The sequence below is a fragment of the Schistocerca nitens genome, chromosome 1, assembly GCF_023898315.1.
Source record: "Schistocerca nitens isolate TAMUIC-IGC-003100 chromosome 1, iqSchNite1.1, whole genome shotgun sequence".
Taxonomy (NCBI): Eukaryota; Metazoa; Arthropoda; class Insecta; order Orthoptera; family Acrididae; genus Schistocerca; species Schistocerca nitens.
This window is the reverse complement of record NC_064614.1, coordinates 969,669,853-969,741,941: the sequence shown is the minus strand read 5'-3', so window position 1 is coordinate 969,741,941 and position 72,089 is coordinate 969,669,853. Positions and strand designations below refer to the sequence as shown.

At 42.4% G+C, this 72,089-nt stretch overlaps 1 protein-coding gene across 1 annotated transcript; it reads left to right on the top strand.

The window, feature by feature from the left end:
• Positions 1-19,964: 19,964 nt before the first annotated feature.
• LOC126237640 (apolipoprotein D-like) lies at positions 19,965-68,671 on the top strand. The gene is made up of 6 exons (XM_049947739.1): positions 19,965-20,071; positions 49,053-49,190; positions 55,685-55,815; positions 62,690-62,781; positions 65,031-65,123; positions 68,284-68,671. Exons 2-6 carry the CDS (start codon positions 49,053-49,055, stop codon positions 68,421-68,423), a joined length of 594 nt encoding a protein of 197 aa, XP_049803696.1. The 5' UTR covers positions 19,965-20,071; the 3' UTR covers positions 68,424-68,671.
• Positions 68,672-72,089: the final 3,418 nt, after the last annotated feature.

The window sequence follows — 72,089 nt, the reverse complement described above, 5'->3', positions numbered from 1 at the left end:
ATGAATGTGTGTGATGTCCTTAGGTTTAAGTAGTTCTAAGTCTAGGGAACTGATGACCTCAGACGTTAAGTCCTCCTATTTCCATCCATTGTACTGTAAATTTTTTCCTTATTTTGTTACCTGAAGATATGACATTTCGGTGTCTTTATATATTGTAATTGTTTTACAATTTGCACACACACACACACACACACACACACACACACACATATATATATATATATATATATATATATATATATATATATATATATATATATACGCATTTATGTCGAACGATTACATCGATAGGTCGTGTGGAGAACGAAAGTGTTTAGGATCTTTGGTAGTGTTAACTCTGCCGCGTGGAGCGCGGGCAGAGCAGAGTCTGGCGGGAGTAGGGCGGTGCAGCAGGTGTGCTGAGTGACGCTCCCGCGAGTTGCCGCGCTTTCTGGGTTTGGCAGCATGTAATTGCGCTCAACTTGCTATGATAGTTTCTGGTAGGGTGTCGCGGACGGGAAACATTTAGCTTGCACATATCAAGAGCCCGTTTCGCCTGGTGACCGTGTCGGGAAGAAGGCGTGCCAACATCCAGCTTCTGTAACAGCGACGGCCGGCAATAAGTGATTGTCGCCACCCCGTCGATCGACGACTTCAAGCCTTCAATCAACCAACAAGGAGGACTGAAAGCACGTAAAGTTTTAGAACTGTATGGCAGACCTCAGCTTTTCAAACTGTTCCATTTGCATCACTAAAAATACAGCAACTTAGCATGAACCTTTGTTGCTCATTGTCCCAATCGCGTTACCAGGCAGGGTCCCTTCCTTTTCCGAACTGAACCCGAGTGTCTTTGAAATTCAAACGCCAGCGTTAAAGTCATTTCATTCCATTTCACTGCTTTAATTTCAAAGTTCAGTTAAAGTATTCGTAGCTGGCTACAATAAACAAACAGAACTATATTTAGATTACACAAGCACAAATTAAGAATACGAGTTTTGTTACCATATTTTAGCTTACCTGTGACTGCAGCTCAGCTTGGTACGTACTAAATTTTACTGTTGTTAACTGTTCAAAATTATTTAATTCAAGTTCAAAGTTAAATCTCTTATTTCTAAATTGCGTAGATTCAAGTTGGTTTTGAGATGATTGTTCAGGTAGCACAAGACTAACCTTATTTCATTTAATTTCGTTGTGGTTCAGAAACAAAGTTCACTATTAATTTCAGTCACTAAATTAACTTTCAATTTTCCGGTTTTATTAATTCTTTTGCTAAAGTAAGTCAGAGTGTAGCGAAATTTATTACTTATGACAAACATTCAGTTTTCACACAACACGTCTCAACCTTCAGTTGCCACGCTTTTAGTGCTAATTATATGTGTATTAACCTTTCCCTTTCAGTTATTATAGTAGTTGTTCATATGACTGGCGACCATAATTTTCCCCAAATCACAAATATCTAAGAAACGCCCAGTTAATTGTTAACGTAACGACCGCACATTTACTTTCTTTGTTAACTTTACCCTTTTTCAAAATTAATTTACACCCATTTCATTTGCATTTTTCCTTTCATTTATATGTAACCCTTCCTTCCTCTTTACCGACAAATTAACTTCGGTGACGATTGCTTTTCCCAAATTTCCATTAGGTACACGCGGTTTAATTTTTCACTGTCATTGGGGTCCATAAGTGAGGGGGAGGTTTCAAGTCCCATAGTGCTTAGAACCATTTCAACCATCACTGCCCTCTTAACATTTATGCATTAATGGTTTGCTTGAGGCTTTCCTCTAGGCTGGACGTAACGAAGTCCTGATCTTCCAGGACTTCCAGAGTGGCTGTTATTGCACCCGTTGACAGAATCACCTCCCCTCTGCCAAAGTTATCCACGCTAACTGGAATCATCTGTTCTCCATTAATGCCAATAACATGCACTAAACTGCGGATAAAACGATACGAACTATCCAACATTACATTGCTGAACATATAATGTTTCCCTCAGCAAATCGGTATTCACTGAATCCCACACTGTCTCTCCCGTACCTGCTGGTATTTTATTCTGCTGATCGCTCTTACTGGAAACGTATGCGGTTTAGTAATAGGTGAACCTTGCACCATTGTCCCAGTTGCAACTATTTCCCCCAGTTCAAACAAAGTCCCACCGAGTTCCAGTGTACGTTGCAAAAGATCAGTCTTAGCATGATGTTTGTCGAGAAACTCTAGCCCGAGAATCACTGAATAACCTATGCCTATGTATGGCAACACCTCCATTTGTTCACTGAACTTAGTTTTCCCAACCAGAAACTCCTGTACCCAATGATTCCACCCTACTACTAACAACCATACTGTGATAACCTCAGTCTCCTCTTTCCCACGAGGTCCAGCCTGATAATGGACATATTCGTACCTGTGTCCAGCACAAATCTCTGTGTGCTGCCACACACTAAGCCCACTAATCTACATTCTGTCTTTGCACTAACAGTCTATCGTGACTGCCTTCCAACGGCTGAAGCAGTCCCATTTGCCTTCAATGGCTGCTTTCCTTCCTGGTGCTTTCCAACCTTTCTACCCCGTCTGTTCAGTTTAGATGGCTCAGTGGCAGCTCATATCTTAAGCCAGAAAGGTCCATTCATTCTGGTCACCAGGTGCCTCAATCAGATGCCCACATGCCAGGCACAGTTGTCCTAGGAAACCAGCCACATATTTACAATTGTAAATATAATTAAATATTATGATCGTAGCGCCAGTGTTGTGGCATTCGACAACGAGCAAAGTATCGGAAATACCTCCTCCTAATGACTGCAGCCCTGGAAATGTCAATTTCCCACATACATCTTTATCCTTCCTATGAATGGACATACAATCCTGGAAATTGAAATAAGAACACCGTGAATTCATTGTCCCAGGAAGGGGAAACTTTATTGACACATTCCTGGGGTCAGATACATCACATGATCACACTGACAGAACCACAGGCACATAGACACAGGCAACAGAGCATGCACAATGTCGGCACTAGTACAGTGTATATCCACCTTTCGCAGCAATGCAGGCTGCTATTCTCCCATGGAGACGATCGTAGAGATGCTGGATGTAGTCCTGTGGAACGGCTTGCCATGCCATTTCCCCTGGCGCCTCAGTTGGACCAGCGTTCGTGCTGGACGTGCAGGCCGCGTGAGACGACGCTTCATCCAGTCCCAAACATGCTCAATGGGGGACAGATATGGAGATCTTGCTGGCCAGGGTAGTTGACTTACACCTTCTAGGACACGTTGGGTGGCACGGGATACATGCGGACGTGCATTGTCCTGTTGGAACAGCAAGTTCCCTTGCCGGTCTAGGAATGGTAGAACGATGGGTTCGATGACGGTTTGGATGTACCGTGCACTATTCAGTGTCCCCTCGACGATCACCAGTGGTGTACGGCCAGTGTAGGAGATCGCTGCCCACACCATGATGCCGGGTGTTGGCCCTGTGTGCCTCGGTCGTATGCAGTCCTGATTGTGGCGCTCACCTGCACGGCGCCAAACACGCATACGACCATCATTGGCACCAAGGCAGAAGCGACTCTCATCGCTGAAGACGACACGTCTCCATTCGTCCCTCCATTCACGCCTGTCGCGACACCACTGGAGGCGGGCTGCACGATGTTGGGGCGTGAGCGGAAGACGGCCTAACGGTGTGCGGGACCGTAGCCCAGCTTCATGGAGACGGTTGCGAATGGTCCTCGCCGATACCCCAGGAGCAACAGTGTCCCTAATTTGCTGGGAAGTGGCGGTGCGGTCCCCTACGGCACTGCGTAGGATCCTACGGTCTTGGCGTGCATCCGTGCGTCGCTGCGGTCCGGTCCCAGGTCGACGGGCACGTGCACCTTCCGCCGACCACTGGCGACAACATCGATGTACTGTGGAGACCTCACGCCCCACGTGTTGAGCGATTCGGCGGTACGTCCACCCGGCCTCCCGCATGCCCACTATACGCCCTAGCTCAAAGTCCGTCAACTGCACATACGGTTCACGTCCACGCTGTCGCGGCATGCTACCAGTGTTAAAGGCTTGCGATGGAGCTCCGTATGCCACGGCAAACTGGCTGACACTGACGGCGGCGGTGCACAAATGCTGCGCAGCTAGCGCCATTCGACGGCCAACACCGCGGTTCCTGGTGTGTCCGCTGTGCCGTGCGTGTGATCATTGCTTGTACAGCCCTCTCGCAGTGTCCGGAGCAAGTATGGTGGGTCTGACACATCGGTGTCAATGTGTTCTTTTTTCCATTTCCAGGAGTGTAATTTCACACGTAAAATCATTCATAACTGTTATGGCTCTCAACGGAGGTAGTGACTTAAGATCGGCAAAATTACAAAAAGTGACGGAAAATACGTAGAAGTTGAGTAAAAATACGTCCCTATGTGGTCAAGCCAAGAAAGAATGATGGCATACTTCCATGTCTGCTTGGTACAGGAAAATTCTTGTACATGGGAACGAATATGTGACAGCAAGAGGGATAAGAGAAAAAGTTGACATGTAAGTACCGGGAACTAGGGAAGCTGTCATTTGTCGTGTACAGCGGTATGATGGCTGGAATAGACTAACATGGATTAACACGAAATGTAGATTAATAAATTTATGTATGTCGGAATACAAGTCCCCATGTGACCCCACAGTTATAGGCAACCACTTTGTAAATTTTTATGAAGTGTGCTTAGCCTAAGAGCATTGCATTACCAGCTTGGTGTCTGCAACATGTAACTACAGGATTGATCGCAAGTTTGACCCTGTGCAAGACCGCTTACACGTTTTAAGCTCTAAGAAACGGTATTTACAATGTGCGTTTTTGTACTCTCTACCAATCGCAACCACGCAATGTCAGCTAACAAATGCTTTAACGGAACGGTTGCTGCATGATTTTCAACAACATTATGCGGTATGTCTGTTGAGATAATAGGGGTGCATACAAATTGGCTGCTGTCTTTGATGCTTCCCTGGAAAAGAGAACAACCTGCGTCTAAACTGTCATAGATTTGCGTTAAAGGGTGATCAATGGCCTTCGATTGAGAGGGATTGTAACGAGGTGTGATTTAATGGTAGACTGATGATGCATTCGAGAGAGGAAGAGAGGTTGTGGCATTTATTTTATCACACATTTAACCATTTTTTACGTTGATCTCTCGACGTGTATTTGCTGTGTGGTGTAATCTGCATCCAGCTCATATACAGCTGTGTGTTCTGTGTGTGATTTAGAGCGTCATCTCCGTGCAATCGTTATCACCAATCCTCTCAATACGGCAGTCAGCAGATAAATTCCAACGGATGTGTGATGAATAATGTCCACCAAACCGATGGAAAACCTACTTTGGCACCCTACTCCACACTAACGAAGATGTATGTGAAGAATTCCTTCCCCCTCCCACATCTTAGCCTTAAATCGAGTCTTCAGTTTCATAACTGCAGTGATTCTAAGTTACTGACAAGGGTTTGTGAGGTACTGCAACCCCTGTGTATACATCTCTTCATGGAATTAGAGTACCATGGCGCGTAATTTCACATGTCAAACACCACACCATGCATTGGTCTGTTTCTCCGTAAGACGTCATTGTTTCATGCATTTTCCGTTATTGAAGATCATTTTATAGGGCTGATGCGAGCGAACCGTAATCGGATGTGAACCGTGTGCGCTACATACCTCCAGAAAACTGCATAGCTCAAGGATCACAAAGAATCTATGTTTTATTTTTTTCCTTCGGTGCAGAAGGTAGTAGTTTTATAATTTAAAAGTTTGTCACCACAGTGAATGGGAGAGAAAAGTTGCAGGTGTTGAAAATATATTTCCTTTATTAGAGTATTAACAGATTTTCATTCCATGGGACTAAGATATCAGAAACTGCACTGCCTTAACATTATAACACGCTTAAGTGCAGAACTGTGCAGCCCTAGAAGTGTGTGTTTATGTTCTAAGATAATTTCTCTCTCTCCGGTACCTTCTTTGTATGGAACCCAAACACTAAAGAGTTTTACAGAATTGGTATCACAAGTGATGAACGTAAAATGTTTCAATCTCCATTATATGTAAATCATATATTTCTTCTTGTTCTTAACCGTTTGTTATTTCACCACAACACTCTCAAATCTGTCAGGCTTGTATGTACTATATAACAATAAGGACTGCTAAATTTCTCAGCATGCAAGCATGTAGAGAGACTGTGTGTAATTGGATGTGTGAGGTGAGTAAGATTGGTACGGAACAGTCTTTGCAGAACGGGAGTTAACAGTATTGGAATGAGAATACTGACCTATATCACTAGTGTTGGTCATTACAAGTTTGGAACACGTGTTGTACTCTTTGCAAAAGCAAAGTGCATTGACTATGTGGAACTCAGCTCATTCTGTTGTTTCACAAGATGTCGAATGTAGTGGGTGTAGTATCCTGCTACTTACGGTCAGTTCCAAATTAAATAAGACAGAATGTTGCAGGCAGACGGAGCAAGAGTTACGAGATGCATAGAGAGAAGCCATCTAAAAGCTTGTCCAGGGTCTTTGGCCGATAGATTCGACAAAGGGGTAGCCCGTTTCGAAATAAAGGGCAGAGTGCTAGATCTTTGCAGATCCAACTTTATCCTACGAATGTGGGGATACTTTGTGACTCCCAACCACATAGGGAGAGATGGCAAATCGTAATAAAAAAATGGTTCAAATGGCTCTGAGCACTATGCGACTTAACATCTGAGGTCATCAGTCCCGTAGAACTTAGAACTACTTAAACCTAACTAACCTAATGACAGCACACAACACCCAGTCATCACGAAAATCGTAATAAAATCTTACAGAATTTATGAGGTGTTTAGGCTAAGGAACGTAGTTTTTGCATCACCTCTCTACTGATGGCTATTTCCTAGACTAAGAAATAATGTATGCGTTATGTCATGGAGGTAGTATAACAAGGTTCACGATATGTCCACAAGTATTTGACCCTCGCAAAGTAATGGAGGGGTTGGTTTCGCAGTGGTACTGAAATTGAGAACTGTGCGGCAATATCATTGGCTGATGGCTTCAAAAGATCGACATGATGAGACGTTTTGCTGATGTGACGATTCATCGAGGTTTGGAACACGAGTAATTGAGTAAAATGCGTTGAAATTACAGAAAATACGGTAAAATTACGAAAATTGATGGAAAATACGTAAAACTGATGAAAATCCAACAAAAAATGTGCAAGGACGAGGGTACTTACATGCTCGACTTGGAATATGAAAATCGCTCCACTGTTCCACCAGTGGAATTGACAACTGATGGTGCAAACTATCTGTGCTTTATGGGTTTAAGTGCTGAAGATTACCCCGTTGTTCCAGGTGAGGGTTATGCATTACAGAATCACTTAGAGACGAAATTAGTGCAGTCGGTAAACAATGCTCTGAAAATACAACACAGTTACGCGACGAGTTTAAATTAATGACAGCAGAACTTTCGCGCACACTGGATGCAAAAGTAGACGCGAAATTCGACCAACAGAACACTCAAATTGACGAACGTTTTAATCACCACCTACAAAACAGTGAAACGCGTTTCCGTAAATTTATACAGGAACGAAATAAAGTAAAACGACAAGTCATGGAAACAATTACCGCACAGAGACAGGAAGATAAACGCAAATTGTTTACGAAAGCAAAAACATACGTAGACAACGATATTGCTACTGTATCAGACGAAATTAATACAATCAAACAGTTGAACACCGAGTTGCGTGATGAAATTTCCGATCTTAAATCAAAAACAGATACACACACAGTAGATTTTCAGACAGTGACCGACAGACTCGAACAATCAGAACTAACACAGGATTCCGATGTCATCAAAGCTGACGTTAAAAAATTGAACGAAACCACACGTAAAATATAAAAACAAATTAATGCTTCTGACACTAAAAACGTTGATCAGGTAAAAATACTGACTGAAAAATATGATGAATTGGCCAGTCGTATAGACGTTATTGAAAGTAATAATGACAGCAAATCAGACGATACTTCACCGATTTCGTTTAATTAAACACCTGAATTCCAAAATTTACAGCAGACGATCAGTGAGATAGATTCGTCTAATAATACATTACATAGAAAATTGTCAACTTTACAGCAAGAGGTAACAGAGATGAAAAATGTTTCAGCGTTTAATACATCACAGCAGACGCCACTTTACGAACATTTGTCAGACTTACACAGCCAGTATAATTTAGGTAACTTACAGAGAGTACGTGAGTTAGATTCCGAACAGTCACAGACAAATAGATTCTCATACAATCGTGAACCTGTTCAGACATACCTAGACGATAATTTTGATCACAAACATTTTCTACCAGTGAGAAAATTTAAAGTATTTAAAAATGACAGAACACAGATCCACCCCTTGGATTGGATACAACAAGGAGATCAGTACGTACAGAAAACACACTACTTCAATTCCTATCGGAATGCACCGTATAGAAATGACTATCACGACAGACGTAAAAATAATGAGCATAATTTTCAGCGTACATTTAATAATAGTCGGTCTTATCAGCAGCAAGAACATCCGCAACAACAAATAATCATGAATGAACCAGACAGTAGGTATCATCCAGAACGTAATACATCAGGAAGAAATAACAGAACTGTTCAAATAGTTGAAATGCCGCAGCATCGTCCTGAGAATAATAACACGCCAGATAGAATTTGATTAAACACAGTACAGGTTGCATATACCAGTAACGCAAGCAATACTTTTGATACGCAGAATCTTGTTCACGAGAATGTTATGCTTTGTTGAATGCACCACTTTTATCGCACCCAGATCTTACCAGAAATTTTTCTATTGCCACCGACAGTTCTAACACCGCTTTAGGCGTACATATTTTTCAGGAAATTGAAGAAGATGGTTGTACAGTAATTAAAAACATCGCTTTTGCAAGTCGCATTCTGTCACTTGCTGAACGTAATTATTCCGTTACAGAACTTGAAACATTATGTGTTGTATGGGCTTTTACCAGATTTAGGCATTTTCTTTATGGAAGACACACTACAGTTTACACAGATCATAGAGCGCTACAATTTTTACTTTCGGCTAAATTTACACACGACAGATTAAGCAGATGGAAACTTTATCTACAGGAATTTAATTTTACAATTGTTCACATTCCCGGCACACAAAATATTGTAACAGATGCACTATCCCGTTCTCTCAGCAACAATCAGCAAGACATCGCAACCAACTTCTGCAAAGCAAATTTCAGCGTCATGTATATTCAACAAGTTGCATTTGAAAATTTCATTTCGTCGTCATTACAAGACATAGCACAAGAGCAGAACAAAGTCAACGAATGGAAAGAGATTAAACACCTTTGGCAAGATAGGAATAATGTTACCATTAGAAACCATTACACTGTACGCAATGACATTCTGTTTCGCCACTCTAATCCTGACAGCAACAATTGGTTATTATGCATTCCTGATGAACTTGTTAACAAATTAATCTGGTATACTCATTTAAGTTACGCACATTACGGAGCCAGAAAATGTTTTCTTATACTGAGACAGAACTGTTATTTTACCAACATGGAGAAGCGTATTCGACGAGTTTTAGCGTCATGTAAAATCTGCCAGAAAGCTAAATCAGATACGACTTCACATATTCCTCCATTACATCCCATTGTACCTGTTAAATTGAGACACATGGCCGCTGTAGACATTTTTGGTCCGATTCCCAGAACTAATAGAGATTTTTGCTACATCTTTGTCGCTGTTGAACTCACTTCAAAATGTGTTACCTTCACTCCGTTACGCAATGCTACTGCTAAAACTGTTTCGAAAGCATTTGTAAAACATTTTCTATTTCATGTAGGGCATGTGTTGAAAGTAATTTCCGACAATGGACCACAGTTTCGATCTGCTATATGGACACGTATGTTACGAGCTAGAAACATTTCTCCGATATATATATCCAGGTACCATGCTTCTTCGAACCCTTGTGAACGATTAATGAAAGAAATTGGTAAACTGTGTAGAATTTACCGCCATAAAAAACATACTGATTGGGACACACACATACTCTCATTCCAAGATGTAAGTAATTCCATACCGAATGAATCTACTATGCTATCTCCGTCTGTTATCCTGAAAAATTTTGAACCACCTAACAAAATTAAAGAATTAGTAACATTTCCTACATCTCGTCAACTACGACACCATGAAATAATTGACATTGCGCTGAACAACATCAAACGTGCCGCAGAGCGCCGGAGAAGACAGCAAAAACAGGTTTGTACAGAATTTCACATTGGACAGAAGATATTAGTACGTACACATTATTTATCGAATAGAGGAAAAGGTAGGTGTAGTAAATTTGAACTTCTATACGCAGGTCCATATCGGATTCGCAGCATTGCTCACCCCAATTTAGTACACGTCGAAACTTTGAGAACCAGAAAAACCAAAGGGAACCACCACATATCCAACATCAAACCTTTTATTGAATGAAAATACTTTATGATTTATCACACTGTAATGCCATTTCCTAATTTTTTATGACCGCTTATGCAATTATATTCACATGAACACCTACTGACGATTATCGCATTTTTTTCTTGGGAAGTGCCCGGCAAGGTAAGGTTAGCAGGTCGCTTTTCTTGTCGTTACACACCAGACCGTGCATATTGTTCCAGATGAACTTACACATTTTATGACCACTTATGCAATTATATTTACGTGACTACTTACTGATGATTATCGCATTTTTTTCTTGGCAAGTGCCCGGCAAGATATGGTTAGCAGGTCGCTTTTCTTGTCGTTGCACATTAGACAGTGCACATTTTCCAGATAAAATTACGTATCTTACGAATAATTATGCAATTCTATTCTAGTGATATATTAATTTTATCAAATTTTCTCTCTATTAATGTCTTCAATTCTCGCCTCTATTAACTACAAAACATACAAGCTGTACACAAACAAGATCACATTTCTTGTCGTTATACACCCTAGACCGTGCATATTTTCCATTTTTATGTATGTATCATTGTTTTCCTGTTTTGTTTGTATGTACTATGAAATATTTAAGATATAACAAACACCAGTTGACTTTAACATTTTGCCTTATGATAGCTAAACATCGTGACTACTTTACTTTTTTTGCTGCTACATTGTGATACACTGTGTACATTTTTGCTTCTGAACACTGTCAATGTTTTTGACATATTACGTTTTCTGTCATGATATGCTGTATGCTCAATTATGTTACTATAAACCAATTTTTATCTAATGAGTATATGAATTAAATGCAAGACATTAATCTTTGTTCATCATTTTCAGAAAGAAATAACGTGTAAACGAAATAAATTAAACAGAAATGGGAATTTCACCTTCGGAATGAATGAAAGAGGATGCAATACCTCGTGATGAAGAGTAAATGGATCAGAATTAACAAGCATTAACAAGAAGATACTATACACATCGTATGATAGCAGTCTTAACTAATTTTTTCTTTCAGAATGCGAGGCGATTGATGCAGGCTGTCAGACAGAACTACACATCTTAGTTTTAGTGATGAAATATGCTTGAAATAAGGAATAGTTGTATAATGAATAATGAAGTGACTTTTTTGCAGATGATAATGAATGGTGATGAATAATGATGAAGAATATGCTACTATGGATAATGACGTTTTTCTTTACAGGTGATGATAATAATGGAGTTATGGTGATATGGATAATGAAGTTTTTCTTTGCAGATGAAAATAATGATGAAGTTTATATATTTGCTGTTAGTTAAGAGATGCTATGTAGTTATTTAAGTATTTGTTGCAGTTCGTTTTGACAGTATGTCTTATATCGCATGGTATGATGACTGAAGGTTTTGGAAAGGACAGCTAGAGAACATATATATTTTTATACACATTTCACTACCTGTTAATTCGAAGTTCACTACTTTTCAGCATAATATGCGTTTCTTCTTTCAGTTTCATAATCCATTTTGTATATTTTGCAGGAGAAATTATTCATGAAACTAATGTGGTATAAATAGTTGTTTATTAAACCTATGTCGTTTATGAATGTGATCACATATATTCTACTTGTTTCATAACCTTGCTACAGCTGACTCATGACGAATGACGTTACACATCTTCATTTGCAGCAATAACTCAAAAGCAAACAAAGTAATTACCAGTCCCAAATAATGCTACTAGTTTAAGAGAGTTCTGAATAATACTGATCAGCTCTGAATAGTATGTCACTTCAATAATGACTTCTGAATAACACAAAAAAATGCTTTGTAACCAGCCAATGAATGCCACTGTTTATTGTAATAAGATTACCTATGATGCCAATGATTACTATAATTAGATTAATTATGTATAAATGCTATGCCAATAATTAACTCATTTTGAGTAATGACTTCTGAATAATACAAAAAAAAAAATGCTTTGTAGTTGGCCATTGAATGCCACTGTTTATTGTAATAAGATTACCTATGATGCCAATGATTACTATAATTAAGTGAATTGTGTAAATACTATACCATTCATTAGCTTCTGTTTTGAATGATGACTTCTGATGGTTTGTAACTGGGCAGTGAGTGCCAATAATTACTATATTCAGATAATTTTATGATCATTATTCTGTAATACTACATACATGGTACAGAAATGTTCAGTAACTGGGCGATGAGTGCCACCAATTACTCAAATCAGTTGTTAGACTAGTGTAATTCTCAATGAAGACTACTATGTGACTTAATGTCCTTCACCTTCTGACCTAATTACCAGAAATTACTGCAATATCCATTTGTCGTGTCTATCCTCATGATCATGGAGCACTATATTTGATTTTTGCACTAATTCTACGTTGGTCTACTTTACAAGAACATGGTGTTGACACGACATGCTGTCCACCACCTTGAGCGATGGAGATGTTATTATGGTCCCACTGTTTGGTGTACCTAGTGTACTACCAAAATGATAGCATGGAATATTATTACGACATTTCAGTGTCTTGGCTACACTGATTAATACTTCAAGGAAAAGAGCTTCAGATTGTCTCACTTGGTGTTGTGCTTCTGTAGAAAGATATGGACTTTCAGTGCAGCTGCGGGCAAACTAAAGTGCTACAACCATGACGCAATCCTTCCCATTCCTTTCCTAATTCTTGTAAAATGATAAAGACATATACAGTGCGTGTGCACTTCAATTCATTTGTTAACAAGATCAGTTGTCCTAAAAATACTAAAGACTTCTATAGTGCATGTGCACTTTATTTCACTCCTTGATATGTTTATTTGTTGTAAAAAAAAATGCTAGAGAGTTTTACAGTGCGTGTGCACTCTATGCCATTTGTTAATATGATTTGTATCCATTGCGTATACATTGTGATTTCCGGATATGTTCTGTACAACAGTACGTGTGAACTTTTGCCATTTGTTAATATGTTTTGTACTCATTGTGTATACATTTTGTCTTTACTTAATATGTTCTGAACTTCAGTGCGTGTGCACTTTTGTCATTTGTCAATATGATTTGTACTCATTATGTTTATGTGTTCTAAAAATATTAGAGAGTTTTACAGTGCGTGTGCACTTTATGCCATTTGTACTCATTACATATACATTTTTTTTGTGATTCCCAGATATGTTCTGTATTACAGTGCGTGTGCACTTTCGTCATTTTGTTAACATGATTTGTATTCATTGCATTTTGTGATTTGCTGATATATTCTGAACTACAGTGGGTGTGCACTTTATGTCATTTCATTTGTACTCATTGTGTATACATTTTGTCATTCCCTGATATGTTCTGTACTCAGTGCATGTGCACTATATTTTATATATATATATATATATATATATATATATATATATATATATATATTCTGTGATTGTAAAGTTAATTAATTATGAAAAATTTGTTGCTCATGGCAAGTCCAATTGACTCACCATCGCTGCCAAATTTTTGCCCCCCCTCCCCCCCAGTGGAGGGTTATGTAAGGCGTATGCTTCGCCGGCGATGGACGAGGCATGACAGAATCTCTGACCAGAGAGTAGTTTATTGTTAGTTGTTGCTTGTCGCGAGTCTGCGCTAGTCTGCGCGAGTCGACAGTAGAAGTGAGTCTGCAGTAGTAGTCAGTCGGATACAGTAGTAGTCGGTCGGCTTCAGTAGCGAGTGGACGGTAGTAGTCTGCGGGTGTCGGCATGTGTCGGCTGTGTGCTCTGCTTGCGACTCTGGTCAGGATTCTGGACGATGAGTATTGTTGTAGAAGGTAAAGAAGCAGCATTGCGCATATTTAATAACGTATGTTAATTGTAAGCTAATTTGTTCAAAAAAATGCCCCAATAATAATTTTTATAATATAAAGTAACTCTTTTGAAGAAAAAGCAATCATTTCAATTTAAAGAATTTTTCCAATGCATTATCATTGCTTCCAAGAATCAAAATAATATACGCCAGCATTGCACGAAGCTGTGTCGATAAATAAGAGCAGAAATAGATGCAGTTTTTATTGAGGTAAGAATTTTTGCTTTTGTTATTCAGAATACAGGGCCGAAGGTCAGCACTGCTGTCCGTATAAAATTTACCAGATATTACTATTTCTGTTGAGAGGTTACATTTGGTTCATGGTTCATTATTTAATCAATATTATTGTGTGGTTCATGGACAATTTTCATTCATTAATTCTTTGTGTGGTAAGTTTACGCTTGGCTCCATTTTCTTATTTTTCATTCTTAAATTTTTGCGGGGAGGTTACAAGGGAGAACAAACACATAAACCGAAATTTCAACTGAGGAACATTTCATTAACACGACCTCAGGTTGGTTGGCAATAGGCTTGGGGAACCTAACTGGAATTTATGTTTAAATGAAATTGGTTACTGTGAGTGGGAGGATGCCAATCTAGGCAAGCACACTCTGCTGTATCGTTCCACTGATTGGTCTCTCACAGCAAGATACAGTTAAGCATGTAATGCACATTGGGCGTGACTACTGCAAGTACAAGGGTGGTACAAAAAAAAAAACATGGTCATGAAAACATTTGATAGGCTTCTGAATTAGCCGCAGCTGCGCAACGTTACCGATATAGCCGGTGAAAGACGAGATGCTGTCGTCTGCGTGCAGGCCCTGCTGAAGTGTCGTAGTGTGGGAGATGACCCCACGACCGCCGATGATTGTCTCACATCCAAGAAAATACTTTCGACCAGGTGTGCGGACTTCTTTGCAACTGACTGTTCTCTCCTATAAACAGAAGGGCTCTAGTGACTGTACGCCATGATGGTTGAGAAACAAGTCCCCCTCTCCCTTTTGCTCAAAACCTTCTGAAAAACAGCCGTTCCCCACGATGTCCTCGAATAAACCTATCATGGCCCAGCAGTGATTACCATGCCAATCATGTTTTCTAGAAAGGAGACCTGATCTTCCTTAACCAATCACTGAAGTGCAGTACACATTCTGTTTTCCGAAAAAACAGCACACGATGCCTGGAGGTCCTGCAGCCAAACGCTGGCGTATTTAACAAGATGGGGGAAGCTTCCTATGAAAACAAGCTCCATCTCGTCCATAAAACGATTTTGTGGCCGCCGTTTCGGTGGAGCGCAGCGGCACCTAAGAAACGCGACGTCTGGAGATATTTCTCGTCCCAAGGTACGCTGTTCTTGCAATAAACACATTAGCCCGGCGCCAGCCAAACTCTCCTTTACCTGGAACCGCACACAGAATAAGGAGACCAGCTTCCCACACCATGTCCACTCGCTATTACTGCAGTTAGGCCTGCGCAGGAAGCCCAGCGCCGCCAGTTTCTAAAGAAGTGTCATTTTCAATTCAGCCACAGCGTTTCCACCCTCTTGCTTGGCGTCTAGCGGAACAAGGAAGGCCGCCAGAATGGCGGCCCATAAACCACTGCCCTGCCAGGCACACAGCCCGTTTTGGTGACTCCAAAGGAATCCGTGAACTGGCTTGCTGCTCGGGGAAAGTACTAAGGCTGCCCCTAATGCAATGGTCACCTCCAACATCACAATATCTGTCTCTATAGCCGAGTTTAGTTCTACTACTGCTGCTCAGGTCATGCAAGTACCGTGAGGTCAATCAGTGGTTTACGCTAACCCTAATGGTCCATCAGATTAATATCAGTCAGTGAAAATTTAATTACACCAAAGGCGAATGAAATTGTATGATATTCACTAAAACAAAATGAAAGGAGAGGTGCCTGATAGGTATTACCACGGCAGTGGCCTGTCCGGAAGGCACCGCCATCTTTCACATGTTGTGTCTGACGAAGATAGTCTTGCAAACAAAGTGAGACATATACAATCCATGTTGAGAGACAACGGATTTTCTTCACATCAGACTAACATAGCTACAAGGAAGAAGAAATGTGATCACTCACAAGATCAAGTGTACAAGGAGCTGTTCAAATCCAGTGGCTTCCTCCCTTATGTTGGCACTATATCGTAGAAATTAGGCAGGATCCTAAGAAAACATTACGTTAAGTTATCTTCCGACCACTTTTCTCGGTTCGATAAAGGATGACATGGGTTTGCGGAAGGTTGGAATCCGCAAAATACTTTACCAATTTGTCAAAGCCTACATTAGTCAGGCCACTTTCAGAGCACGTGAATGGCACATGAAACTTAATTGTCACACTCGCCCTCCGCAGCAGAGTATGTCAACCATCGCCAAACACTGTTCCTCCACAAGATATTCTATGCTACTGCTAAGGAAATGTTGCCCACAACGAACTTCTTCTGAGATTCAATTATCGAAGTATCTGTGGAAATTCATTTGACGGTAGATGTTATTAATCGCGATGGAGACTTTCGGCTGGGTATGTGATTTATTTAATGTCTTCAGAAAAAAAATATGTTAACCTCAACGACATTTCTAGTCATAGTTAATTTTAGTTAGTGAAATCAGAATTTTAACTCCATGGGCCCGTGATTTGAGAGAGAACCAGCATGAACTACTGTCATCACGCACGCGTCTGTGCGTCGCAGATACAGCAGCAATATTCAAAGAGTACACTACACTCGACAGATGGCGCTCGTGCAGCGGTAATCTATATCCTATATGCATGCTCCTACGCGACTGTTTAGCGACGTACTCCTGCAGCCTTCACAGTAAAACATTCACCTAATGATGTCTGAATGATTTTGAACTATGTCGACGTCCGACTTCAACCCCGAAATCTCACGGAACAATAAAATTATTTATTTCGAAACAACTTGACAAGCAAAAGCAACCGCACAGTTATTTGGGTTATACTGGAGCAGAGGTGTTTTTTGAAGTTACACTAATAATTCATAACACTGGTACCAATATTTAACTAGCTAACGGCATGCAATATTACTAGTCAAAAGAAACTCTCATAATTTGTAAAATATATACACTATGTGATCAAAAGTATCCAGATACCTAGCTGAAAATGACTTACAAGTTCGTGGCGCTCTCCATCGGTAATGCTGGAATTCATTATAGTGTTGGCCAATCCACAGCGTTGGTGACAGCTTCCACTCTCGTAGCCATACATTCAATCAGGTGCTGGAATGTTTCTTGGGAATGGCAGCTCATTCTTCACGTAGTGCTGCAATGATGAGAGGTATCGATGTCGGTCCGTGAGGCCGACTCGAAGTCAGCGTTCCAAAACATCCCAAATGTGTTCTATAGGATTCAAGTCAGGACTCTGTGCAGGCCAGTCAATTACGGGGATATTACTGTCGTGTAACTACTCAGTCACAGGCCGTGCATTAAGAACAGATGCTCGATCGTGCTGAAACATGCAGTCGCTATCCCAGAATTTCTCTTCAACAGTGGAAAGCAAAAAGGTGCTTAAAACATCAATGCAGGCCTGTGCTGTGATAGTGACAAGGGGTACAAGGCCCCCCCCCCCAATCCATAAAAACACGACCACACTATGACACCACAGCCTCCGAATTTTATTGTGGGCACTGCACACGCCCGTAGATGACGTTCACTGGGCGTTCGCCATACCCACACCCTGCCATCGGATCGCTCATTGTGCACCGTGATTTGTCACTCCCCACAACGTTTTTCCACTGTTCAATTGTTCAATCTCTACGCTCCTTCCACCAAGCGAGGCATCGTTTGGCATTTACCGGCGTGATGTGTCGCTTATGAGCAGCTGCTCGACCATGAAATCCAAGTTTTCTCAACTCCCACCTAACTCTCATAGTACTTGCAGTGAATCCTGATGCTGTTTGGAATTCCTGTTTGATGGTCTGGATAGATGTCTGCCTATTACACATTACGACACTGTTAAACTGTCGTCGGTCTCTGTCAATCAACAGACGAATTCAGCTGGTACGCTTATGTGATGTACGTGTCCCTTCACGTTTCCACTTCACTATCACTTTGGAAACAGTGGAGCTAGGGATGTTTAGCAGTGTGGAAGTCTCGTGTACAGACGTATGACACAAGTGACACCCAATCACCTGACCACGTTAGAAGTCCGTGATTTCCGAGGAACGCCGCCATTCTGCTCTCTCATGATGAGATCGCTGATAGGGAGCACCTGGCAGTAGGTGGCATCACAATGCGCCTAACATAAAAAAGTATGTTTTTTAGGGGTGTCCGGATACTTTTGATCACATAGTGTAGGTGTCCACTGTAGTGTATAAACGTGAGACTCATATGAGGGTTTTGGATGCAGTTTTGGCTCCGAAGTAGCGGGAGAACATCAGTAAGGAACAAAGAAAAGTAAAAAAAGAAATACCGATATAGTTATAAGGGCAGTATGCTTGCATTTTCTATACTCGCATTTTCTATACTTCTAAAGACCCATATAAAATTTCGGACAATCTGTCAATCTTGGTCAGTTTTGTAATTAATTTGGCAGTGTGGCGATTTCTCACTTGTCTCTCAAACACAAAATGTATGTGAGAGAAATTTTGGTTGACGATGAGTTCGACAAGATAGCGGGCGTTGTCTGTGGTGATGTTTCTCCACGCATGTTTAGTGAGAAAGAGGTTCTTTTAACAATTTGTCCCACTGTATCTCGAGTTGCCGTAGTCGTGGAAACTACGGCCGAGGGTAAAAACAAAAGAGCAATACCAATTACCGAAGTTGTAAAGGTGTTGCGTCTTTCCCAATCACATATTACGAAGGAAGAGATTAAGAAGAAAATGAATATTCTACGCACACCATAGAAGCGGGACCGCAATAAAATAAAGATATCGAAGCTCTCTGCTTCTTCCATGGACGATGTGTACACTACGTTCCCACGCTGTGATGTTTTAATGAAAATTGTTTAGATTTTCTTTGGTGCTGTATATCTTGCTCCCAGACCCAACCATTCACTGGATCAGCGTCATCTGTCTTCTTTATACATAGTGCAAGGAACGCTTTGTCTGCATTGGTAGCCATTCCCAGTAGTGTCACTATACTTTTCTAGAACGATTGATGATCAAGAATGAGGTTAAATTTGACGAACTTTGCAGGTACATCTGGGCGTTTGTTGACAAAACCACGTGTAGGAAACAGCGCATTTGACAACCAAACTTGATAGTTAACAGGAGCCTTAATTAAAGTTCAAATGTTCGAGGACCTCGTCAAGTAGTTCCGAAGAATGGAAAGTCGTGTGTGTTGATGGCCAGTAATCTGAACAAATGTGGAACGCAGTTTTTGTGTGATGTCATTATAACTAATGTATCTAAAAGCTTGCGTAGGTATCACTCATCTGAAAGGGCGCACGTCACGGTGACAGGCAGGGTATTCCCGGAGGCGACCGTGACCGCCGCGGAGGCGCCCCTGATACGGCAGAGGCGGATCTGCCCTCAGGGCCGTGGGGGGGGGGGAGGGGGGGAAGGGCTGACCCAGAAAGCTGCGGCCGCGGCCGCTCACCCGCGCCGCCACGGCACTCCTCCGGAGACAGCACAACGGCGCCGCGCACCGCTGACGTCTTCCACGGATGTGACTGAGCAGCTGCGCCACCCCGCCTCTGTCACCGGTACTGTGCGCGCCGCTGCTCGGGAGTACAGTTACCACGTCAAAGAGCGCCGCATCTCCTTCCAGTTTGGAGCGACCGCCACAACTCGCCTGCTGTGTGGCCGTTAGCTGCGACTTACTCCAGTATACAGAAGTAAGGTAATGACGGCTTTTTAGGAATATACGCGAAGAGCTTGCTAATTTTCAGAATGAATTTTTCAGTCAGCAGAGGGATGTGCACTGATGCGAAACTTACTGGCAAGATCAAAATTACATTGTCGCATTGCCAATAGACTTGTATTTTGGATTAATGACAGCATCGGTGGTAAAAATTGAAATCGTTTATCTTATAGATCGATTTCGCTCACTGTGCGACCATCTTCAGTATTAAAATTACAAAAGACTTTTAGCACTGAAGATGGTCGCACAGTGACCGAAATTGACCGGTAAAATAAACGATTTTAAACTTTACGACCGATGCTACCATTTGTCCAATATATATTGTCAAACTTATCTGCCGGACCAGGACTACAACACGGGACATTTGCTTTTCGCGTGTAAGTGCTCTATCAACTGAGTTACCGAAGTACGTCACGCAGCGGAACTTTGACCAGTACCTCATCTCCTACTCTCCATATTTCACAGAGGTTCTCCTGCGAAACTTGCAACATTAGCTCTCGTGGAAGGAAGGATATTGTGGAGACATATTGCTAGTCCTGCAGATTTCGCAGGAGAACTGCTGTGAACTTCGGAAGGTAGGAGGTGAGGTACTGGCGGAAGTTAAGCTGTGAGGACGGATCATGGATCGAGGGTAGCTCAGTTGGTAGAGCACTTAACCAAGAAACGTAAAGGTCACTAGTTCTAGTCCGAGTCCGGCACATGCTTTTAATCTGCCAGGACAGACCACCTTCATAGCTGTCGACAAGTGCTATTCCTCTTATCGGCATTGCGGTGTTTTCATTCAGGCGAAAGGATAAAAGAACAGAATCGTTCTCTTTTATCTCTGTTTGAAACGACGGAAACCTGTCTGCTCTTTTGATTGATTTTTCATTAGTATTCCAGTATATTTTAAGACATTGTGAAAACAGGTTTGTATATTATAGCCCGATATGACTTTAAGAGACTTTTTCTCGTCATTGTCGTTGTTGCTGTGATCTTTAGTCTGAAGACTGATTTTACATAGCTCTCTTCGCTAGTATTTACTGTACTAGCCTCTTCATCTCTACATAACTACTGAAACCCACATACATTTGAATCTGCTTACTGTATTCATACCTTGCCCACCCTCCCCAATATACATTTCCCTCTCTTTCTTCCTTTACCAAATCGATGATTCCTTGATGCCTCAAGATGTGTCCTGACATCCGATCCCTACCTTTAATCAAGTGGCGGCACGAATTTCTTTTTTCCTAGATCTTCTCGTTAGTTATTCGAACCAAGTACCTAATTTGTAACATTCCTCTGCAGGACCACATTTCATAACCTTTGTTCTTTTCGTGTCTGAACTGCTTATCGTCCAAATTTCATTTCAGTAAACGACCACGCCCCACTTGAGAAAGACTTCTTTTAAATCTGTAGTCGATATCACCAAATTTCTCTTTTTCGGAAGTGCTTTTCTTGCTATTGCCACTCGGTGTGTTACACCCCCTCTACTTCGGCCATCATCAGTTATTTTGTTGCCCAAATAGCAAAACTCATCAACTACTCGTTTGTATCTCATTCCCAAATCCAACACCTTCGCCATAGTCTAATTTAATTCTGCTACATTCCATTTCTAATGTTTTATTTTTGTTGATGTACATCTTGTAACCTCTTTTCAGGACACAGTCCATTCCGTTCAGCTGCTCTTCTAAGCCCTTTACGCTCCGTCACAGAATTACAAAAAAATGGTTCAAATGGCTCTGAGCGCTATGGGACTTAACTTCTGAGGTCATCAGTCCCCCCCCCCCCCCCCCCCAAGAACAGAATTACAATGTCATCGGCAAACCTCAGAGTTTTCATTTCTTCTCTCTGAACCTCAGCTCCCTCTCCAAATTTCTCCCTAGTTTCCTTACTACATGCCCAGCATGAAGATTAAATAACATCGGACATAGTCCATAGCTCTGTCTCACTGTCTTCTGAAACATGGCTTGGCTTTCATGTACTTCGACACTTATAAGGGCAGCTTGGTTACTGTTCAAGTTCCAAATAATCATTTTTCCCTTTATTATAACTTTTTCTCCCTTAATTTTACCCTGCTAGCTTCAGAAGTTCATAGAATGTAATGGAGCACTGTCAAGAGCTTTCGCTATATTTACTATGGCTATAAACGTAGATTTGCCTTTTTTAACCTCTCTCCTAAGGTAAGTCACAACTTCAGTACTGCTTCATCGTTACTGTCGTCTCATTAGCTTGAAACGGAACGAATAGACATGTACTTCGCGCCATCAATATATTACACACTTTATGTATGAGACGGTTGCTTTCCTGCACTCTGTGGTTTTGATGTAGTTTGTCTGTAGTGTTGCTCTACGTACACGTTGTTATGGATCGACACTTGAGGATGATTCCTTGTTTGATCGAAACTGGTCGTACAGTTATTGTGCACATCATGACTATTCACAAATGCAATAAACACTGTAACAGGTCACAATGCTATCGTTGATTTCAGACGTGGGCTCTTCTTCAGATTGAGACATACATGTCTTGTGCACCTAACGTATTTTTTCCTCATGGAGACAAACGGTGCATCTTCTAAAACAATACCACAGCTCGTCTTATGAGCTTGTGGCCTGTTCAGTGTGCGAAGTAACAGTGGATGCATTCGTTTCCTTTTATGTTTCTTTTAAACTTTGGAAACCAATGTTTTGTTCTTCCTTGAGTTTTTAGTACCATTCCACGGTATTTTAAGGCACTATGTAACATATTTTGCATTTTGTTGCTAGATGTGATTTGACTACACTTTACCTCGTCGTCGCTGTCGTGTAATTACTGAGTGATTCTGAAAAAATAGAAATAAAGTACGCAGTACGTCACAATTCCGTCTAATGAATCGTTCGTTTCAGATTTGAGCTGAACCTCAAACGGCTCACCCTTTCTTGTGCCAATTGCGTACTTTACATGGAGAGAAATCGTGCGTTTCCTAAAACAATACAGAAATCCTTAATTTTACTATGTTTCATGGAATTCCTTGAGATCTGTGACAGTATTATGAAACTTCAACACTTTTTCAGTTTCAGTCACGTCCATTATCTAATATTTATTGCCATGACGCGTTTCGGCAGCATGCTATCATCGCCAGGTACCTGTTACAAGAGATGTTTAAGTAACAGTAATTGTTGCAGCTGAAGCATAATTAACAATAAGGCGACTGATGATAGCGAAATGCTGCCGAAACGCATGCTGTCAGTAAATGTTGGAAAATACCCTTTACTAAGTCTGCGAAAATATTGTTTTATAGATACAAAAAGCATTCCCAACTCCACGATGACTTGCGGACAGTCTCAGAAGGAAATTCCGAAAAAGAAATGTATGTCGCTATCTGAAAATCGGTACAGCGAAACTAAATATCAGTAAATTCACAGTGACAACTATTGAACTATATGAAATAAAATTGTCATAATTTCTGAACGGTTTGCGTTAGGACGTTTAAACTGCATGGTTGGCCGCGGGGTTTGATGGGAATTAGTAAGCGCATGCGCATTAGCGACGAAGCCCACTTTCATTTGGATGGGTTGCATTTCGCGATCGAGAACTCTCTTCACCCTCAAGCGCGACTACGTAGTGTGCAATGTCCAGTCACGGAATAATCGGTGCGATATTCCTTGATGGCACGATGACTACTGATCGGTACGTGAAGGTCTTGAAATATGATTTCATCCCCATTATCCAAAGTGATACTGATTCGGACAAGAAGGAGCTCAACCCTGTCGAAGCAGGAGAGTGTTTGATCTATTGGAGGAGCACTTTGGTGACCACATTCTGGGTCTGAGGTGCCCAGAGGCCGTTGGCACGGGCCTCGATTGGCCGCCATATTCTCCGGGTCTGAACATATGCGACTTCTTTTTGTGGAGCTGTATTGAAGACAAGGTGTACAGCAATAACTCTAAAACTATTGCTGAGCTGAAAACACTCAAGTCATCGAACGCATCAATGTTCCGACACTCCAGCAGGTGTTGTAGAATCTCGCTATTCGTCTGCGCCACGTCATCGCCAGTGATTGCAGGCACATCGAATATGTCATAACCTAAATCTGAATATCAGTAGTGATGTTTACGTGTTGAATAAAGTGTGTGAACGCCGCAGTTTGCAACTAATTTATATTCTTTTCATCTAGTTCAATAATTGTCACCCGGTAATTATTTTATTTAACAAAATTCGTATTGCTTGCCATTTTACTGTTATCATTATAATTGAAAAGAGCTGTGGAGTTCTCCAGTCATCATGGATGAAAAGCTTAAAAGAACACATTCCTTTTTCATCTCACGAACATTCACCACTTCCAACATACTGTTTTCCAGATGTTCAAATGTGTGTCAATTCCTAAGCGACCAAACTGCTTCGGTCATCGGTCCCTAGACTTACACACTACTTACACTAACTTAAACTAATTTATGCTAAGTACAACACACACACCCATGCCCGAGGGAGGACTCGAACCTACGACGGGTGGGGCCGCGCAGTCCGTGACATGGCGCAATGAGCGGCCACTCCACGCGGCAACTGCTTTCCGTTCGTATTTCTGCGGTGTTACCGAATTACTGAACGAAACATCTCAACGTTGAGTATAAATAAGTAAAGAACCAGTCGTCTTCAAAACGCCACGGATAGTGCTATCAATAACTATGTCCTCAGCTATGTCTGATTTCCCATGCCACATTTCTGCGTGTACCAATATAAGTGTACCTAAGCCCGCTTACTGCTGAATGCATGTTTGTGGTTGAAAAATTAAACGAACATGATGGAGGTAGCTCGTATTGTGTCACTCGAAAGTTTGGATCTAGTTATTCAGCTGAGGGCCGTTTATCTTTGTGCGTCCTATACTTCGTAAATTATTGAATATACTCATGGCATAGTCTCATCCTTACTAGATACATATCCAGTAACCAGCTCTAGATTTTCCTCGATGTTCTAATACAATACCTTTTGGTAGGCATTTAGTACCACTCTGGAAGAATATTTCAAGATGGCGCATTGGGCGACACAGTAAGTGGTTCAAACAGTGGACTAGTTTTCTGATTAAATGAATTTCAGGTACCCTTCCAGCCAGAGTGATTTTGATTTTCCGTCGTTTCCCTAAATACCCTCAAGAGAATGTCGGAATTTACTGTTTCTTTTCTCCATTTTCTTTCATTTCCTGAAAGAATAATTCGCAGGGAAAATTTGAACGAGTCGTACTTCATGTCCGCTATACAGTTACTCATTGGGTCCAAGTACTTTTTTGGTGATAAACGTAAATTAATATCAAACGAACAGTAGGGACTCTCTAAACATGCTCTATATTCGTTAAAGTGTCCGAATGAGTTAAATATCATGTTTAGGTGTAAGGTGAATGACATCCTATTCGCCAACACATCGAAAATTGTAAACTCTCACCAGAGCTGCCGGATGTCTAGTCGTTTCTGACTTGCCATTACCGGAGAGAGATGTGGCTCATATTTATGTGAATTAATCATAATGAGTATGTAAGGATGATTTTCCTATTCTGGGTATATCCCTCTCTCCTATGTATACGAGTGAGCCGAAGCATTATAAACACCACCCATCACGAGATTAATGTAACCTTGTGACGTCGTTGGCACGTGACATGGTAAGAAAAGTATATAAGTAAAACAGACACAAAAGAGGGATCGTTAGAGAGACAATATGGGTCGCAAATGGGGAAAACAACTGACATTAGCGATTTTGACAAAGAGGTCCGTTGCATGGGAGCAAGCATCTAGAATGCGGCGAAGATGATTGGCCGTATGCATGCTACTCGTTAGAAACTGTGGAAAGTATTTGAATAATGATAACAAAACCAGCGGCTGTATTTGAATCTTCGTTTTTTATTCTTTTCAATACAAGTTACCAGATGTTGTCATCTTCAGGTCCCAAGCATAATGTGCCATCCACAACCGTTTTCATATGCAGCGAACGGAATCGTATGCAGTGGGCCACAATTAACTGGATTGCGTACCTCCCGTGGCAACAATAAGCCCACCATGGTCAGACGACACTCAGAGTTGTTATTGTTGCCACAGAAGGTACACAATCCAGTTAATTTTGGGCTGCTGCATACGATTCCCTTCACTGCATATGAAAACGGTTGTGGATGGCACATTATGCTTGGGACCTGAAGATGGCAACATTTGGTATCGAAACTGGTAACATGTTTTGAAAAGCATAAAAAACGAAGATTCAAATACAGCCACTGGTTTTGTTATCATTATTCAGGTAATTCGTATCCGGCTGCAGTCCCACTTACCTTGATGGATTACCAGGAACTATATGGAAAGTGGTTGAAGAACGCTGAAACCGCGAATAAGAGGCAAGGTGTCGGACATCCACGCATAGTCACAGAACGTGGAACTCCCTCGAGCTGCATGTTGCTCGCTATGTAAAGTAGGATAGGCAACGTTCTGAAGCAGGGTGGTAGAATATGGACGTAGAGTACAAAGCTAGTTCAGGCACGAGTGTTTCGGAGCACACCGTTCAGGGCATATGCTGAACGTGTGGCTCCACATTAGACGACACCTATTTGTTCGCATGTTAATTACGTTTGGGTGAGTACCGAATTACCGAGATGGTTCCGTGAATAATTAGAAACGCGAGGTGTGAATGGATGAATCCAGTCTTGTTGCGCCAGGTTGATGGTGCGGAAACACCGTTATCCAGGCGAACGGATGTTTGAGACATACAAGCCGGCGTGGGCAGTATTATGCTATTGTGTACTTTCATCTGGACTGCCACGGGATCGCTACTGGAAATCAAAATGCTATGATAGGTGCGGACTACGTGAACATTATTGTGGATCTTCTGCATACCTTCATGCCTGGTGCCTTCTCTGGCGTCACAAGGCCATAATCGTAAGACAGTTGTTTGAGCAGGGTGACAGTGACCTCGCTTTGATATCTTGGCAAGAAATTCGCTGATTTGAACTCGACGGAAACCATTTGGAAAACGACTGATCGCTAGCTCCATGTCCACGGACTACCAACCTATGATTCATTTTATGACACAAATAACAAACTGAAAAAAAAAAGAAAAAAAAACTTTACTTTATGTAGCTCAGTTACGGAAGAGGAACTGTAACACTTCCAGGGGGAACGCCAGATATTGCTTCTGCTTTACTCAATGACTTTCCGTCAGTTACTGCAAATTGTGGCCTGTCTGAGAGGAAATTACGAATCCCTTTGGCAATAGAACTCTTAAGCCGCTAGAAAAGAGAAGTTCAAACTTAACTGAATCCATCCTGACAAGCGAAAATATTTTTTCCTTTTTTTTTTTTTTTTTTAAAGGAAGGACAGAAAGAAAAGCCTTAACTGCAGATAAATGAAGAGTATTCAGTGGTTTCGAAATCCGGATTTTATGTATCGAATTATTAAAATAACTTTTGATGTAACACAAATTCAGTCAGTGGAATGCCATCAGTCCATGCATTCGTCGAATATGCTGGCAACGAAACAGGTGATAAAATCATGAATTCAGCAGCTACTTTCGAACGTCGAGGACGAAACCGAATCTGCTCTGGCCACTCGGAAGAAGAAAGGCGCTGGATGTGACGGAATATATGCTAGATTCTGCAGAGAATATGAGAAAGAATTGACCGCACTTCTGGGAATCTTATCGCAAGCTGCTGGTGCAAGGAAGTGACTGGACAATGTCGCAGGAGAGATGCGCAGAACTGTATCGTTACGTGACTGATACGTATACATTGTAGAACTATGGAACAAATTTTGGTGTCACAAATGATGTCTCTTGAGCGGACCGAAGAACTTCTCTGTAAGAAACAACAGCGTTTCAGGAAGCACTAGTGGTCCAAAATCCAACTTTCTCTGAACGTTCGTGAGATCCGGAAGCTTGCAGATTACGAGGCTCAGGTACACTATGTGATCAAAAGTATCCGGACACCTGGCTGAAAATGACTTACAAGTCCGTGGCGCCCTCCATCGGTAATGCTGGAATCCAATATGCTGTTGGCCCATCCTTAGCCTCGATGACACATTCCACTCTCGTAGGCATACGTTCAGTCAGGTGCTGAAATGTTTCTTTGGGAATGGCAGCCCGTTCTTAACGGAGGAGAGGTATCTATATCCGTCGGTGAGGCCTGGCACGGATTCGGCGTTCCAAAACAACCCACTGGATTCGAATGAGGACTCTGTGCAGGTCATTCCATTACAGGGATGTTATCGTCGTGTAACCACTCCGCCACAGGCCGTGTTATGAACAGGTGCTCCATCGTGTTGAAAGGTGCAATCGCCATCCCCGGACTGCTCTTCAACAGTGGGAAGGAATAAGGTGCTTAAGTCATCAATGTAGGCCTGTGCTGTGATAGTGCCACGCAAAACAACAAAGGGTGCAAGCCCCTCCCATGAAAAACACGATCACACCACAGCACTACAGCCTCCGAATTTAGCTGATGGCACTACACACGCTAGCAGATGTCGTTCACCGGGTATTCACCATACCCACGCCTTGCCATCGGATCGCCACATAGTGTACAGTGATTCGTCACTCCACATAATGTTTTTCCGTTGTTCAGTCGTTCAGTGCTAACGCTCCTTACACCAAGCGAGGGGTCGTTTGTCATTTACTGGCGTAATGTGTGGCTTATGAGAAGCTGCTCGACCATGAATTCCAAGTTTTCTCACCTCCCTCCTAACTATCATAGTACTTGCAGTGGACTCTGACGCAGTCTGGAATTCCTGTGTGATGGTTTGGATAGATGTCTGCTTATTACACATTACGACCCTCTTAAACTGTCGGCGGTCTCTGTCAGTCAACAGACTAATTGAACCTGTACGTTTTTGTGCTGTACGTGTCTCTTCTCGTATTCACTTCACTCTCACATCGGAAACAGTGGACCTAGGGAAGTTTAGGAGTTCGGCAATCTCGCGTACAGACGTATGACACAAGTGACACCCAATCACCTGACCACGTTCGAAGTCTGTGAGTTCCGCGGAGCGCTCCATTCTGCTCTCTCACGATGTCTAATGACTACTGAGATCGCTGATATGAAGTACCTGGCAGTAGATGGCAGCACAATGCACCTAATATGAAAAACGTATGTTTTTGGGGGTGTCTCATAGTGTATATGCCATGTCTCCTCATTTACAGGTAGCCTTTGACAAAGGCCTGTACCTGTCTCTTTCCTAGCACCCATGTCGTCTTACAGGATCCGTCATTTCATGATATGACAACTCTGTTTTAGCTTCATGGCCAGATGCGACTTCCGTCGCCACAGCCATCAGTTGTCCTAACGGAAAGAAGCCGATTGCGCGAATTTGCATATGAAGTATATATGCTCTATTCTGTGTTATCGTATGGTATCTGTTTGTATATCGTATTCTGCTGGACATCAAAACTGTGATAATAGGTATGCGGGTGCATGGTTTGTTTGTAGATGGTTTGGCGCTATACAAAATTGCTTCCTTCAGCTGCAGTTACGGTTGTAACCCGATTGGGAATGGAGTCATGCTTATAGTGGATGACAAGTTAAAGTTTATCAATATCCGAGATTGCAGGGTGGTGGAGCGTCTGACTGTCGGAAACCTATGATCAGATGTTTCCAATTGGTGAGGGATCTAATGGACTCGCTGGCGAGGAAACAGTCGAATACCCTCCGTGTCGGGCTCGGTCAGGACAATACGGGCGACCTGTCTCGCCTTATCTTGTTGAAACATCAATCATGGAGATTTAGAAGAAAGGGATTCGTAATTTCCTCTCAGACAGGCCACAATTTTCAGTAACGGACGGAAAGTCATAGAGTAAAGCAGAAGCAATATCTGGCGTTCTCCCAGGAAATGGTTCCTCTGCCTCACCTGAGCTACATAAGGGATTCAGGAGGCAATCTGAGTAGCAGTCTTAGTTTTTTTTGCAGATGGTGCTGTCATTTACCGTCTATAAAGTCATCGTATGATTGAAACAAATTGCAAAACAATTACATAAAATATCTGTATGATGAGAAAAGTGGTAACTGCCTCTAAACAATGAAAAGTGTGAAGTCGTCCTCATGAGCACCAAAAGGAATCTGTCAATCTCCGGTTACACGATCAGTCAAACAAATATAAAGGGTGTAAATTCAGATAAATAGTTAGGGATTACAATTACGAATAATTTTGGTTGGAACGATAACGAGGATAATGTCGGGAGTACAGCAAACCAAAAACTATTTATTGGCAGAACACTGAGAAATGCAATATGTCTCCTAAAGAGACTGCACACTTCGCTTGTGCCTCCTCTTCTGGAGTATTGTTGTGCGGTGTGGGAGCTACATTAGATAGGATCGACGGAGACCATCGAAGAAGTTCAAAGAAGGGAAGCTCATTTTGTACTATCGCGAAATAGGGGAGAGAGCTCTACGAATATGATACGCGAATTGAAGTGATAATCCTCAAAACAAAGGCGGTTTTCGTCGCGGCAGGCTCTTCTCATGAACTTTGTCGCCAAGTTTTTCTTCAGAGTGTGAAAATTTTTTGTTGCGCCCACCTATATAGGAAGGAATGATCTCCATAATAAAATAAGATAGATCAGAGCTCGCGCGGGAAGATTGAAGTTTTCGTTTTTCCCGGGCGTTGTTCGAGAGTGGAACGATAGAGAAATAGCTCAAGGTGGTACGATGAACCTTCTGCGAGACACTAAATTGTGAATTGTGGAGTAATCGTGTGGATGTACACATAGATATAGATAGGGAATTAACCGTAACACGTCAAGAACGCTGCTGTGCAAATTATCAGCTATGAGAACCAGAGATGTTTTCGTTGCGCACCCAACGGCACCCAATATCAATGGCATCTCGCCAAGCGCTTGCCCCACTTGACGGAGACAAATGCCACCTCGCAACGCTCATTGTGCTCGGCCGCTTCCACAAGTCCATGGGAATGCTGTATGCACAGCCACAACTCGTCTGGAAAGACGGCATGGCGCCTCTCTACTGTCCACTGCTGTCGTTGGGCGTATCATCATCGGCGCTCCTCTCTCTGCACTGCCTTAAGAGAAGCCGAGAGTCCGTGTAGCTCCAGACATAGTCTCAATGTCCTTGTGGATACTTTTTTGCTGTAAACAAGCCCCCATATCCCCAAAGTAAGTGATATGGTTGTACGGCCAGCATGGCCGATCAAGATGTATGTCTACCTCTCGTGCGCTAGTCGCGTGCGTCCGTTGAGGTTCTGCATGCTGTCCAGTACGGCCTTCTTGGTCCCATCGATTCTATACTCGAATGATCCCGAAAACTGCAAGCAACAATATCGCGGAGCGATAAACCGCTATCTCGGTAAGTCATGATCCTGCCGCAGTCGAATTCTGACATGTGTGGTAGACGTTCTTAAAAAGACCTTCTCACAAACACACACATTCAAATATCATATCTAAACGAGAAATCCGCTGTATGCGTTAACCCAATCTACTTCTTGTGCTTGGGCTGAAATACTGAAATAATCAACATTTGCATGTCTAAGCATATGGTACGGTTCAAGCCAATTTGCTTGCAATTTTTTTTCTTTGAGTTATCAGGCTTCTGACTGGTTTGATGCGGCCCGCCACGAATTCCTCTCCCATGCCAGACTTGCAATCTACGTCCTCATTTATCTGCAGAATATATTCCAGTCTCTGTCCTCGTATACAGTTTTTACGCTCTAGAACTCCCTCTAGTACGATGGAAGTTATTCCCTGATGTCTTAATAGATGCCCTATCATACTGTCTCTCCTTCTTGTCAGTGTTTTCCTTATATTCCATTCCTCACCTATTCTGCGGAGCACCTCGTCATTCCCTACCTTACCAGTACACTTAAGTTTCAATATTCTAATGTAGCACCAACTCTCAAATACTTCGATTCTCTCCTGCTCCGGTTTTCCCACAGTCCGTGTCTCACTAATATGCAGTGATGTACTCCTAACGTACATTCTCAGGAATTTCTTCCTCAAATTGAGGCCTATGTTTGTTACTAGTAGACTTGTCGTGGCCAGGAATGCTTTTTTCGTCTGTTCAAAAAATGGCTCTGAGCACTATGGGACTCAACTGCTGAGGTCATTAGTCCCCTAGAACTTAGAACTAGTTAAACCTAACTAACCTAAGAACATCACAAACATCCATGCCCGAGGCAGGATTCGAACCTGCGACCGGAGCGGTCTTGCGGTTCCAGACTGCAGCGCCTTTAACCGCACGGCCACTTCGGCCGGCTTTTTCGTCTGTGCTAGTCTGCTTTTAAGTCCTCTTTATTCCGTCTACCATCGATTATTTTGCTGCCTAGATAGCAGAATTCCTTAACTTCATTTACTTCGCGATCACCAATCCTGATGTTAAGTCTCTCACTGGTCTCATTTCTACTACTTCCCATTACTATCGTCTTTCTTCGATTTACTCTCAGTCCATATACTGTACTCATCAGGCTGTTAATTACATTCAGCGTGTCCAGTAAGTCTTTTTCATTTTCACTACTGAGTATGGCAATCTCACCAGTGAGTCTTATCACTTATATCCTTTCACCTTGAGTTTTAGATCCTTTCACCTTGAGTTTTAGTTCTATTCTTGACACTTTCTTCTATTTCCGTCATTGCTGCTTATGTGTATAGGCTGAACAGTGAGGCGAAAGAGCACATCCCTGTCTTACACCCTCTTTAATACGAGCACTTTGTTCTTGGTCTTTCACTACTATTTGTCTTTATTGTCCATGGGTCAGAGTAGGTTAGTGCTAAGGAAGGAAGATAAGAAAATTGGGGTTTAATGTCTCGTTGACATCGAGTAACGTCTTGAGGATGAGGAAGGGACCATCTGGGCATTTGCCTGGAGCGATTTTAGGAAACCGTGATAAACCTAAATCTGTATGGCCGGACTCGGATTTGAACCATCGTCCTCCCGAATACGAGTACATTGTGCTACTCACTGTACAAACACGCTCTGCGGGCTAGCGCGTACGGTATACTATTAAGTGGTGATAGAAATTTGTGAAGGTTTTTCCGTTCTGACACGAACGAAGTCTGATATTGTACCATTTTACAAACATAATCTGTTTTCCGGAATTAATGTCCACCGATAGCCCCCGGCCCTCAGGAGCGGATACATCAAGTGCTCTGTTAGTGTGGTTCCAAAATATTAATCTCCTATCTGTCCGTCTGATCCTTCAAATGTCCCCTTTGTCGATTTTTGAGTGAGGCAATTCTAACAATATTTTATCGATCTCCGAGACCGGATTCATTCTGCATATGAGGCGTACTGTACACCATTATTCGAAACAGTTAACAGCAACTGAAGGAAGTGTAATAAAACCTAAACACTACCTTTGTAGTTACCTGAATGAAGACGATTAGGTAACGAAGCAGTTACCACGGAATAATGGCCAATATTCTACTCCTCGAGTGTAACCTGTCCCTCCAGGTTGCAAGGAACTGCACTTTCCAACACTGATTCCGTGAGCGGCTGCACGCAAACAGTTTCTCCAAACATTTTTCTTCCCATTCCGTTGTTATACTCCTACACAGTTTCGGACGATAACGGACGCTCTACTTCGCACACGGCAGTGACGTCTGCTCAAAGCGGATGTTTATGAAGAACACAATAAAAATATCTCCTGTCAGACTTTCTCTGACAATTCTCGACGCACGCCGGTACAATGGTAACAGCAGGACTGTGTGAGCCGTAAACTGTAGTTTTCCATTCTCGAAGATCTTTGGCTGAAAAGCAGTATGTCAGCAGAATCATGCGGCTCATTCATTCATTTATTTAGGTTTTCATTCCATCCGTTTGCTATTTGAAGCGGAAACTAGTATTGTCTTCACAGCGAAACTTAATACCAGGACGTCTGTAGTTACCTTTCGAAAAGAGATGCTTGCTTGAATACCGTATTGCCGAAGAGTAAGCAGTAGAAAAGGTACCTTCATACAAAATATCACATGTCGGAAAATATTGAAAGCTGGTTGAGACAAGTCGCCAACTCAGTAGTGATTGCGGCCTACCTAAGTCAGGCAAGGATGGGGACCAACCCCTTCATCTCTGAGTAGCACTTGCACTCAAAGTAATGAATTATTCGTTGTATATATTTTAATCTCTGTCTTCCTCTGCCTTTTTCGCTCTCTACAACTCTCTGTATAGTACCAAGGAAGTTGTTCCCTGACGTCTTAATGCATGTGCGATCACCCTGTTTGTTTTACTTGTCAGTTTACTATGTATGGTCATTTGCTCACCGATTCTGTTCAGACCCTACTCATTTCTTATCTTATCAGTCCACCTAATTTTCAACTCTCGTCTGTAGAATCACATCTCAAATGCTTCGATTTCCACAGTCCATGATTCACTACCACACGATATTCAGCTGCAAACGCACAGTAAACTTCTTTTGGCCAGGAGCATCCTTTTTTTCCTGCGCTAGTGCTTTGTATGCGCTCCTTGCTCCGTCCGTCATGCGTTATTTTTCTTGAAAAGTAGCAGAACTCATTCCCTTCATCTATTTCATGGTCACAATTTTTCATATTAAGAGTGTCGCTAATCTCATTTCTGCTACTGCTCATTAATTTTGTCTTTTTTCGGTTAACTCTCAGTCCATATTACGTTTCCATTAGCCTGTTTTGTTTATTCAATAACTTCTTCAATTCTTATTAACTTTCACCAAGAACAGAAACGTGGTCAGTGAATCTGATCATTGATGCCATTTCACCCTGAATTCTAATCCCACTTCTGAAACTGGCTTTATTTCCGTCATTGCTTCTTCAGTGTATAGATTGAACAGTAGGGGTGAATGATTGCATCACTGTCTTACCCCTTTCTAAATGCTAGCAATTCGTTCTTGGTCTTCCACTTTTAAAAATTTTATTTCTAATTTTTTACTGTATGGAGTTATTTAAATGACCATTGTCCCGACACTCAACTGTGTTGAATCAAAACGCTCCCAAATACTTCTGCACCACTGTGTCCGATGTATCGAGTGTGAGAAAACCACAGATTCGAAAACTGAAGCATTACAGTGCAGGCCCAGCGATACGTTAGGTCCCCGGGAAGCGTAGACAACAACGTGCTCGAAGTAAGTTCAAGACCAGACACTGGGTCTACCTTGCGACAGTAAAATGCTTTGCATGTTAACGGTGCACCAGGACTCTCTGACTGAACGCACTAGTCTCTCTGTTGGAGATATTTTCTTTGTTTCAATGAAGACCGAGTCAATTCAGATTTCTCCTTTAACGTATCGTTATGCAGTAGGGGCTACATCTCATAGACAAGAGGAACAACAGATAGTTCCAGCCCTTCGTTTGTGTGTTGTAGTTCCTATTCTTTGCTGGTCACATTTTCTTTTTCTCAAGTTACTGAATACGTCCACACCGGCTCACCGTGAGTTCTGGCAGTATATTTCTCCCATACTCGTTGCAACACACATGGAACCAGAACTATTTCATCCACATCTCATTTATAATCCTTTCAATTCTTTCAAAGATTATGGAGCTGATTGCCACACTCATTAATGCAGCTTTACACACGTAGAACAAAATTTACATAAAGGTGAGCGGGTGATGTTCATTATTAGTGGATTCTGCTACCGACGAGATATTTCTGCTGTAAAGCAACAAGATAGATCCTAATATCGTCCGTTAGGGTGAATAGAAGACGGCTTGTTCTGTCCGTATTCTTTTTCAGTTTCCAACTGCTTGCAGTGAGAATGTTTTTCTGTACTACAAATTTGTAAATTCGTTCAAATGGATCAAATGGCTCTGAGAATATTGGGGCTTAACTGCTGAGGTCATCAGTCCCATAGGACTTAGAACTGCTTAAACCTAACTAACCTAAGGACATCACACACATCCATGCCCGAGGCAGGATTTTAACCTACGACCGTAGCGGTCGCGCGGCTCCAGACTGTATCGCCTAGAACCACTCGGTCATTCTGGCTGGCTGTAAATTCGTTTCCACATGATCTTACCAATACATTTTGAGCGTTGATAACAATGATTTGGGTTAGTAATTCTTTACCATGTCATCTTCCATTGTATGAAGAGTCAAAACTTCGCTTTTGAGGCAAGGTTCATTAAAATGGTTCAAATGGCTCTGAGCACTATGGGACTCAACATCTTAGGTCATAAGTCCCCTAGAACTTAGAACTACTTAAACCTAACCAACCTAAGGACGTCACACACACCCATGCCCGAGGCAGGATTCCAACCTGCGACCGTAGCAGTCTCGCGGTTCCGGACTGCAGCGCCAGAACCGCACGGCCACCGCGGCCGGCAAGGTTCATTACAGAAGTGACTTAATATACAAGTGGTGTACAAATATATCGAAACACTACAAACAGAGCACTTAACCAGACATGGTGCCATTTACTTGAATGTCTGCATGAGCGGACGTTGATGACGATACCAGCCATTCGAAATTAACTAGAAATAAATTAGCTGAATACGAATAACTTGGCCTCAGTGATGTTGGGTACAAACTTACCGTGAGATGGATCTGACCAGCAACAGTGGTCACATAATCCTTCGCAATAATGCGACCTTGCAGAGTAATCGTATGGCTCCTGGAATTCCATGATATGGTTACCCAAATCATCACCGAACACCCGCCATGTTTCAGTACTGGGACGTAAACTCCTCCAGAAGTTGGAAACGGTGTAAAACAAGACTCAGCCGAGCACACTGCATTCTTCCGCTGCGCCGCAGTCCACGTTTCATAGCTTCGGCACGTTTTCATGTTACGGGCGTTTGCATCACTGACGAGCGGTTGTGTGGTTCCAGCTCGCCGGACAGCTCCCTGCTTCTGTAGCTACCTTCGTGTTGTTTAGGTGCTGACTCGGTTCGCGAGTGACATCGCTTTCTGCAGTGACTTCTGCAGCTGTCATCCTCGTATTTTTTGTCACAGTCCTCTTCAATGAAGGTCTGTCACGACCACTAAAAGCACACCCGTCCGGGCTGTGATTTAGCGGACGATGTTTTTCCGCATTTCTTGTGTAAGTGCCCCCTGAAACACCAAACAGTTCGGCTTCCTTGTTAACGGAAGCACCCACCACATGAGCGTCAACAATTTGCGCAAGTTCGAATTCACTTAGCTCCGACACAATACACTTATTACTATACAGAACACAGTTCTGACGGCTGACAGTTGCAACGTATTGAGACCGTTACACAAGTGCTGTTAGTAGTGGAATACAACAGCTCAACTTGTAGGCTTGGCTATAACCTGCATTTGTGTTCAAGTATGCAGTTATCGTAGAGTTTCCATTTCTGTGTCCAACTCCTGTAAGTTCACGTGAAGCAACATGTCATTAATTTACTGAAGATTTCACAGTATACACTCGAACTTGACAACCGACGATATTAAAATCTTGCTGTGGGAATGTGGAATAAAGAAGAAATTGATCGATCCTGCTTTATAAAGTGTGCATCATTTAAGGAACTGTTCAATTCTAAATTATAATCTACTTAAAAAAAGCGGATATTAAACGTCTTTGTAACCTTGGTGCCATTTGTAGCCTGCTAAAGAAAAGAAGTTAGGTCGCAGGTTCCAAACCTGCCTCGGGAATGGATGTGTGTGGTGTCCTTAGGTTAGTTAGGTTTAAGTAGTTCTAAGTCTAGGGGACTGATGACTCAGATGTTAAGTCCCATAGTGCTCAGAGCCATTTGAACCATTTGACATAGAAGTAATTTTGTGTGAAAGTGTGACGTGGTAATTATTACTCATATTATTCAGAGTGATTCCTTGATGATGTTACAAATTTTCAGGGATGATGAGGAAAGGTAAATGCATCAATCTGAGGTAAGGGACCCTAGGACAGAAACGACCGAATTGAAAAGTATAAGCGAAAATCTATTCAAGTTTGGGCTCAGTATCGCGCAGTGCTCAAACTAAGGTCGCCAACTTACGAACCCTGAACATGGTGTACAGAATACCTGCTGAATACTCCCCAGTACCCTCAGAAAAATTCCCTTGTTGACGAACTAGCAGTGGCTCACGTAACTTGGAGTGAGATGGACCAAAAGCTCCAAGTCTACTGTACGGCAATGACGAATTCTATTTGTCTGTGCAAGTTTCATAAGCTACCCACTGGCAACAGTTGTTTAAAATAGCGTCTCGTTTTGAAAGATGCAATCGCCATTCCCGAATTGCTCTTCGACAGTGGGAAGCAAGAAGGTGCTTAAAACATCAATGTAGGCCTATGCAGTGATAGTCCCACACAAAACAATAAGGGGTAGCCTACTCCATGAAAAATACGACCACACCATAACACCACCTCCTCCGAATTTTACTGTTGACACTACACACGTTGGCAGATCACGTTCACCGGGCAGTTGCGATATGCATACCCTGCCATCGGATCGCCACATTGTGTACCGTGATTCGTCACTCTACACAACATTTTTCCACTGTTCAATCGACCAATGTTTAGGCTCCTTACACCAAGCGAGGGGTCGTTTGGCATTTACCGGCTTGATGTGTGGCTTATGAGCAGCCGCTCGACCATGATATCCAAGTTGTATCAGCTCCCGCCTAACTGTCATAGTACATGCAGTGGATCCTGATGCAGTTTGGAATTCCTGTGTGATGGGCCTGATAGATGTCTGCCTATTACACTTTACTACTGTCTTCAACTCTCGGCGGTCTGTGTCAGTCAACAGACGGGGTCGGCCTGTACGCTTTTGTGCTGTGCATGTCCTTTCACATTTACACTTCACTATCACATAGGAATCAGTGGACGTACGGATGCTTACGAGTGTGGAAATCTCGCGTACAGACGTATGACACAAGTGACACCCAAACACCTGACCACGTTCCAAGTCCATGAGTTCCGCGGAGCACCTCATTCTACTCTCTCACGAAGTCGAATGACTACTGAGGTCCCTGATATGGAGTACCTGGCAGTAGGTGGCAGCACAATGCACCTTATATGAAATACGTATATTTTTGGGGGTGTCCTGATACTTTTGATCACATAGTGTGTGTCACATATTTTGATACTTGGCCGGCCGCGGTGACCACCGAGCGGTTCTAGGCGCTTCAGTCCGGAACCGTGCGACTGCTACGGTCGCAGGTTCGAATCCTGCCTCGGGCATGGATGTGTGTGATGTCCTTAGGTTAGTTAGGTTTAAATAGTTTTAAGTTCTAGGGGACTGATGACCTCAGATGTTAAGTCCCGTAGTGCTCAGAGCTATTTGAAACATTTGATATTCGCAAAGTCAGTCACTGAAACCTATATGGTACTTACACTTGATCTGGAATCATGAAATCTGGCAAGAAGAAAGGTATCGTAGCACATGTAAAGGAAAGGAATCAGAATATTGTTTATCTGCAATTTTCTCAAACGAAAATAATGTTTCTTTCGTTGTTTGTTCAAATGGCTCTGAGCACTATGGGACTTAACATCTATGGTCATCAGTCCCCTAGAACTTAGAACTACTTAAACCTAACTAACCTAAGGACAGCACACAACACCCAGCCATCACGAGGCAGAGAAAATCCCTGACCCCGCCGGGAATCGAACCCGGGAACCCGGGCGTGAGAAGCGAGAACGCTACCGCACGACCACGAGATGCGGGCTTGTTGTTTGTTGTCCGACTTCAGAACTTGAAAGTGAAACATTCTCGACAGTGTTACAATCCCAAGGATCGATATCGTGCCAGTATCACTGTTGATAACATGCAATAATCGTCGAGATCCTCCATTTCTGGATAGACGAACTGTCTGTTTACATAATTGAGTTTGTACGGAATCCTCAGTGTGTCAGTCTTAATCGCACCTGGCTAATTATTCTTTTTTCATCACTTTTCCTCTGTTTACGCCGGCCAGTAGTTATGGATTTTACCATTTGGTAGTACTGGTGGAAGAGGCATCTGGTCTTAGAGGCATTGAGGCATTTTACTGTAAAACTGGAGCAGTCCCCTCGAAGATTTCGTGCAGGATGATTCCTCCGAACGGCATAAAGAACCGTTGTGTACCTCTTGAGTGGACACGAACACAGCCGTTAAGAGAGAGGGGGAGAGAGAGAGAGAGAGCACTGGGGCACAAAAGAAGCCAGTCACGTGTTGCGGAGCGCGGTCAGTGAGTCGCTCTGTCACGGCCAATGCCGCGGCGGCGGCCTCGCTACTCTAGTCGCACACTTCCGCGAACCTTTCGCGCCTCTCCAGACGGCGGGCATTCTGCTGCGGGCGCGCCGACCTCGAAACCGGTTGACGACCTCCTCGCTGACCTCCCTGCCTGCTGTGCTGCTACCGACACGGCACCTGTCTGTGCTCGACGTGTGCTGCAGCTGTTTACAACCCGCAATTTGCACACCACGTTCGCCTTTGTGAAGAATCGTCTCCTACACTTAGGGTATCGCGCCACAGTCGATAAAAATGGAACCCTTCCACAATCACTTTGTTGTCCGTCTGTCTGTCTGTCCAACTGTTAACGAGTTGACCTATCAGTTTGAAAATTACATCACACACTAAGGCCTATGGGACCTTGCCGGTGTAAAAAATCGAAGTTTCTATGTCAGTGCATTCATAACACAGGCAATTTACGTCACTTATTTTGATATTCGCAAACTCACTCATCAAAACTATACAGTATTTCCTGTTGATCTACACTCATGAAATTTGGCAAGAAATGAGGTTTACAGTACAAGCAACAGAAAAAATTCGAAAATTGCTAATTTGTCGTTACATCAAACGAAAAAAAAATATTTTTTGTCTTTTGTTATTCAACGTCACATATGGCATTAAAACATTCTCGAAAATCTTGGAATCTTTGGAACCGACATCTTGCTAGTATCAATGTCGATAAGAGCAAAAATAGCCGAGGTCCTAGATTTCCGGAATGGATGGACTGTCTGCATACAAAATTGTCTCCTTTTGTTATTCATTTCTACGATAGCAAATTTTAACCCATATGAGTTGTGTATAGGCTGCATAAGGAACGACAGAACACCACAGCAGGGTAATAATTTAATTGTTCAAGCTGCTAGTGTCTCTGGCGACTGGTTGGTGAGGACACTTTAAGGTTACGTCAGCAATAACGATGTTGCTAATTGCTCTAAAGCAAAGAGACGCAGTGCTCGTACAAGTCTCCTGCCAATTTTGGCCTCACCTATCCATCGTAAAGTTTTCCATGAGAATGAAAAATTTTCTACCAGTGACGGTGCAAATTACAGTAACGGAAGGTCTGGTCGGAAGGCAACAGTAAGCAGAGAAGTGTAGTTAGGATAAGGATGGTGCAGCGCCAAGAAGAAAGTTCGTTTGAGAGTCGGAAGCCAGTTAATATACACATGGATTGTTTACTCACCAAGAAGCAAGAAGACGTTATATTAAATTTATTTTGAAGGCGAGAATGCCGTCCGGAGAGACGGGTGCAATTTCGGTTTAAATGTAAAGAGCGAGAAGTTTCAATTGCGTACTAAGGAAGAGAATGTGGAAAGGACCACTGGAGGGTCACATTTGGGATTTGTCAGGAGTACACCACTTTGTGACAATAGCTCAACAATGTTTCCTGTCGAAAACGTTGAAAAGTGGGAACTTTAGGGGGAAAACCTCCCTTACTTAACATTTCTAACATAAACTTTTCCTACTGAGCCAGACAGTTTTCTTTACATACGAACTGCATACGAATTTACACAGAATTTGTAGAGTACATTAAATTTCATATGTGTTGTTGTGATCTTCAGTCCTGAGACTGGTTTGATGCAGCTCTCCATGCTACCCTATCCTGTGCAAGTTTCTTCATCTCGCAGTACCTACTACAACCTACATCCTTCTGAATCTGCTTAGTGTAATCATCTCTTGGTCTCCCTCTACGATTTTTACCCTCCACGCTGCCCTCCAATCCTACATTTGTGATCCCTTGCTGCCTCAGAACATGTCCTACCAACCGGTCCCCTCTTCTTGTCGAGTTGTGCCACAAACTCCCCTTCTCCCCAATTCTATTCAATACCTCCTCATTAGTTATGTGATCTACCCATCTAATCTTCAGCATTCTTCTGTAGCACCACATTTCGAAAGCCTCTATTCTCTTCCTGTCCAAACTATTTATTGTCCATGTTTCACTTCCATACATGGGTACACTCCATACAAAAACTTACAGAAACGACTTCCTGACACTTAAATCTATACTCGATGTTATCAAATTTCTCTTCATCAGAAACGCTTTCCTTGCCATTGCCAGTCTACATTTTATATCTTCTCTACTTCGACCATCATCAGTTATTTTGCTCCCCAAATAGCAAAACTCCTTTACTACTTTAAGTGTCTCATTTCCTAATCTAATTCCCTCAGCATCACCCGACTTAATTCGACTACATTCCATTATCCCCGTTTTGCTTTTGTTTGTTTTCATCTTATATCCTCCTTTCAAGACACTGTCCATTCCGTTCAACTGCTCTTCCAAGTCCTTAGCTGTCTTTGACAGAATTACAATGTCATCGGCGAACCTCAAAGTTTTTATTTCTTCTCCATGGATTTTAATACCTAGTCCGAATTTTTCTTTTGTTTCCTTTACTGCTTGCTCAATATACAGATTGACTAACATTGGGGAGAGGCTACAACCCTGTCTCACTCCCTTCCCAACCACTGCTTCCCTTTCATGCCCCTCGAGTATTATAACTGCCATCTGGTTTCTGTACAAATTGTAAATAGCCTTTCGCTCCCTGTATTTTACCCCTGCCACCTTTAGAATTTGAAAGAGAGTATTCCAGTCAACATTGTCAAAAGCTTTCTCTAAGTCTACAAATGCTAGAAACGTAGGTTTGCCTTTCCTTAATCTTTCTTCTAAGATAAGTCGTAAGGTCAGTATTGCCTCACGTGTTCCAATATTTCTAAGGAATCCAAACTGATCTTCCCCGAGGTCGGCTTCTACCAGTTTTTCCATTCGTCTGTAAGGAATTCGCGTTAGTATTTTGCAGCTGTGACTTATTAAACTGATTGTTCGGTAATTTTCACATCTGTCAACACCTGCTTTCTTTGGGATTGAAATTATTATATTCTTCTTGAAGTCTGAGGGTACTTCGCCTGTCTCATACATCTTGCTCACCAGATGGTAGAGTTTTGTCAGGACTGGCTCTCCCAAGGCCGTCAGTAGTTCTAATGGAATGTTGTCTACTTCCGGGGCCTTGTTTCGGCTCAGGTCTTTCAGTGCTCTGTGAAACTCTTCACGCTGTATCGTATCTCCCATTTCATCTACATTCTCTTCCATTTCTATAATATTGTCCTCAAGTACATCTGCTTTCTCTTCTTTGGTTAGAACTGGGTTTACATCTGAGCTCTTGATATTCATACAAGTGGTTCTCTTTTCTCCAAAGGTCTCTTTAATGTTCCTGTAGGCAGTATCTATCTTACCCCTAGTGAGATAAGCCTCTACATCCTTACATTTGTCCTCTAGCCATCCCTGCTTAGCCATTATGCACTTCATGTCGATCTCATTTTTGAGACATTTGTACTCCTTTTTGCGTGCTTCATTTACTGCGTTTTTATGTTTCCTCCTTTCATCAATTAAATTCAATATTTCTTCTGTTACCCAAGGTTTTCTACTAGCCCTCGTCTTTTTACCTACTTGATCCTCTGCTGCCTTCACTACTTCATCCCTTAGAGCTACCCATTCTTCTTCTACTGCACTTCTTTCCCCCACTGCTGTCAATTGTTCACTTATGCTCCCCCTTAAACTCTGCACAACCTCTGGTTTAGTCAGTTTATCCAGGTCCCATCTCCTTAAATTCCCACCTTTTTGCAGTTTCTTCAATTTTAATCTGCAGTTCATAACCAATAGATTGTGGTCAGAGTCCACATATGCCCCTGGAAATGTCTTACAATTTAAAACCTGGTTCCTAAATCTCTGTCTTACCATTACATAATCTATCTGATACCTTTTAGTATCTCCGTGATTCTTCCATGTATACAACTTTCTTTTATGATTCTTGAACCAAGTGTTAGCTATGATTAAGTTATGCTCTGTGCAAAATTCTACCAGACGGCTTCCTCTTTCATTTCTTACCCCCAATCCAGATTCACATACTATGTTTCCTTCTCTCCATTTTCCTACACTCGAATTCCAGTCACCCATGACTATTAAATTTTCGTCTCCCTTCACTATCTGAATAATTTATTTTATCTCATCATACATTTCATCAATTTCTTCATCATCTGCAGAGCTAGTTGGCATATAAACTTGTACTACTGTAGTAGGCGTGGGCTTCGTGTCTATCTTGGCCACAATAATGCGTTCATTATGCTGTTTGTAGTAGCTTACCCGCACTCCTATTTTTTATTCATTATTAAACCTATTCCTGCATTACCCCTATTTGATTTTGTATTTATAACCCTGTATTCACTTGACCAAAAATCTTGTTCCTCCTGCCACCAAACTTCACTAATTCACACTATATCTAACTTTAACCTATCCATTTCCCTTTTTAAATTTTCTAACCTACCTATGGGATCTGACATTCCACGCTCCGATCCGTAGAACGCCAGTTTTCTTTCTCCTGATAACAGCGTCCTCTTGCGTAGTCCCCGCCCGGAGATCCGAATGGGGGACTATTTTACCTCCGGAATATTTTACCCAAGAGGACGCCATCATCATTTAACCATACAGTAAAGCTGCATGCCCTCGGGAAAAATTACGCCTGTAGTTTCCCCTTGCTTTCAGCCGTTTGTAGTACCAGCACAGCAAGGCCGTTTTGGTTATTGTTACAAGGACAGATCAGTCAATCATCCAGACTGTTGCCCCTTCAACTACTGAAAAGGCTGCTGCCTCTCTTCAGGAACCACACGTTTGTCTGGCCTCTCAAGAGATACCCCTCCGTTGTGGTTACACATACGGTACGGCCATCTTGTATCGCTGAGGCACGCAAGCCTCCCCACCAGCGGCAAGGTCCATGGTTCATGGGGGGAAATTTCATATACACTTAGATATGAAATAAAAATGTATTTCATATACACTTACATATAAAATAAAAATATATTTAGACAGTTATCATTACTTAAGTCATGTATTATTGAAAAACGTATAGAGAAAATATTCGTATCAAATTTACCAATGTTGTGAGGCACACCACAAGGGGAAGTTCAATATGTCCATACACACATGTTTATTGTAGCTACACTAAGTGATCAAAAGTATGCGGTCATCTGGCTGAAAATGACTTACAAGGTCGCGGCTCCCTCCATCGGTAATTCTGGGAGTTAGTATAGTGTTGGCCCACCCTCTTCCACTCTCGCAGGCGTACATTCAATCTGGTGCTGGAATGTTTCTTGGGATATGGCAGCCCATTCCTCACGGATTGCTGCACTGAGAACACGTATCGTTGTCGGTCGGTGAGGCGTGGTCCGGAGTCGGCGTTCCAAAACATCCCAAAGGTGTTCCACAGGATTCACGTCATATGAGCAGTCGCTCGACCTCCCGCCTAACTGTCATAGTACTTGCAGTGGATCCTGATGCAGTTTGGAATTCCTGTGTGATGCTTCGGATAGATGTCTGCCTATTACACAGTGACTGGAAATGGTTAATAACTTGGAGACCATTTGCGGCCATTCTGGGAACTAATGTTACCAAACGACGGAATTGTTGTGGATGTTAGTGCGTCATTTCACGGAGCCACAAATGTTCGCGATCTGTTTAAACAACATTCTTGGCAGTTCGAGCGAAAGGCATGGCCACGAGATGACCCGACATAAATCCCATAGAGCATTTATGAGACAATCGAGAGGTCAATTCGTGCACAAAATCCTGCTTCGGCAACACTTTCGCAATTATAGACGGGTGTAGAGGCAGCATAGATCATTATTTCTGCAGGGGACTTCCCAAGATTTTCTGAGTCCGCGCCGTATCGAGTAGCTGCACAACGCCGGTCTAAATGAGGTCTGACACTGTTTTCGGAGGTATCTCATGACTTTTGTCACCTCGGTGTATAGTTGAGAGATATTTGATTCTTCTTGTATTCGTTTCTTTGTTACCTTTGAGGAGAGTACAAAGCTTGGTGATTTAAGAAGAAGTCTTCAGATTACCTTGTTAAGGAACAAGCGGGACCAGGTGTTCATCCTATGGTCTGGGGAGGGAAGTGGGTTCCTAGAGTACCACAGTTCGCGGAAGCGGTTGTAATTATCCCCTGCTCCACCATTTGGCGACCAGTACACTTTTCTCCTTTGAAGGCTAGAAGCCGCTAAGCCACTGTATACCCCTAGGAGATACCTGTGCGTGATGAACTCACCTCCCTGTATACAGATTTAAGCACAGTCTGCCACGGCGCTGCTTGGGTTTTGTGAGAAAATTCGTTGCCTTTCCTTTCATATCTTGTTATCCTGTCAACTGAGTCCTTCCTGCCACTGTCATTAAGCGTGAAGGCCTCTACCAATGAGTGTAGCATGGTTAGCAGACGATACCAACCTCTTGCATGTCAAGATAAGTTCTGTAAGCCAAGTATCGGAAATTTCTGCAGGGTTCCCATGTAGTGACGAAGATAAAAAGCGAAATTCTCGCTGGTCGCTGCAGTAATGGTTGGGTGTCCTCCCCTCCATGTGGACTTTGTGAAGACGTCGTCGCCGGCCGGAGTGGCCGAGAGGTTCTAGGCGCTACAGTCTGAAACCGCGCGACCGCTACGGTCGCAGGTTCGAATCCTGCCTCGGGCATGGATGTGTGTGATGTCCTTAGGTTAGTTAGGTTTGAGTAGTTCCAAGTTCTAGGGGACTGATGACCTCAGAAGTTAAGTCCCATAATGCTCAGAGCCGTTTGAACCATTTTTTTTTTTTTTTTTTTTTTTGAAGGCGTCGGGACCTAGTTTTAGAGGAAGAGAATTTTGGACACTTCTCGTGGGGTAGCCGTTTCTGGCACTGGCCGTCCTGCTGCAGAGAGAGAGGGACTTCTGGCTCTGGCGCCAATTGGGGCTCAGATTTGCCACGATTTGAGTAAGTGTCGCATGTCGCATTAGTGCTGCCCTTTTTCTGAGCAGCTGACAATTTGCGGGATTTGCCGTGCAACTTGTGTTGCCTGATTAATTATTTTGTTTCATGGGCCATGGTATTTAGCATTTGCGAAGGGCACAGATTAGAACTTTTGCGTTTCCCAAGCAGTCTTCCACGTAGATTAGGTACCTCCCTACAGTGTTAGCGGGACATTCACAATTAAATGGGCTTCTAAAGAGGTTTGTGCTTCAGTGTTTTAGGTGGCTGTATGCCCGTTGTATTGGAGCAGTCTCTGGGTCAACGTTACGAAACTTTACGTTCATTTCATTGGAGAGTTAGTCTCAGTCATATTAGCGTGGTATGAATCGAGATCTCAGAGTAAGTAAATAACTTATAAAATTCAGACTATAACTGATCCTGTCCCTTTAAAAACCAATGTAACCTCTGCATTCCTAACTTTTTCTCACTTTCACGGTGCTACGTTGTTAAGCAGCGGCCAACTCTTTTGTTTAAATATTAGATACGAGCGTATTTTGACAAGTGATTATGACTTATGATGTATGAGCATTGCACTGAGGTGGTTATACGAGGGTAAAACCAAAAGTAAGGTCTCGTATTTTTTTATAAGTACATAGACCTGTTTATTTCTACAATTGCTCACATCAGCTTGAACATTTAGCTATTTTTCGACATAATCACAATTTCTGTCGATACATTTTTGTGGACGCTGTGACAGTTTTTGTATGCCCATGTCATACCAGCTCGCCGCCATGTTGTTCAGAAATTTATGAATCTCGTCTTTCACCTCGTCGTCGGAGCTGAATCGATTTCCGGCCAAATGTTCTTTTAACCTAGGTAACAGGTGATAGTCACTGGGCGCCAAGTCAGGACTATAGGGTGGGTGGGTGACTGGGTGATTATGTTCCACTGAAGCTGTTGCAGGAGAGCAACGGTTTGCCGAGCGATGTGTGGGCAAGCATTGTCATGGAGAATGTGTACGCCCTTGCTCAACAGCCCTCTTCCCCGGTTCTGAATTGCCCGTTTCAGTTTTTCAGAGTCTCACAGTACCTCTCAGCGTTAATTGTGGTTCCAGTGGGCATAAAGTCGACCAACAATACTCCTTTCCGATCCCAAAAACGGTTGTCATGACTACCGGCAGACTGTATTTGTTTGAATTTCCGCAGCTTTGGCGAAGAAGGATGCCGCCACTGGCGTGATTGTTGCTTGGTCTCAGGTGTTAAGTGGTATGCCCAGGTTTCGTCACCCGTGACAATTGAGTCCAGAAAGTTGTCCTGTTCGGCTGCAAGGCGGTGAAGAAATGCCGGCAAGCATCAACTCGTTGCCGCATGTGGTCCTCAGTCAGCATGCGTGTGGCACCTATCTTGCGCACACCTTCCGGTAGTTCAATGTTTCCGTTAAAATTCTGTGAGCGGTGCTTCGGGAAACCTCAGGAACCAACGTGCAGAGATCATCCAGGGTGATCCGCCGATGTTTACGGATGCTTTGCTCAACCTTCAACACTGTCTCCCCAGAAATTGACGGTCTCCCGCTCCTTTGTTCGTCATGAATTTCGGTCCGACCAGCTGCAAACACTCTACACCACTTACGAACATTTTTGACATCATGCACGACTCACCATACACTTCCGTCAATTGGCGATGGTTTTCAATCGGCGCAATGCCCTTTGCGTTCAAAAACCGAATAACTGCGCGCAGTTCGCATTTGGCCGTAACATCCAAAGGGAGCTCGATTCTCAACGGCTGCCAACCCAAGACTGGGCGCCTCAGCGTGGCGTGCGCATGTTTACACACAGCACTTTTCATAACAGTGTGACCAACTGCCACACCAACAGAGTTCTGTACTTATAAAAAAATAGGAGACCTTACTTTTGGTATTACCCTCGTACATCTGCTAAAGCCACGTCGTAGAGAGAATAAAGCAAGACAGGAGTGCAGGTTCAGTTTATATCGACGCCAGTCCGGGAGAATCATAACTTGTACAGTTCAATGTTTTTCCTTTGTATCAAGAAACATAATTGCAGGACGTGATTGGAGCGTCACCCCTAAGCGGCACTACCAAAGGAGCCGGTGAACCTACAGGCCAATTCTTTCTCTGTTGGCAGATGAGAGGCTACAGAGCTGCTGCGGTGTTGGCACCTTTGCTGGTGGTGACGGTGATGCTGTCAGCCGTGGAGGGCCAGGTGCCAGCGCTGGGGGCCTGTCCAGACATGCAGACGGTGCCCGGCTTCGACATGGCCAGGGTGAGTAGGATCTTATAATCTTCTCTCACCTCATAGTAGCGCCGACAGTGGTATCTCGTGGAACAACTTGTTTCCTTTTGGAGAAACTTACCAACACACTTTTTTAATTCGTGTCAGAAGCGTCAGATTACAAATTGGAAGGAAAGAAGGAAGTACATGTGGTCCGCGACACTGCACTGAGTGGGGCAGTTAAGGCAAGAACACATGTGTTGGCGCGTCTTGACAACACCACACCTACATGTATACTCCGCAAGCCCCTTAACACCGCAAGGCGGTGGACACATTGTACTAGTATGAAATTTTCACTCTACAGCGGAGTGTGCGCTGATATGAAACTTCCTGGCAGATTAAAACTGTGTGCCGGGCCGAGACTCTCCGCTGTAGAGTGAAAATTTCATTCTAGAAACATCCCCTAGGCTGTGGCTAAGCCATGTCTCCGCAGTATCCTTTCTTCCAGGAGTGCTACTTCTGCAAGGTTCGCAGGAGAGCTTCTGTGAAATTTGGAAGGTAGGAGACGAGGTACTGGCGGAAATAAGGCTGTGAGGACGGGGCGTGAGTCGTGCTTGGATAGCTCAGTTGGTAGAGCACTGGCCCGCGAAAGGCAAAGGTCCCGAGTTCGTGTCTCGGCCCGGCACACAGTTTTAATCTGCCAGGAAGTTTCACATTGTACTAGTGTTGTCAGTTTTCTAGTCTATTCCTGTTCAATAATGGGTGAGCAAATATTATTTATACGACTCAGTTTGAACTCTGATCCCTCCTCTCTTATTTCCATGACCCCTACGTGAGAAAGACAGTTACGGCAGCGCGATGATTGCATCTACGGACTGGGTGTTCCCCTTTTGTGAGATCTGATTTGGATCTTCTTGTCCCTGCCTGCCATCTTTCAAGGTATTTACTGACTCTTTTGATGGTTCCATCCAGCGATGATCTTTTTCAGTCAAGTTCATCTTCATTTTAGGCTGAGTTTAGTGTTCACAGTCCTCAGCTGCTCAGAGAAAGCTACTCCTTGATTTCAGCTTTTCAGCAGCCTCTCAAATGCCTGATAGGGGCTGCTGTACAGATGTGCAGGACTTCATTCTCTCTATGTAGGCAGTTGCCTCCAGTCGAATTGTCGGTGGAATAGTTTAACCAGTTGGTACATTTTATTTGCGGGAGCGAGTTTCAAGCAGTGGGTGACGAGTCTTTAGATCCCATGCGGCGTGTCGTAAACTCGTTTAGACTGGGCGGATTTGTACCCGACGAGGCAGGCGCATTCGCCAGCGGAATGGGAAACTTCCTGTGCTGTTGTTATTACCAATTTCGGCTTAGCATCCCCGTTTGAACCTATAACTTTTCTAAGGTATTGGTTTAATGTCAAGAAACTCAGACATTCTTCTCCATGTAACGTGGAGTCCTCAGGTTGCTTGTCTTTTGTGGAGATAAAAAGCGCAAATCTGCGTTTTTGTGGAATTACGCTTAAGTTGGTAATTTATTAATTAAGAAATATAGGTGAAATTTTTTGCGTCCGTTCAGAATAAGCTACAATTTTCGTAGACCATACCAGCACGAACTGACTGAAACAGATCTTCCCGTGCGTTGTCACACTTCAGTAGTCGCATCTGTGAATGCGTACTTACTTTTCTAGACTCTCTCTGTATATGCGTGTATAAGCTACGTCTTCTTTTTTTTTTTTTTTTTTTTTTTTTTTTTTTTTTTTGTCAAATGTTTGGGCGGAACGACAACAAGTCTCCATGAAAACTATACGATGGGTTTTTGTCCGACTTCAGAATTTTCACAATCAAACGAAGAGTGGGAAATGGACAAATAGGGTATGAAATTGACCAGCGTGAGGTCGTTTTGCAAAAAAATTTAATTGCTTGAAATTAACCAGTCCATAGCGTTCAGTTCGTAAGAAAGCAGCTGCGAGCAGTTTGTCCCGAGTGTCCGAGAGTGTATTTGTCGAATTCTCCGTTATGATTTAAAACAGATCGTTCAACAACTGAAGCAGAAATATTATCAGTTGCGATTAGAATTCTGACAGCAAATTACGACATACAGAAACGAGGACAATGGATTTGCCATTTTCATTTCACAGATTACGTGAATAACGGAACTACCGTTACTGGGCAGACAGCACCTCTAACGAAGTTTATGAACGGCCTTTTATACGACAGCAAGGTGACAGTATCGTGTGCAGTTTCGTCACACGGAGTCACCGGACCGTACTTTTCCGCATATGAAGAGCGATTCCCAGTGATTGTCACTTCGGATCGGTATGTCGAGATGTTGCAATCTTTTGTCATGCCTGCATTGAACAGTATTCCACAACTGTATGAGCCGGCCGATGTGGCCGAGCGGTTCTAGGCGCTTCAGTCTGGAACCGCGCGACCGCTACGGTCGCAGGTTCGAATCCTGCCTCGGGCATGGATGTGCGTGATGTCCTTAGGTTAGTTAGGTTTAAGTAGTTCTAAGTTCTAGGGGACTGATGACCTCAGATGTTAAGTCCCATAGTGCTCAGAGCCACAACTGTATAAAACCTGGTTTGAACAGGGTGGTGCGACATCCCACACTATAAAGTAATCAATCACAGGTGTGCGAGAATTGTTCGGTAACCGTGGCACCTCAACATTCGGTGTCGTTCACTAGCCTCCCTGACCACCAGATTTGTAAGTTTGTGATTTGTTCTTGAGGGGCTACCTTAAGAGTCAGATATACACGAGAAGGTCGCGAAGACAGGATAAATTAAAGGAGAGAATTCATGACGACATTCATGGTATACTAGCAGATATACTGCAACACTCAATGAGAAATCCCAAGAGCGGATTGGAAGAATGCATACGTACAGAAGGATGCTTGCTGTATGCAAGACATAACTTCTAATCATTGGTAATTTTGATTACTGTCTCTTAAAAGGCAAATTTTAGTGGCTCAATTGCTGTCAACACATTTTTGATGCATTTTTAACGTTTTTATTGGCTGTTTCAAAAGTTCCCGTTTTTTTGTGTCGCCCTGCACATGCACAGGGGAAAAAATAGGAAAACGCTGTGCATACTAGGGGAACAAAGAGCTGCATGTATCTGTAAAATTCACGCCGCGCCGTACTAACAGTGTTTTTTTTTTTTATTTTGAGTTTATCAATCTGCCACTGTTTAAACAGCTAGCTGTTTTATTCTCCACTTCTGCCGCAACCTTAAACCACGCCCTCAGTTCCTTTGTGTTTGAACAGTATATTTGAACCTGGATAAATTATTTAATACCAACTAAAAACGCCGTCTCAATGCATTTTTCAAGGTAAGGATGATATGTAGAAAAATGAACGACTGCAGTGTTTTACAAGTGTCAGACATACTTTAACTGGCTCTGCAGAGAGTAGTATCTTTTCTAGATTTCGTATAAGCATCTTAAGAGAAGTTTGTAAGTTGACATTCATTACTCCTCATCACTAACATTTGATTCTCTTATATACCACATACACCGATGAACCGTAGCATTGTGACAACTGCCCACGGTGAGTTTAGCCAGTTAGTGCTGAGAGAACGTGACGCGGTGAGGAGAGTATATAAATGGAGCAGAGACGAGTGAGTTGTAATCCTAGCGATGATACCGACCACAAGAGAGGAAATACACTGGCATAAGCAAATTTCACAAAAGGCAGATTGTTGTGGCCAGAGCATCTCGGAAACAGCGAAGATGGCCGGCTGTTCGCGTGTTACTGTTGTCAGCGTCTGTGGAAAATGGTTGAAGGGTGGTGAAATCACGAGTAGGTGGTAAGGTATTGGACGTCCACTCTTCATCGCAGAACGCGGAGGTCGGTGGCTTGCCCGCTCTGTAACACAGGGGAAACATCGACCTGACGGCAGAGTACAATGATGGTTGAGGCACAATTGTTTCCGAGCACACTGTCAGCACACATTGTCGAACATGGGTCTTCGCAGATAGACGACCCCTACATGTTCGCACATAGTCTCGAGGGGTTTGTCAATTAGGATAAATGGGCAGGGGGTCATCGAGACTGGACTGTGGACAACATTTCGACTCACTGGCTGCCTCTTGTTTTGTATTGCACAAGATCGAATGTCAAGCTCGGATACACCGTCATCCAGGAGAACTTCTTTCGAAGCATGTACAGCGTCACGGACACAGCTGGCGTGGGCAATATTATGGTATCTCGGGTATTCACCTGTACTGCCATGTGACCTGTGGTAGTAATGTACGAGACTATGACAGATGTGGACTACGTGGACATTATTACGGGCCACTTGCATCCCCTCATGCCTGATGTCATCCCCAGTGACGACGGCATTCCAGCGGAATTACTCTTCGTGTCACAAGGCCAGAATCATGATAGAGTGGTTTGAGGGGCCTGATAGAGATGAGTCATTGATGTGTTGACCATCAAATTAGCCTAATCTGAACCCGATGGCAAATATCGTGGACGATGTCAGACGTTGGCTCCACGCTCACAAGATATTGGCCCGTGATTTAATTGAACAGCGCGACGCGTGCAAACTTGTCTACTGCCACTTACCTTCGGAAATCTATCAAGTATTATTCAAGTCCTTGCCACGCTCAATCGATCTGCACTGCGCTTGAAAAGTGAGTCAAGACGCCATTAAGCAAACGGTCGTAATATTTAGGTTGAAGAGTGGTGTACCACTGCATCATAACATTAAAAATTTTAAGAATTACGTAAATTAAAATGTAAGAAAAACATAAGAAAAATGTAAATGTTCGTTTGTTCAAAATCGTCTACCTCCGTAGGTTCTTGACCGATTGCTTTAAAATTTTGACACAACGCTAAATTCTAATATAGGCGTGCTTTTAGGTGCCTGTTTCTTTAATATATGCTATATAATATATATTAAATGTACATGTGCGTGTAAATTTTTGAAATTTTTTTTTGTAACAACGTTTCCCTAATCTTAAATTTATAAAAAAAATTTATTTCACATACGTTAAAAATAGGTGTGTTAAAATATATGCGTATTCCAATGCAACGTTTGTCACAATTTTAAAGCATTCGGTTAAAAACTTTTGGAGATTTGCGATTAGGAACATTTACAGTTTCTGTATAAGTGTATTTGTTTCTTCAAAATCTCAATTTTCAAAAGTTCTTCACGCACTGCTTTGAAATTTTTATACAACTTTGCATTCGATTTCTATCCTGATTTTTTTTTTGTATCTACTTGAACAGTTACAAAAATGTAAATGTTGGTTTGTGCAAATCGTTCGTCTCCGAAAGCTCTTGACCAATTGCTTTGTAATTTTGACACAGCATTGAATTCTAATACTGGCGTGTTTTAGGCACCTAATTGTTTATGTATGCATATTTTAATACATGTAACATATAAATATACATAAGTAATATGTAAATGGACAACATTGTTACGAGAAATATAAAAAGGTACCTTCCGATTTTCTTCGAATTTTAACGAGTTATAAGTATACGCTCATATAACAGCTAAATGGTGTACAGCTACTCACATTAGCATGTACTGCTGAAAAGAATGCTTCAGGAACGGAATATCATTATATGAATTATTAGACTCTATTCTTTGAAATTTTTCTTCAGCGAGTGGGAGGGGGAGATGGACAGAGACAGGAGAGAGACGAAGATTAAGACGTATATCCAATAGCCATACACGTTAGAAACGTATTTAGCAAACAGAAAAGTTGTATTCATGATTATTTGTCTGTGGTTAGAATACTAAACTGAATTTGTAAAAGCAGTAAATAACTCACAAAGTCAGAGAGAAGAGCAAGAAGAGGTGGAGAGATGGCGGCGGGAGTACGTCGACAGAGAAAGGGTGGGACTTGATGAACTGAGTGAGGGGGAGAGAGGGGGAACTGGAGGAGACGGACAGAGAGAGAGATAGAGAGAGCGGAGGGGATGAGAAGATGGACGGGGAGATGGATGGGCAGAGATAGGGGAAGAAGGAGGAGGTATACAAAGAAAGAGGGAGGGGAAGAAGGACAGAGGGGAGAGAAAGAGACTACGACGAATATCCAGTTGCCATACATGTTAGAAACGTGTGCCTTCTCTTTTCTTTCCTTTTCATTTAAGTAGACTGAGCCACAGCCAAGGGTAGCCGGGTACAGCTAGTCGAAAATTATAATTATTTCCATATTGTAAATATTTAAAACTCCTGAACGAACAAAAAGTGTTTTGCGTATAACTTCGTATTATCTCTTTTGCACCTAGGAAGGACTCTATGACACTTGTTTCCATTGTGTTTTATATCAATTATTAGAACCCACATATAACAGTCAAAAAGGTACAAGTAGTCACATAAGCAAGTACTACTGAAAATAAAAGAATGTATCAGAAAAAGAATATCGGTGTATGAATTATTACGTTCTATTTTTTGATATTGCTCTGTAAAGTTTATTCAACTGAGCTTACCTCCTTTTCTGACATGTGGTCCTCATATGACAAATTATTGCTTTGTAGCGTGTTCTTCGAACGTTGCGAACAGGATAACTGCGTCGTTTAAACCCCTGCTCTGTGTTCACAGTACATGGGCCGGTGGTACGAGGCGGAGCGCTACTTCGCGCTGTTCGAGTTTGGCGGCAAGTGCGTCAGCGCCAACTACACCGACTCCGGCGAGGGCCGCGTCGCCATCGTCAACAGGCAGACCAGCTCCATGTCAGTACCTGGCCAGCCCAACCTAAGCTAAGCTAACCCAGTGTAGCTCACCCGGTTAGCCGTGCGGTCTAACGCACTATTTTCCGGGCGGGAAGGCGTGCCTGTCTCCGGCACGAATCCGTCCGGCGGATTAGCGTCGAGGTCTGGTGTGCCGGCCAGTCTGTGGATGGTTTTTAAGGTGGTTTTCCATCTGCCTCGCCGAATGCGGGCTGGTTCTCCGTATTCCGCCTCAGTTATACTATTCGGTGATTACTGCGCAAACACTGTCTCCACGTACGCGTACACCATAATTACTCTACCATGCAAATTTTTGGGGTTACACTAGTCTGGTGTGAGACGTTCCCAGGGGGGGGGGGGGAGGCTAAGGAAATGGGGGGGGGGGATGTCAACTAAAGGCCGAACCGAACAGTAGCCCTGGGTTCGGTGTGGGGCGGCGGTGTGGTGAGTGGACTGCTGTAGCCTGTTGTGGGGTTGTGAACCACTGAGGGCTACGGCGGGGACGAAGCCTCTCCGTCGTTTCTAGATCCCCAATTCAACACAATACAATACATCCCAGTATACTGCTCTGCTGCGGCCTTAATCTTTACAAAGATATTGACACACATCAAAAAAAGCTTTGCATCACCCCGGTTCCCAGAACCCTGTCATCTTCACAACAACAGCACCAGTACGTACATTTCTCTGTCAAAGGTATCAGAACGGTTTTGGCTTATAACTTTCGACTCATTCGTTACCGGTACAGGGGCCTTAGACTGATACCCTCTTCTCTATCATCTCAGAATGTAACATCATTATGGAATCACCCTGTATATACACGCTTCACAACCCCCGGCGTTTATAGCTTTGACGCTGTGTAGCGTCTTTGGATGACGGTTATCGACATAAAATTTTATCAACTAAGTCCACTACACAACCTCTAGAAGATTGTAACATGAATTGTGACACATCCCATACACACTCCTGGAAATTGAAATAAGAACACCGTGAATTCATTGTCCCAGGAAGGGGAAACTTTATTGACACATTCCTGGGGTCAGATACATCACATGATCACACTGACAGAACCACAGGCACATAGACACAGGCAACAGAGCATGCACAATGTCGGCACTAGTACAGTGTATATCCACCTTTCGCAGCAATGCAGGCTGCTATTCTCCCATGGAGACGATCGTAGAGATGCTGGATGTAGTCCTGTGGAACGGCTTGCCATGCCATTTCCACCTGGCGCCTCAGTTGGACCAGCGTTCGTGCTGGACGTGCAGACCGCGTGAGACGACGCTTCATCCAGTCCCAAACATGCTCAATGGGGGACAGATCCGGAGATCTTGCTGGCCAGGGTAGTTGACTTACACCTTCTAGAGCACGTTGGGTGGCACGGGATACATGCGGACGTGCATTGTCCTGTTGGAACAGCAAGTTCCCTTGCCGGTCTAGGAATGGTAGAACGATGGGTTCGATGACGGTTTGGATGTACCGTGCACTATTCAGTGTCCCCTCGACGATCACCAGTGGTGTACGGCCAGTGTAGGAGATCGCTCCCCACACCATGATGCCGGGTGTTGGCCCTGTGTGCCTCGGTCGTATGCAGTCCTGATTGTGGCGCTCACCTGCACGGCGCCAAACACGCATACGACCATCATTGGCACCAAGGCAGAAGCGACTCTCATCGCTGAAGACGACACGTCTCCATTCGTCCCTCCATTCACGCCTGTCGCGACACCACTGGAGGCGGGCTGCACGATGTTGGGGCGTGAGCGGAAGACGGCCTAACGGTGTGCGGGACCGTAGCCCAGCTTCATGGAGACGGTTGCGAATGGTCCTCGCCGATACCCCAGGAGCAACAGTGTCCCTAATTTGCTGGGAAGTGGCGGTGCGGTCCCCTACGGCACTGCGTAGGATCCTACGGTCTTGGCGTGCATCCGTGCGTCGCTGCGGTCCGGTCCCAGGTCGACGGGCACGTGCACCTTCCGCCGACCACTGGCGACAACATCGATGTACTGTGGAGACCTCACGCCCCACGTGTTGAGCAATTCGGCGGTACGTCCACCCGGCCTCCCGCATGCCCACTATACGCCCTCGCTCAAAGTCCGTCAACTGCACATACGGTTCACGTCCACGCTGTCGCGGCATGCTACCAGTGTTAAAGACTGCGATGGAGCTCCGTATGCCACGGCAAACTGGCTGACACTGACGGCGGCGGTGCACAAATGCTGCGCAGCTAGCGCCATTCGACGGCCAACACCGCGGTTCCTGGTGTGTCCGCTGTGCCGTGCGTGTGATCATTGCTTGTACAGCCCTCTCGCAGTGTCCGGAGCAAGTATGGTGGGTCTGACACACCGGTGTCAATGTGTTTTTTTTCCATTTCCAGGAGTGTATGTTCACGTCTTGGATGTAATCGATATCCTTGACGAAAGAAGTACAAATAATTAATCTTTGATGAAAGCGTGAATAACTGCAGTATTCTGTCCATTTTACCTTTTTGAACAATAAAGGAAAACAGTAATGATGATCAGAATACTAAACCCATGTACTCGACTTAACAAATGGACTAAACTGTGAAGTATTTGAGAAATACATAAATAATTATGCTTCTCACAAAACGGTCTATCTTATGAAAGCATTATGCTTCATCACTGTACATTTACATCAAAATGATAGAAACTACACAATTCGCAATTTCGATCTGTTTGGATGGTGTTCTGAATTATAGTGTATCGGGTTCTCCTATTATTGACGAAAAAGGATGTCTATTGAACAGCTCCATTACAATAGCGATATGAATAAATCACGTTGAAAATATTAGCGATTTAAATTGTGTTCAATATTTTAATCTCTTATGCCTTCATTTCGTTAAATCATAAATTATATAGGAGAATTTTATGCAGTTAAACAATAAACATTAAAAGCTTGTTTTTAGAAAACTGCTCTGCAATGCTTATCCTTGTTGCTATAAAATATCCCTTGCTGTGAGACTTCGCAGAGATTCAAGGTATGGGTATGTCGATTATAAACACGGCTCTGGTCTAGAGGCAGCCGTCACAGTGCCCCACTCTCTGCGATAATTGAAAATTACTCTGTCTTCCGAAAATATGACGAAAACAATGTGAAAGTCACTTATGATATATATCTCTGTAGTGTCTTTAGGCATTTCAAATTATATTCTTAATTTTAATTAGCCCCGAGGTAATGTTAACAGTTCTGATACGGGTGAAAGTTTCCCGTCTGGGAACAGCTTCAAACTTATCAAATCATACTAAGAATATTACTGAACGCCTGAAACATATGTTGTAACTCAATACCAAAATATCGTACATGGCTCGGAAACGGACCTTTCTAGAATTGCGTATCGCATTGTGTTTTCTATATGTAAGCTGAGGATTTTGTTATTTTGCCAATATTTTATTCATGAGAAGTATCTCCTACAAAAATCATGTAAAAAGTTCTGAAATTCACATGTGGTATTCATCTCTGTAGTTTTTATACTCTACAAGCATATAGAAATATATTATTAATTTGAAATAGCGCCAGAGTTAAACGACTGGCAGAATTTTCGCGTCCGGAAAAGTTTCCGAATTGAGGATTAGCAGGCACAACGATTTTCTTCAATGGAGGCGGAAACGCAACGGCAGCTGATAATACAAAAGTGGGTTGCCACTGGTATTTTGCTGGCGGAGGCAGCCCAGTCCTCTAGCTGTCAAATGCAGACTACTATAAGTAAGACTGTAAAACGAGAGATAAGATGCTGGTGGTAGTGGTGGTGATGGGAGTGGTGATGATGATGACTGTGATCCATTGTGATGATGATGATGATGATGACTGTGATCCACTAACGCTAGAAGTGAGGGTGGCGGTGACAGTTCTACCACCTGTTTTCTACGGTTACTTTTATCCCTACGGTAGCTTTGGCAAGCAGTTCACTTGGATTTACAATACACAGGAATCGCTCTTATCAGAATGTGGTTCAATTACATCCAGAATAGGTTTCGGTAACAGATCACTATGTAGTTTCGATTACAATTCTCCTCACCAGTGTGCTACTACATTGCTGCCCATCCTATGTCATTATAATAAAAGCATCTCGTCGGCCTTTAGCAATGCAAAGAAACCAAATGCAATGCACAGACTCTTGAGTTTGCAGCATTCTGTTCGATATCCTGTACAACACTGTTTCTCCAGTGCATCGTTCACCATTAGTCATCAGTCATTCGTTATTTGTCCATTGTTAAAATATTCTTCAATTTCGTAAGCTAGAGTACCCTTTATATTACTTATGAGTAGAAGAATATGCACATACATCATTCAGGTTCAACACAGGAACTAATGAAAGGGGAGAAGGCTCTGTACATTCCTGGTGCCTAGAGAAGTACGTCAATGGTAAAACTGGGATCTCGATTCCTCCTTCCTCCCTCTCCCTCCTCCCTGTTGCCCCCCTCCCCATCCTCTCCAGCCCCCGCTCCGCAATCCTCACCCCGCCCTTTATCATTGTTTTACACCACTGGACTCTTTCCGTAACGAAGCTGTATTTGAGGAGCTCTTCGCCTCCATCCTAACAAGATGTTTACTTGTATAATCGGGAAACTGATCTTTCTTTGTACAAATAAGGAAGGAAGATCAATGGTGAACCTTAGGCCGACAGTGAAATCACCGGAGATGAATTACAATGCTTGGACGCCCCTGGTGTAAAGCAATGTGACTTACGACACGTGCATTACTGTGGGCATGTGGACCCAGTCTGTTATAATAGCTCACAATTACAAGACATCAGATAGTGACCCTTTATGCAGATTGTATCACTGCAACTGCGCCTGCTGCGTCAGCAACACCACCTACCTTTCCTGCTGAAAGGTCATGCAAAAAACACGGAATACAGTACAGTACCTGATACTAGTTTTCAAATTGCTGATGCTTATGGCAAGTGGTATGTTCCGCACTGAATGACTGTAGATAAACGCCATAAAATCGCCTAAATAGATGACTGGTAAGGAAATGTAAATCCATATAACTGACTCTAATAAATGATAAAATCATAATTGTACGTGTAATATTAACGCTGTGAAAATACGTGGCACACGGAGCTCCAACACTTAAGAAAATTCAAACAAGATAAATTCCATAAAAGTCGCAAAACATTGGCAAAAGTTCGCTGGTAGGTAATGCAATAAACCTGACTGTCCTACTAATCAGATGCATTAATACCAAACAGATTCTGTACCGACCCTCGAAACATACTGTCGTCACAAAGACACAAAGACCGGTCTCACGAGTGAGGCACACATTCAGACCATGAAAATTTCAATAAATTCGCAATGTTAATCAAGAAAATAATTACGCATGAACCAACCATTACCCGTGAATGATTAACAAAGTCGTATAGCAAGTATGCTCTTCCTGCACAAAGACATCCTACATCTTTCCACTACACCGTTCAACAGCTAGCAGCACGCAGCACCAGACTCCAAAAAATCTCTTTCTCCAAGCATTCCAGGGCAGAAAGGCGCTTAGTCACACTCGCGACCCAGCAGTCCCAGTGAGATCGGCTCATCCAGAACTCGAAGATCAGTTCCTGAATACCTTACAAGCTGACCCAAAGATAACTACGTTGTGTGCTATCGGCATAGTGCAAATGCAAAAGATAACTTGCAAGTTGCTGTGGAAAATGCATTTATTTGTCTTCTCGTTGTTTATTTGTTTCCTAATGATTGAGTTAATTATTTTTTTAAGGAGCAGCGAGGTCTCTGCGAATATTTAAAGTAATCTTAAGTTTTATAAACACAATGTTCAAAATTTAATTTTTTTCCTAGATTTATTACACTAGACCAAGTGTAAAGTTTTCAGAGAGTCCAAGCATGAAAAACGCATCGTGTTTAGAAGCAAGGGGAGGACATTCAAAACATTAAACAGAGTTTCTTACTTGTGAACTTCATAAAACGTTCATTCGTAAATAGTTCGAAACAGAAAGATGTTCTTGCATGTGTATGTACGGTTCATATTTTGGAATGAGAAATTTGCCTCCGTAGTACGTAAATGTATTCATGTTAACACTGCATTTAATAAGCCAGGAAGACCAATTCAAAACCTTACCACATTGTGCCATGCACGCAACATGACCTTGTTAGAAAAGAGACACAAAATTGATTTTCACTGTCCTATGCTAGCACACAGCGCAGGTACACGGAGTTGCTGGACTTGATAGTAAACAAACAGAAACACAAGGAAAATGTCATTCTGTCGACCGTCTTCAATTCAAGTTTTGTCTGAATATAGTGTACATCAACAAAGAAAAGATAGAAACGTCTGTGGGAAAAGATAGAAACGTCTGTGGAGAATACAAGTTAGCATTTGTGTGAATGGTGCACTATGGTGCGTTTTTGAGTAGTTCTTGAGGAGAGCAAGTGGATCATCGAATAAAAGAGCTGTGCTGTTAAAAAAGCCGTACTAGTATTAATATATTCACAAAGAATAAAGGTACAAAAAAAGCTGTTATGCTAGTTAATGTCCCCCTGGTACCTAAATAACGTTTGTCTGGTATATTTTTGTCATTCTTCTGGAGGAAAAGTTATTTGGGATGGTCAAGATAAATGAGACAATGTGTATGTTACCATGTAATCACATAAGTACCTTATCATTTAAATCGGAAGAAACTAGTGACACGTATATTATGTAAATGTCTCTTTCAGTCCTTGCTTAACGGGTAAAGTGAAAATACAGTTTCACACCTGTACGTTCAGCTAGCTGTAATTTAATCAAGTAGTACGATTCTGTATATGCTCTAAACCCTTGTGACGTTATAACTGATGCAGTACATTCAATAAAATCGCCAACGCAAATACTCAGGTATCACTGTAAATTTCTAAATGGAACACATTTTCAGAACTGGTATACGATCAACGATTGAGGGTGAGGTTCGGATCCTGGGCCGCACGGATGACTCCAAGCTCAACGTCCGATTTCCATCCCTGCCAGGTACGTAGGACGTTGTATATACGTTACTATCCTATGTGAAATAATCTGATTCTATTATTTATTACTGATTTGAAGATAGTCCTTAAAATTGCCGTCGATCTAACACGCATAATGTAAATTTTTATCTGTCGTAACACCTTTTTTTGTTATCAAGGATTTTGCTGCCCCCGAGTTATAACGCTATTAGAATTAATTTTATTTTAAAATTATTCAGTTGATCGGAGCTTAATTTTTGTTTAATAGATGTTATTATTGGAAGTGCTTTTTGTTCCATAGTGCTGAATTTGTAAGCGCCTTTCATTGCATGGTGGTTTCCGGTCACTCAATTGCATCTTCTACACTACGGTTGTCTAAAAACTTTTGCATCTTTATATGTCACAGCTTTGTTGAACTAATGCACAACAGGGGTGACATTATGCTAATTCCGAATTACTTCTTTCTCTGTTTTAAACCGACCACTATATTTAACACGTAGGCATTTTAGTTGTGTCGCAATTTATCGCACACTTAACAAACTATGTGCGTTCCCACGTATGGGAACACGCTAGACTTTGCTTAACAGAAAGCTCTATGCTTCAGTTAGCTGCCTTCCCCGAACTATTACATCTCTGAAAGAAAAACTGAGAATGATTTCTTACTTTATTTTTGCGACACAACGTAGTTTATTACTAGAAAGAAGTTGGAAGTTGATCGTTCACTTTCAGTATTATTTCCATAGAAATAAGTAACAGCTCCAAATAAGGAAAAAAATCATAGTTAAATTATTATCTGCCATTTTTCTCTGTGCATGTGCCCTGGTTGGATTATTTAATAATAAATCGTCTCACGTTACTATTAGTTTATTGCTTCCGTTACGACTGTAGGTGCGATTCGATTGCCGGCCATTGCACAATAATATCAGTGACCAGTCCAGTGGGACTCCTTTAATGTAACTGAACGCCGTCATTTCCAGTGGCTCGTCTGTGGTCGCGTGACAGCAGAGACACCGTAGTGACAGCACCTTGACTACACTGCGCGTGGCCGCATGCAGGTGTTGTGTGTGTGTGTGTGTGTGTGTGTGTGTGTGTGTGTGTGTGTGTGAGCCGGCCGCGGTGGCCGAGCGGTTCTAGGCGCTTCTGTCCGGAACCGCGCTGCTGCTGCGGTCGCTAGTGGTAGCATGCATTTTGTAGATGCCTTCTGGAGCACTGTTCAGTTTGTTTTTACCTTCAGTGTAGTACTTAAGATAAAGTTTTCTTCATTACAATGATGGATTCTTGTGTATCAAAAGATGTGTGAATGCAACTTCCACAGCAGTAAGAATATTAAATAATTTGCGTACATATTTTTGAAACGTTAAGACGTATGATCGTGCTCAGAGAGTTTGAGGCAATAGAATGTTAACAGCTAATTAACTACAAGAGTTTAATCATTAATTAACTTTTTGTACTGTTTATGTTATTCGGTACTTGTTCTAGATTAAGCAAAAGTCATAAAAGGTAAACAATTATTTTCTGTAAAAGCCGGACATTGTGGACATAAACAGATGTCATTTATAACAAAACATTTTACAAGCGTTGTTAAGAAATCGTCAGGAAACTAATACTTCCTGCCAAACTATTTTTCCAGGGAGCACCTGATGAAGATCACAACGAGTCGCGTTCTCTAAATATCTTGAATGAATGATCTGATATCGGACGCAATCCCGACAAGCCAAGATGTAATTTTTTCTTTCTTCTTTTATGGAAGCGGCAAACTAAAAGGTTCACATACAACAAAAACGGACTATCACCAAAGACCTGTAATTCTATGACCCGTAAAACGGAAAGAAGGGAGATTAGGGTTTAACAATCCGTCGACATCAGAATCAATAGAGACGCAGCACAAGTTCGGAATGTTTCAAGGATAAGGAAGGAAATCGGCCTTGCCCTTTTAAGGTGCCATCCCGGCATTTACCTGGAGCAATTTAGAAAAAAATGACGGAAAACCTAAATCAGGATGACCAGATGCTGAGTTAAAATTCCGTCCTTCCGAACGTGAATACAGAGAGCTTAACCACTACGTCATCTCGCTCGGTTCTTGTAAAAATAACAGTTCAATGTTTCACCTGGCCATATGTAAAAATAATAAGCACTGCATTAATATTAGGAATTTCGGAGTAATTAGGCTAACTGCACTATAGAAACTCTGCTATCTGCTCTGTGTCACATGACACCAATTGTGTCGCGCATGCGCCGCCGAGTGTGTAGAGCCACGTGTTGCCTTTGTTGCAGTCACGTTTACGGCGCCGTACTGGATCCTCGACACAGACTACGACAGCTTCGCCGTCGTGTGGTCGTGCACCAACTTCGGGCTCTTCAGCATACGTAAGTATTTGTCATAGTCAACATGACACTGAAACGAACCTTAAAGGCTTCTACTATGTTACTAGTTCTAAACTTCGCCCGTCCCTCACGCTTTATTTTTTGTCATCGAACCAAAAATTAAATATAAAATTTTCTCCTTCTCCTGTTGAGTGATTTCTAGAAATTTCACTGTTATGCTACACGAGACACTGCCCAGTTGAGGCTGCTCTGAACTCCTGAAGTCTTTTTCACTAATATTATAAAATAATTTTCTGTTATTTACAGCCTTCTAAGACTGAGGTTTAAGTGATGTGTCAAGCGAATGGGAAGTCCGCGGAAAAAGAGACACCTGTCTTTCCCAAAATAAGTCTTGAACATTCGTTATAATAAGTGGACAAAATTCCTCCAATTAGAATAGAGCCTACGGCTTTCTTTGTAGGAAGGCTACAATTATTAACTTTAACACTTTCGTGCTGAAAGAAAAGGTAGTTCGGGCTGTTTGGCGAAGAGTTTATCAAGTACGTATATTTTCTCGACTAACACTTTACTAGTCCACAGAGAAATTTCTCTACCGGCATAATATTCCCGATTAGAATTTCACTTGTTAAGTGTTAGAAAAGTTACGTCCACACTATAATGACATTACATTGACATCATAATTTTACTCTTATCACCTACATATCTTAGAATGTGTCCTATCAACCGATACCATCTTGTCTCCCCAATTCTATTCAGTACCTCCTCGTTAGTTACATTATGAATCCACCTAATCTTCAGCATAGTTCTACAGCACCACATTTCAAAAGACCTAAGCCGAAACAAGGCCCTGGGAGTAGACAACATTCCATTAGAACTACTAATAGCCTTGGGAGAGCCAGCCTTGACAAAACTCTACCAACTGGTGAGCAAGATGTATGAGACAGGCGAAATACCCTCAGACTTCAAGAAGAATATAATAATTCCAATCCCAAAGAAAGCAGGTGTTGACAGATGTGAAAATTACCGAACTATCAGTTTAATAAGCCACGGCTGTAAAATACTAACACGAATTCTTTACAGACGAATGGAAAAACTGGTAGAAGCCGTCCTCGGGGAAGATCAGTTTGGATTCCGTAGAAATGTTGGAACACGTGAGGCAATACTAATCCTACGACTTACCTTAGAAGAAAGATTAAGGAAAGGCAAACCTACGTTTCTAGCATTTGTAGACTTAGAGAAAGCTTTTGACAATGTTGCTAAGAATACTCTCTTCCCAATTCTTAAGGTGACAGGGGAAATAATACAGGAACGCAAGGCTATTTACAATTTGTACAGAAACCAGATGGCAGTTATAAGGGAGGCAGTGGTTGGGAAGGGAGTGAGACGGGGTTGTAGCCTACCCCCGATGTTATTCAATCTGTCTATTGAGCAAGGAGAAAAGGAAACAAAAGAAAAAAATCGGAGTAGGAATTAAAATCCATGGAGAAGAAATAAAAACTTTGAGGTTCGCCGATGACATTGTAATTCTGTCAGAGACAGCAAAGGACCTGGAAGAGCAGCTGAACGGAATGGACAGTGTCTTGAAAGGAGGATATAAGATGAACATCAACAAAAGCAAAACGAGGATAATGCAATGTAGTCGAATTAAATCGGATGATGCTGATGGTAGTAGATTAGGAAATGAGACGCTTAAAGTAGTAAATGAGTTTTGCTATTTAGGGAGCGAAGTAACTGATGATGGTCGAAGTAGAGAGGATGTAAAATGTAGACTGGCAATGGCAAGGAGAGCGTTTCTGAAGAAGAGATATTTTTTAACATCGAGTATAGATTTAAGTGTCAGGAAGTCTTTTCTGAAAGTATTTGTATGGAGTGTAGCCATGTATGGAAGTGAAACGTGGACGATAAATAGCTTAGACAAGAAGAGATAGAAGCTTTCGAAATGTGGTGCTACAGAAGAATGCTGAAGATTAGATAGGTAGATCACATAACTAATGAGGAGGTATTGAATAGAATTGGGGAGAAGAGAAACTTGTGGCACTAGAAGAAGGGATCGGTTGGTAGGACATATTCTGAGGCATGAAGGGATTACCAATTTAGTGTTGGAGGGCAGCATGGAGGGTAAAAATCGTAGATGGAGACCAAGAGATGAATACACTAAACAGATTTAGAAGGATGTAGGTTGCAGCAGGTACTGGGAGATGAAGAAGCTTGCACAGGACAGAGTAGCATGGAGAGCTGCATCAAACCAGTCTCTGGACTGAAGACCACACAAACAAGAACTACTCTGTTCTTGTCTAAATGGTTTCTCATCCATGTCTCATTTCAATACATGATTACACTCAAGAACAAAAACCTTCAAAGAATACTTCCTAACAATTAAGTACCATTCGATGTTGACAAATTTCTCTTCTTTATAAATGCTTTTCTTGACATTGTCGGTCTACATTTTATGTCCTGTCTCCACTTCGGCCATCGTCAGTTACTTTGTTGCCCAAATAGCAAAACTCATCTACTATTTTAAGTGTCTTATTTCCTAATGTAATTAAGTCAGTATCACCTTATTTAATTCTACTTCGTTGCATTATCGTTATTCTGCTTTTGTTGATGTTCATCTTATATCCTCCTTTCAAAACACTGTCCATTCCGTTCAAATGCTCTTCCAAGTCCTTTGCTGTCTGTGACAGAATTAAAATGTCATCGGCATACCTCAAAATTTTTATTTCTTCTACCAGCACTTTAATTCCGACTTTTCTTCGGTTTCCTTTACTGCCTCCTCCGTGTACAGATTGAATAACATGGGAGATTGGCTTCGGCCCCGTCTCCCTACCTTCTCAACCAGTGCTTCCCTTTTTTTCTGTACAAACTGTAGATAACCTTTCGCTACCTGTATTTTACCCCTGTTCAGATTCCCGGCTTGAATCCAACGGAACGCCCTTGGAGTGAGTTAGATCCTCGACGTCGCTGCAGATACCAGTGTCTGCCATCACTACCTTCTTTGATTTCTATTTTTGAACTAGCATGGGCTGCCAATCCTCCAAAGACCGTCAGAGACCCTCTCTTCAGATGTTTCCAGGAAACTTCACGCCCTCGTAAAGGCGAAAAGTGTACACACCTCATATTAGTGTCCACTAATAGGGGTCGGGCTACCTGCGAGTTAGTCGTTCACTGTTTGTGTAGCTAACGGCAAATCCCCTGTCGGCAGGTAACGCTTGGATCCTGACACGCGACCGCTTCCCGACGCTGGAGGTGATGGAGCGCGCCTACTCTGCCGTGGACCGCCACGGCGTCTCCAGGGCGTTCTTCATCCGGACCGACCAGAGGAATTGCCCCAGCGTCTACTGAGCTCGCGGCCGCTTCACGCCGTGCCAGCGTCCTGGATTCACTGCATGAACTGGCCAATCTTATGACTCCCTTGAGGAAAATAGCCCATATGTATTCCGAAAGACTATAGGGAACGTCTGTCTACAAAGATACGCGTCGCTACGCTTTGGACTACATCTTTCAATCTGTGATCTGACTGTTTAGGTTCGAAGACCATGGTCTATTTGGAGAAATATTATAATTAGGTCTTTTTCCTGAAGTCCACGGTCTAGTTGGAGAAATGTTATAATCAGTTTTTTTTCTTGGTTTATTTAAAGAGAATGGCGGTGCAATTCATTTCGTACCGCAGCGCCTCGCCTTTCCGACTGTCAGGTCCATAAAAGTTTCAAATGATTGTAAACCGAATCTATAACGTATTTCGTGCACAAGTACATCGTCCTAAGGGTTTAAATTTTTTTAGTGATAGTGAATGTTTTGGAAGCATATGCTTCACTTCTGAAGAGGATCTACGTCTCTTAATTTCTTCCAATATTGTATGATTTTAAATGTATTGTTCCACTAGAAAAGCAGTTCCCACCATTCGTGGTAGCTGTTTACATGCTACAACGTCTTTCTAAATGTGAGAAATATCACGTCATCATAGCAGACAGATTAAACTTTCGTTAGCGTTGCTGCAACAGATCTATTTCAAATACACGCGCATAGTTATTTTTATTGTAAATATATTTATTGTAGTATTTATTGTAGGTGTTGTTGTTTTGAATGAAATGTATGAAATAAAATTATCTTTTTTATAAGAATTGATGCAATGCCATGTCAGGAATCGTTTGAACCCAATTTAACTATCTTCATGCCAAATATTTATTTATTTAACCAGATCAGAATAGGACCATTATGTCCTCTCTTATAGCAGACCAGGGTTTCAATAGACATACAGTACATTTTACATCACATGCACCTAAGAAATAACAATTTCAATATGGCAAAGACTCTTAAAATGTTTTGAGTGTCTATAGGGTCAATGTGAATTGATAATACTGACTACGAACTGATAAAGGTACTACTGGCAGTTCTTGTACTACTGGTGCTGCTGCCACTAATAGTAATAATAATAATAATAATAATGACAGAAATATAAAGAAGTTGTAGGTGAAAAAGTATATATTTTCTGATATAGCTAATTTTGAAGAAAGAAAATTTAAGGAGACCACCAGTTAAGAATAATGGGAAACGAGGAAGATTAAGATGGCAACAAGGATGTACAAGGTAACGAGTGTTTGTAGTGACAATGGTAATCATTATTGTCTCTTTAGTAAATATGTCATTAACTGTCTTCTGAAGATGGAGATGTTGTTTGTTTCTCTAAGTTATTCTAGAGTCGGTTTCCTGCTACTTAGAAGGACTTTGAGAAAGTGGCTGAACGGTGGAATAGGACAAAAAGGATTTTGCTCGCATGGGAACGGGTGTTTCTGCCAAGCTGTTCAGACAAGAGCATTAAACCCGAGGAGAGAACCGAGGAACAGTGTACGTTGGTAAGAAAGATGGTATGGAGATCTCGGTGCTTGTCTACACCCAACAAGGATACAGAGCATATAATGGTGAAATGTGATCAAAAAATCGAACATCACAGACATAACGAAAATAGGTTCCAGGTGGCCTGAGCTTTCCTGAGAAAGACCTTGCGGCAGTAAAACTGAAGAAAAAGCAGTTTTTGATCAGTGTGTGCTATGCGTGTTGTCTTACAACTGTGAAACCTGGACACTTCATGAATATACACGACGAACATTTAGAATTGCTGAGTCATGGAAAGACCTAAGTTGGGATTTACAAGGAAGTGTAAAAAATAGGACATAAGACATGAGATAAATTACTGACGTCAAAGACATCTTGGAGAGATCAGACGCAACAAAACGGCAATGGGCCGGCCATGTCACCAGAAGAATAATGATCGATGGACAAAAGCGTTATTGAAGTAGAATCCAAGAGACAGAGAGAGACCACGAGAAACACCGCCAGATCTATGGGATAAAGGTCTGCAGAAGATCGGAAAGGTTAACAACTTGAACATTGCTCAAGACTTTTTTTTTTTTTTTGGTCATAAGTCTACTGACTGGTTTGATGTGGCCCGCCACGAATTCCTTTCCTGTGCTAACCTCTTCATCTCAGAGTAGCACTTGCAACCTACGTCCTCAATTATTTGCTTGTCGTATTCCAATCTCTGTCTTCCTCTGCAGTATTTGCCCTCTACAGCTCCCTCTAGTACCATGGAAGTCATTCCCTCATGTCTTAGCAGATGTCCTACCATCCTGTCCCTTCTCCTTATCAGTGTTTTCCACATATTCCTTTTCTCTCCGATTCTGCATAGAACCTCTTCATTCCTTACCTTATCAGTCCACCTAATTTTCAACATTCGTTTATAGTACCACATCTCAAATGCTTCGATTCTCTTCTCTTCCGGTTTTCCCACAGTCCATGTTTCACTACCATACAATGCTGTACTCCAGACGTACATCCTCAGAAATTTCTTCCTCAAATTAAGGCCGGTATTTGATATTAGTAGACTTCTCTTGGCCAGAAACGCCTTTTTTGCCATAGCGAGTCTTCTTTTGATGTCCTCCTTGCTCCGTCCGTCATTGGTTATTTTACTGCCTAGGTAGCAGAATTCCTTAACTTCATTGACTTCGTGACCATAAATCCTGATAAGTTTCTCGCTGTTCTCATTTCTACTACTTCTCATTACCTTCGTCTTTCTCCGATTTACTCTCAAACCATACTGTGTACTCATTAGACTATTCATTACGTTCAGCAGATCATTTAATTCTTCTTCACTTTCACTCAGGATAGCAATGTCATCAGCGAATCGTATCATTGATATCCTTTCACCTTGTATTTTAATTCCACTCCTGAACCTTTCTTTTATTTCCATCGTTGCTTCCTCGATTTACAGATTGAAGAGTAGGGGCGAAAGGCTACAGCCTTGTCTTACACCCTTCTTAATACGAGCACTTCGTTCTTGATCGTCCACTCTTATTATTCCCTCTTGGTTGTTGTACATATTGTATATGACCCGTCTCTCCCTATAGCTTACCCCTACTTTTTTCAGAATCTCGAACAGCTTGCACCATTTTATATTGTCGAACGCTTGTTCCAGGTCGACAAATCCTATGAAAGTGTCTTGATTTTTCTTTAGCCTTGCTTCCATTATTAGCCGTAACGTCAGAATTGCCTCTCTCGTCCCTTTACTTTTCCTAAAGCCAAACTGATCGTCACCTAGCGCATTCTCAATTTTCTTTTCCATTCTTCAATATATTATTCTTGTAAGCAGCTTCGAAGCATGAGCTGTTAAGCTGATTGTGCGATAATTCTCGCACTTGTCAGCTCTTGCCGTCTTCGGAATTGTGTGGATTATGGTATGTCGCCAGACTCATATATTCTACACACCAACGTGAATAGTCGTTTTGTTGCCACTTCGTCCAATGATTGTAGAAATTCTGATGGAATGTTATCTATCCCTTCTGCCTTATTTGACCGTAAGTCCTCCAAAGTTCTTTTAAATTCCGATTCTAATACTGGGTCCCCTATCTCTTCTAAATCGACTCCTGTTTCTTCTTCTATCACATCAGACAAATCTTCACCCTCATAGGGGCTTTCAATGTATTCTTTCCTTCTATCTGCTCTCTCCTCTGC

What these genes read in the sequence shown, in the direction of transcription:
- LOC126237640 (XM_049947739.1), top strand. Translation starts at nt 49,053, where the DNA reads ATGAGAGGCTACAGAGCTGCTGCGGTGTTGGCACCTTTGCTGGTGGTG. An exon ending in CCGATTTCCATCCCTGCCAG is followed by an intron (nt 62,782 to 65,030) that starts GTACGTAGGACG and finishes CCTTTGTTGCAG; the next exon opens with TCACGTTTACGGCGCCGTAC. An exon ending in CTTCGGGCTCTTCAGCATAC is followed by an intron (nt 65,124 to 68,283) that starts GTAAGTATTTGT and finishes CCCTGTCGGCAG; the next exon opens with GTAACGCTTGGATCCTGACA.